Source organism: Lissotriton helveticus, chromosome 5_1 (genome assembly GCF_964261635.1).
Source record: "Lissotriton helveticus chromosome 5_1, aLisHel1.1, whole genome shotgun sequence".
Classification (NCBI taxonomy): Eukaryota; Metazoa; Chordata; class Amphibia; order Caudata; family Salamandridae; genus Lissotriton; species Lissotriton helveticus.
The window spans coordinates 291,625,173-291,697,261 of NC_136065.1; the positions used below are offsets into that span (position 1 = coordinate 291,625,173).

The 72,089-nt window shown below is 46.8% G+C and overlaps 1 long non-coding RNA gene across 1 annotated transcript; it reads right to left on the reverse strand.

The window, feature by feature from the left end:
- Positions 1 to 2,563: 2,563 nt before the first annotated feature.
- LOC144754455 (uncharacterized) lies at positions 2,564 to 55,661 on the reverse strand. The gene is made up of 2 exons (XR_013594726.1): positions 55,425 to 55,661; positions 2,564 to 7,648 (listed from the first exon to the last, which is right to left on the reverse strand). It is a non-coding gene; the product is annotated as an uncharacterized LOC144754455 (long non-coding RNA).
- Between the last annotated feature and the right edge of the window lie 16,428 nt (positions 55,662 to 72,089).

Genomic DNA, 72,089 nt, shown 5'->3' on the forward strand with positions numbered 1-72,089 from the left:
TTCACAGAATTAGACAATTTAATACCTATTGTTTATCTACTACCTGAGACTTTTAATGATCATGCTTCATGAGTGTTGAGGTGAGATTCTTCATGTACATCGAGGACTCCCAGCTCATTGTGAACTTGAAGAACAGTGAACGACATGACACACTGGCATTTGTTCAGTTGTTAATGCTGTAAGAGTGTGTCTATGTGGCAATTTTGATTAATCCTACTAGATTGCTTTAAAGATCTCTCGCTGTACGCCCTTTGTCACACCCAGGTTTTGGCCACTCCCGTGGCCAACGTCCATCTCCAAGAAATGAGGTGCAGAGCTTGATTGAGCACTTAAGTTAATGCCAATATTTGGTTGAGCTAATAGATTGGATCAATTCTCATGCCCAGTGTTTTATTACGGGCTTGTTTCAGCTGAGACTTGAGCAAATTCGCCCTTCTTCTTTTTTTCACATTAAGTTGCTCAATAAAAACAGCTGTCTCCTCTGCCTGGACCTTGTTGTTCCTGCACATAATGTTCTTCAGAAACATGAAAATTCTAATTGTATCTCTTTAGGTCTGTGCTCTGCATCAGCTGCAATTGCAGAAGCACATCTTTTATCCATCTGTTTGGCCCACAGAGCCTTCTAGCATTCTGTTTCACAGATTAAAAGTAATTAGTAAACATGATGACTGGGTGCATGAAGAAGGGGCGCAGGGGTGCTGCAGCACCCACAAAATAGCCATGCTGGAGTTTGCAAACTGAATGAGCAATAAAAATGCCTTTACATTTTGTTTTTATCTTGTCACATTTGCAGTGTGTTCAAAGATAGAGGTCATATGTCAGCTCATGTCTTCTGACAAATTGCTGCTTATTCTGTTAACATAAAGATTGTTGTTTAGTTTTGATTCTTGACTGGAAATTGAGAGGATTTCTTAAACTGAACTATCTGACTCTCTTGCTAAGGGTACATGCAATGTGAAAGGAAAGGCTGCAGGATGTCCGTTATTTTACATCTCCCCACTCAAACACAGCAGTGCAACAAGATCCAGACCCCAGGTCATGTGGTGCACAGAAGAACTCAGACTGATGGAATGCTACAGCAAATAATTGGACCGCAAATAGAGAATGAGCCATGACAATGGCGACAGTATTACGTTCAAATACACCCTATGATGCTACCATGAAATGATCTGGACAACTAAACTCTCCGCTCTGGCGGACCTCATCGATGCCAGCACCAATAGAAACAAAAAAACCTTCTCTACTGTGAAAGTTTTCATCTCATCATCAGCCACCTCCAACCCAATCACCGTCTCGTGGGACCTCTGAAACAATATCTCTCAATTCTTCAGCAACTAAATCACCGCCATTTACAGCAACCTCAGTCTGCAACCTGACAAACCTTGTCAAACACTTCCCAATCTTATCCAAAGAACCAATGCTAACCACATGGCCTGTCATCACCCCAGAATAAATCACTGCTAACATGAAGACCATCCACTCAAGGGCCCCATCAGACCCCTGCCCCCGTTACTCCTACACGAGAGGACTGAAACTCATCACCATTATGCTCACTCCCATTATGAATGCCACCACCTCTTCTGCAACCTTCTCAGATGCTTGGAAACATGCAAAAGTCCTCCCATTGCTGAAGAAACCCTCTTCATGCATTTGAACTCTCGCAAACCTCAGACCGATCTCCCTGCTACTATTCCCAGACAAGGTCCTAGAGAAAATCATTAACAGACGCCTCACAAAATACCTCAATGACCACCAACTCCTCTGCACCACTCAGTCTGGATTCATACCCAACCACAGCTTGGAACCTGCCCTCATTGCTGCTATGGATGACATCCACATGACTCTGGACAGAAGAGACGCAGCAGACTCATCCTTCTGGACCTCTCTGCAGCCTTTAACAGTCTCCCACTGTATCCTCACCCATTGCCTATGCAACATTGTAATCCAAGGACATGCACTCTGATGGATCAGCTCATTCCTGACCAGAAGGACCAGTCGGTCAGTCTGGCACCTGACACCTCGAACGCCTGCGACCTCATCTGTGGAGTTCCTCAAGGATCCTTCCTGAACCCAACCCTCTTCAATGCATACATGATCCCTCTAGCCAGCATAATCCGCTCTCACTACATTAGCGTTCTCTCCAGCGCCAATGTCACGCAGCTCATTCTCTCCCTCACGGACAACACGCCAAGTACACGGATCAAGTTTAACGCCCGAATGACTAAAATTGCTCTCTGGATGAAGACCAACTGTCTAATGCTAAACACCGACAAGTCCAAAATCATAATGTTTGGTGAGAGCAGATTACAGCCAGACGCCACCTGGTGGCCAACAGAGCTAGGACCAACACCAACCCTCACCACCCACGCCAAGAACCTTGGGATCATCACTCACAGCAAACTCAATATGACCGTCCAAGTACATGCCATCAATGCCTCATTCTTCCACACTTTGATGATGCTGAGGAAGATCTTCAAATGTCTCCCGATGAGGATCTGGAAAATGTCACACAAGCGCTGGTCACAAGCAAGCAGGTCTACAAGAACACTCAGTCAGTCAGTCAGGCAGTCAAAATACTTTATTCGATTATTTAAAATCATAAAAGACAAGAATACAAACATTTCTTATATATAAAATCAACAATAACAATCAATATACAATAAATACCCATCATTTCATATTAATAGTTAATAAAATCAGACAGGATTATTAATATTAGGGATGGCTAATCTTTTAGTTTTGCTCCGGACAGCAGCCACCAAAAAACTAGCTACACAAAAAATGTCGCGGGTGCTACCTAACATCTGTAGATAGGTGAGAGCAGGCCTAACTTGTAGAAAACCCGCCTCTCTTAATAATAGTAATAAAAAAAATCAGAATGTTAGAGTAGAACTCACAAAACATAATAACATGCAAAGTGTCCTGGTTTGAAAAGTTATTACAATGACATGGATTAGAGTTTTCAGGTTTACCCCAAATAGGAAAAAAACCTAAAGTTAAATGAATTAAATTGAATCAAAATCTAATCAGGAGCTGGCGATGAAAAGGTCTAATTACAATTTTTAAATACGGCTCAAGTGAGGGGGTAGTTAGTAACACATAATTAGCCTTTACAATAGGTTTCTTTAGCTCCTGCTCCTCACTTTGGAATGCTAACATGTTTAAAAAACTAGTCTTTGTCCAGCTCACATCCTCCTTTTTAATACAATCAGGTGACATGTAAATCTCGGGGAGCCCTACGGGAACACTCTATATGTCACTATTAACAAAAAACTCTCCAGAAAGCTGCAAACTATACAAAATTTGGTGGCCAAAATAACTGTCAACCTCCGACGCCGCACTCATAAAACAATACACTTGAAGGAGCTCCACTGGCTCCCCATTCACAAGCAAGCAGAATTCAAATTCCTCACCCACACTTTGAAGGCACTACATAACACTGGCCTTGCATACCTCAACAATCTGCCTTCACAAACTTTCCAGACTTGATGTGCCAATAAATACGCTTTGCACAAACTAATGCGATTGATTGGAATCATTCCAAAGAAGTAACATTTAAATCTTCAAGCCCCAGCACAATTCTTTTATTACAAACTTTCCAGACACCTCCGTTCATCTGGCTTCCTACGTGAACAAATCGCATGCATACAGAAAACCAGATCTGGCAGACGAGCCTTCTCCTACATCATTCCTAAAGCATAGAAGGACCTGCTACTACACAGAAAAGCCTCTTCCTCACTTATTGAATACGGCAAGAAGTGAAAACCTGGCTTTTTGAGTAGTCCCATTAGGCCTTAGGCGTGGCTACACTCACAACTCCTCAGTGCCAGGATACCCTCCTGTGTGCGCTCTACTAATCTGCATAACATAACAACATAACATTTGTATACTTGTAAATGAACCACACAAATATTTAAAAATATATCAGCAGTTAGGACAGCACAAATTAAGTAAATGTTTTCGGTAATCCAGAAGAGTGATGGAAACGAAGATTTTAAAAGGAGGAAAACAAATCAAGTCACTTTTATTTCCACATATTATTGTTTGTGACATCTATAGTTTTATTAGTATGACTTCATGTCTGTGCAAATTTGGTGGCTGTTTTAATAGAAAATGGGCATGTCTCTAAATGACTGTAAATGACAGTGAACTCCCACACCATGCTTTAGTAATACATTTGCAGCAGTGTGCTCCAAAATGTGGCACCAGCCACATACCTCACCTTTACCACTCTCCTGCTGAATGGACATGACTTATTTGCCACACTTTTTCTTTTTTTTGTTTTTGTAATGCTTGGATTTTTCACAATCTATATGACTAGTTATGTAACATTAATGGCAGCACACCAACTCTGAAAATTGTTCCAGCTCCAGGGCAAGCAAGGCCTCCTCTTTAGGTCTTTGGCAAGTGCTCTGAAGGTTCTTTCACCTTAACACAGAGTGTGGCTTCAAGGCAGAGGTTTCCAAGTACAAGCTACAGTTCTGAGCATGGGCAGGCATAGACAGACGAGTTCTGAAAGACTCTCAAGACATGGCTCTAATCCACCATCACAATCGGTTGACCTCACATATTTCAGTCCCAGCTCATCAGCAAGTGGAAACCCCTTTGAGGTGTTCTGAGCTTTATCAGCACCAATAACATAAGATTGCATTTGTGCCAATGGGCTAGAGACGTGCTCGTGCAAGGAGCGAGAACTGTGTGTCAGTGTCAGGGTGCTACAGTCTTGTTTTCGAGGCAGGGTGTGTCACTTGGGTGTGCATGGTAGGAAGCTGCAGCCTGCTTTTCAAGACTGCCAGCTAGAGCTATGTGTCCACATGCCACGGTTATATATATAGCTTTGTGTTCATGGCAGGGCAATATAGAGTTGTGTGCACGACAGGACGATGAAGTTGTGTGTTCACGGTAGGTTGCGATCGTTTTGTGATCGTGGCAGGGAGCACAAGTTGTGTGTTTTTGGCAGGTGCTAGAGCTTTCCCTTCTGGGAACAGCACTAGAACTCTGTGTTTATGTCTGGGATCAAAGAATGGCAGAGGGCACCATACCAGGGCCCTTCTGCTATGTGACAAGGCCTGGGTATGACTGAGTGCTTCTTAGCAGGGAAAATGTTGTCCTGGCAGTACCAGAAGCATGACAGAGTTCATAATCACAGCAGGGTCCATGGTATGGTGCAACTTTTCCATGACAGAGCGTTGAGTTTTCCAAAGCTCTTCATCGCAGATCAGAGTAAGGCATAGCTCTTCTTTAAGATGAGATCCAGGGTCTGGCAGAGCTCTTCATAGCTAGAAGTAACGCATAGCTCTTTAGGGTAGGATCCAGGGTATGACAGAGCTCTTCGTGGAATGGCCACAAGTAAGATATAGCTCTTCTTTAAGCGGGATCCAGGATATGTCAGAGCTCTTCATGGAATGACCAGAAATATGGCATACCTCTTTAGGGTGTGATCTAGATTACGGCAGAGCACTGCCTGGAATGGCTGAAGTAAGGTATAGCTGTTTAGGGTGGGATCCAGGGTATGGCAGAGGTATATATGGCATGGGCAGACATAAGACATAGCTCTTCTTTAGAGTAGGATCCAGGATATGTCAGAGCTCTTCGTGGAATGGCCAGAAGTAAGGCATACCTCTTTAGTGTGGGCTCCATGTTCAAGTAGAGCACTGCATGCAATGGCCAGAAGTAAGGTATAGCTCTTTAGGGTGGGATCCAGGTTGTGGTAGAGATATTTAAGGCATGAGCAGATGTAAGACATATCTGTTCTTTAGGGTGGGATGCAGGATATGTCAAAGCTCTTCATGGAATGGTCAGAAGTAAGCTTAGGGTGGGATCAAGGGCACGGCAGAGCACTGTATGGCATATCCAGATGTAAACATAGCTGTTCTTTAGGGTGAGATCTAGGGTAGGGTAGAGCTCTTCATGACATGGCCAGAAGTAGGGCAGAGCGGATTTCACTGGCATGGTGACAGTGCGTGTTGCAGGGTAACCTAAGAATAAAGAAAAATACAGACTCCTTTTGGTATTGGAAAAACAGCTCTTTTCTGTCACGACAGGGAGAGTGGCCACACCAGTAAACAGCTGGTCTCAATCTGCTGCTTCACAGGCAGCTACTTTTATACAGAGTTAAACAATACTGTATTATAAAACATCAAACAATGAATCACCACATAGCTAAACATTAGTTATGGAAAAACCACCATGTTGCCCCTATGACCCTAAACTGTAACCTAATTCACTACACATCCTTTACTGCAGGTCTAACAATGCTTAACAAACTAAATATTCTACTTTCGAATGTATGTGTATTTGGGTTGAATGCATATTTGTCTGTGTGTGTGCTTTATCATTATGCCTCTAAGGCCTCTTATGTGTGCCTCTGTGTGTTTTTGGCAAATTCGATCTCCTGCTCCTATTGTTTAATCAGTTTCCAATCAATTTGAAAACATATAATATGTGCCGGCAGGCCTGTGTGCAAAGGTCATAAATTCTTTTATGCTTGCTAAACACAAGTTTTCCTTTAACTATTACCTTAAAGGTCATGCACTCTGTTCTGAAGTAAACTCTTCACCTCTGCCTCATCAGCATGAGCTTTTTGGCCTGCACTGATCTTTCACCACATATGGCTGAGTGACGCTCTCTAATGATGTTTGCTGTTGCGCCGCGTTTTTACATTTCACATTTCCCATAACATTCCCCCAACTAGTTGATATTTCAACTACTGGCTCTAAACCTTGGTCTACATTTGGCACTAAGTGATATATGTTGCCCTGAGAATCTACTACTTGTGTTGGTGTCCTAACTGGGAACATCCCTCCTGTCTTTGTACCTATCATTTTACAACATGCAAGGACTGATCGTATAACACAATAAAATGTTAGCAGAGCCACAATAGTTGCAAACAAGGCTCTCAACAATCCCAACATCCAGGATGACAGTAATGACAACCACCCACTGAACCAAATATCTGGAGCACCTCCTTTATCTACCATTTTCTTCTGTAGATTGTGTAAAGTCTGTATAGCCTCTTACAAAGTTCCATTGTCTGTATCGTTTGCTAGGATAGAAGTACAGCAAGCAGTTCCTATCTTGGCACATACCCCTCCTTGCATGGCTGTAATAAGCCAAGTACATAACGGTGCTGAATTATCACCATTCTCATGCCACGCATCACTTTAAGGCATTAAATCCATCCTTTGTAGTATTGATGCACTTGAGCAACTCCCATCGAGTTATCTGCAGCCATCGAGCAGTTGCCTTAGCCTGAACAAATGGTAGAATGAGTCCACAGAACAACTGCGCATCATTAAATATTAAACATTAAACAACCGATACTCTTGAGGATCATGATTCCAAGTGGTGATGCTATAATACTCTACAGTTCTCTTCTTTTGATGATGATGATGTAAAAAAGTCGTTGGACAGCTCAGGGGGTGCTCATGTAAACTTGATATATTAATTCCATGAATTACCAAGACAGGGGCATGCAAGGTGACCAAGCTGCAGAGGCCACCCCCAGTTCGTTGTTAACTGGGCTTACAGTATTTCCCCATACTGCCAACAGTAGTCCATGAGACGTGATGTGCCGCCCTGCATGTCGGCATTGTCTATTGTGGTTCTACACCCAATACTGTGCTCAACATTAACGGTGCCATTTCCCCTGAAATATAAAGAAACAGAAGTTAATCTCATGACTGTCTGAGGGCTTACTGAACTATCTATCCAAGTGTAAAATGCAGGGTTTTCGTTCCAGATATGCACATTCTGACTAACATCCGTACCATTCCTTAACGACACGACCCTACAGGAAAATTAAATTTCAGAATGCTATTGATCATGGGCAAAAACTGATCCAGTGACTCTAAATCCATCCCACTCTGTGACAATGTTGGGATCTTAGGTCAGCAAAGGAGGGAAGGCAGCAGTCCCAAGCCTCCGGGGACCTCCGTTGCAGAGCTGCAGGTAAGTGTGTGTGCTCTTTTAAAATTAATGTTTGGTGTGTGCATGTATGTATGAACGTTTGGTAATGAGTGTTGTGAATGGATGCATTTGTGTGTGTGTGTGGATGTGAATTCATGGCTGTGAGTGTGTATGTGTATGAGTGCATGTGCATGTGAGTCCCCACCACTGGGCGGCTGGTGAGTTTAGGAGGGATGGGCAAACGGGGCACAGACGCACATGTACACATACACAATCACAGCCATGAATTCACATGCATGCACACACACACACACACACAAACACATCCATTCACAACACTAATTACCAAACAGTCATACATACATGCACGCACGCACTCACCAAACATTAATTTATAAAAAAAACATACACACACTTACCTGCAGCTCTGCCTCAGAGGTCCCAGGAGGCTTGGGACTTCTACCTTCCCTCATTGGCTGACCTAAGGTAAACCAATGAGAGAAGGCAGCAGTTCCAACATCAACACAAAGTGGGATGGGTTCAGTGAGACTGCTGACCCCATCCCACTCTGTGATGAAGTGTCATTTATTCATACTCGAACCTGGGTGCTTCAGGGCTTAAAACTGAAGAACCCAGGGGTGAGGCAATCCCCTCATCACTGAGGGGAGGGCCTCAGGGACCTTTCCTGGGCTGAGGAGGGCACACCCACAGCAGCTGTGACTTCCTCAGCCCAGCAAAGTTCAGCTCAGGCAGCCAGGAGACTGATCATTTAGCTCATGTCTGGCTGCTGGCTGCCTGACCTGAAAATGAACGAACAGTATATGTGAGTCTGACCTTTGCTCAGCCTGACAGACACAGTCTGTGAGGGGCAAAAGATGGGGGTGTGAGCCCCTCAGCCACAGTGGACCGGCCGGGGCTGACAGGGCTTCTCACAATGCTCCTCAGTAATGACCTATCATGCACTTCTCTCCATGTAAGGCAACATGCCCAGCGCACTCCAATACACCACCGCCGGACCCCATTCACTGAAACATTGGGGCAGGCAGGGGCTACTAGGTATTGGCCTGGGGGCCTGGGGTAAATTGCCTCCAATGCCCTGCGGTTCATGCTACTATGGCTCTGCAAATTGGGCCAAGTACAACTCCTTCAGCACTTGTCTCTCAGTGGTAGTAATTGCGAGCAGTCACAGTCTTCTCAAGTAGGTAGTGTTGGGGCGTTTCAAACTCAGATCACAACAATCACCTACCTGCACAAGGATAGATTCCCCAACCCATTGCTTGTCTTTCATAAAAGAAAGGACTTTAATACACTTATAAAATGTAATACTACACACTGAAATATGCAGGTACTGTTAATTCATAGGTGGAGGGCCACTGTTTCCTGGAAGTAGTAATCTTTCCTCCCCGCTTCCCCCTAGTCTCTCCTCAATTTCCAGGTTTGAATATGTAGGTGAAGGTGCAGATATCAGGCCCATGTGCAGTGCTATCCCCTCTCTCCAGAGTTTGTGCACTTAGCAACTTGTCTCATCCCAAAATGTCCCTCACTGTGATGATACAGCAGCTGAGTCTGCCCAAGTTCACGCAGTTTTTGTAGCTGCACTGTCCGCTCAGGAACAACTTCCGGACCTTGCACCGGCTCAGTGCATTTGGCATAATTTTAGGTTCACAGTGGCACGATCTCCGTGGGCAAAGATACAGGACACAGCCATGGTGTAGGGGGCTAAGGAACAGCTGTATGACTGCAGTGGCATGGCCCACTTGGGTACAGGGAGACAAGTAACATGCCTCAGTCTTCCATTGGCATGCTGGTATCTCTCTGCTACTCGAGGAATTAATTTGCATTAAATGTTCCACTCATTCTTTTAGCAGTGTTCTGAACCGTTTCGCTTTAGTACAAATCAATATCTGTATTTTACGCTACATTGGCAAAAAAATAATTGATTTGTGTAGCTGCAAAATAGCACTGCTCACCACAAATATAAATATAGTGAAATAGCACAGCCCTAAGGATGCTGTATCCTCCCTGCACCTCCATCCCCACGCCCTAAGCACCCCCTCTGCCCCAGACATCCCATAATAAGAGAGTCCAATGAAGGTAAAAAGAGATAAAGCTGTTAAAATGTAACAAAGAATTGTAATCATCATAGATAATTGGCACCCTCAGTAAGGTGCTGTCATTTGAAAACAACACCTTTATTTGTCCCTCCCTTGCTGAAGCCAAAACAATAAAGGTTTTTGTGGAGGAGGGGCCAAAATAAAGACTTCTGTGGTAGGAGTCCAACGCCTTCAAGCCCTCCAATTATTACTGCGATACACTAAATAGGTACCTTGGTAACCTCTATTTGCATACAAGTAACATGGTAACCCCTATTTGCATGAGTCTTTTGGCGTGCTGCTGTCTCTTCTGGTGATGTCACTTCCATTGATGTTACAGAGGGTCAAACAAAGCATCTGATGGCTCGGTACCCTTTCGCCTCTCCTGTTGAACAACTGTAAATCAGCTCTTCTCATTATACCTGACCTTTGTGTGTGTGTTGGAGAGAGCATACCCTGATGCTGCCCACTGACTACCTGTTTTACATAATTCGATGGGCTTTCTGAGAGGGAGAGAGATAAATGGGGGAAGGAGATTTTGTCACCTTGTTAACAGTCAGTGGGCATGATTGAGAGCAGAGGAATGGATCACCTGTTTAGGTGCAGATTAAAATGTCCAAGAATGATAAGTTAAGTGGTGAATACTAACGATTTAATGACAGCCACACAGTCCAGACTGTAGAATGTGAGGATACTGGCCTTGAACCATGCAGGTATTGTTGTAAATGGGATTCCACAAACGAGGGTGATGGAGTGATAGATGTCAAGAGAGGGACAGTCTTAGTGATTTGTTGAGGAGAACCACTCCTTCACCTTTGCAGGTATTTCTTGTTGTGTGGAGGAGGTGGCATGGTCAATGTAAAGGGCTGCGAAATGGCAGATTCTTTAGGGTCAAACCTAGTTTCGGTGATAACTTTGAAGTGTAGATGGGGAGCTATGAGCCAAAATGGTGAAAAGGGATGTCTTGTTGCAGGCTGCTCAGCATTGGATGCTAGTATATTTAGTCTATGAAGGTATGTGAGATAATAATGTGTTGAATGTCTCTGCGATGTGCATAGACTGGGGTTAGCTTGCACAGAGAGTTTGTGTGGTGATGTATAGCAGTTGACAATATGTATGCCCCTGAATCCAGAGATTTTAGGGAGTGCATCCAGGAGACTGGGGAAAGATATTGTGAATAGTAATAAGCATGGGATGAGAGTGAGCATTAGCAAGTGATTCTGCTATGCATAATGATACACCTAGGTTTGAGAGTGTGCATGAAATGAGAGTATGTGCTGCATGAGAGTGTACACTTAATAAGAGTGTGGGGGAGCAAGGCACACAAGTATGCGTGGGATCAGAAGGTGCATGTGATCAGGGAGGTGCATAGGGTCAGAGAGTGTCTATGGTCGGAAGGCAAAAGAGATGAGTGTGTATAGCATGGAATTAGAACGCTTTTGAATGTGAGTATGAATGAGAGGAAGCATAGAATGAGAATCAGAGAGTTAGCATAGCATGCAAATGTGTAGTCAGATTTCCAAGAATCTCCATCACATGCAGCCCTCCCTACGAAACACTGCATTATAGCTTTGGCCAAAAACAACTTTCAGTAATTGGAGAATGTATGGTGCTGATAGAACAAGAGTGTCAGGGCAAGAATTTGGCAGTATTGGGGTGAGTTAACGGCGGAGATGTTGACACTGTTGGCGTGGTGTGCAGGCACATGCCTTGCTTGTGCCTTTGAGGAGCTGCAGAGTGTGGAGCATTGGGTGTCCTAGTAGTACGTGGATTGTGCTGCTGGCCGTGTCCGTTCTGCAGCCACCAGATTCTCCTACCCACTGTCTTTCTGCTGGTCTGTCAACATCACTACTCCACTGCTAACGCACAGAGTAGGTACGTGCTCAACCAAGCAGTGGATGGGGCAATTACTGCTGCCTTGCTTGAGGATCCTCGGAGAGTAGCAGGAGCTTGAATAGTCCCTACACCGGATTATGTGGCCACAGGTGGACCTCTTAGGGACCTGCAGTACCAAGGGGATAATGAGGTGGTAAGTGTGCAGTGTATGACAGGCAAGGTGCCATGGCTTAACAGTTAGGACAGGCTGAGTAGAGCAGGTTGGCTTTGGCGAGCAATGGAGCAGCAAGGCCAGTCGCTTGACTGTCCATCCTCCATCGTGTGGTCAGATTAGGCTTGGGCATGAACACCACCATTTACATGCTCATGTTTAAACTTGACACACTTTTGCTGGCATGCTTGTACGGGTAATGTTCCATGAAATAAGCTTTGCTTACATTTGCACATCTTCATTGGCACATTATCACAGCTTTGAACATTCTGTACGAATGCTAAAGTTCACTGCGCAAAAAGATGTTGTAGACATTGTGATTCACGTGAGTAATCAGCGTGTAGGAATACATGTTGCATGGAATTCAATGGCTGATGAAGAGGCAAAAGCAACAATGCAAACTGCTGTTGTTCAAATGACTCATTCTAGTACGAGGATAGATGGAGATATCATGACGGCTGTCAATGTTGTGTTCGATGACACTCTCTTGCTGAAAGGTTTTTCAACTAAATACTACTACCTGTTAAGTGTACAAAATATTAAATTTGTTCATATTCCTGGAGTGAGGGATAGAGTAATACCTGATTCAGTTCACAGGCTGGGATTTATCCTATTTATTATTATTATTATTAATGGGGTTTTGTTAAGCGCATTCTACCCGGAGGCCTCGTAGCGCTATATTGTTTGAGTCAGGGGAGATCACAGAGCCAGATTAGGTGAAGAGGAGCGTTTTCAGTTCCTTACGGAACTTCAATAAATTAGGCTCGCCCCGGAGGGTGTCAGGCAAGGAGTTCCATGCCTTGGCGGCATTCCAAGAGAAGGAGCGTCCTCCCCATCTTGCCCGTTTAGTTCTATTAACGGTAGCCAGGAAGGCTGAGCTGGATCTCAAGCTACGTTTAGGGAGGTAAGGGTTTGCAAAGGAGCAAACCATGGCTGGGCCAGTTTTCCACATGGCTTTGTGCATAATGCACATAGATTTAAACACGACTCTGGCTTTGATGGGCAGCCAATGCAGTTTCCTGAGTGCGGCTGTGCCTGAGTCTCGCCGGCCCAGGTTGAGAAGAAGGCGAGCCGCTGCATTCTGGGTAATCTGCAGTCTTCTGGTGGTGGAACTAGGGGCTCCTAAGTACAATGAGTTTCCGTAGTCCAGACGGGACAGGATAATGGCCTGCACCATAATCCTTCGTGCCTGGAAGGGAAGAAGAGGCAACACCTTCCTGAGCATGCGCATTAGGCCAAAACAGGTGGCAGATAGAGTGGTGGCTTGTTGCTTAAAATCCAACTTTGAGTCCAACCACATGCCTAAGCTCTTTATTTGGGTTTTGGGTTGGGGTGGGGTCCCCATATTAGGGGGCCACTCTAGCGCGAAGCTCGGGGTTGGTGAGTTACCCAGAAGCATAAGCTCCGTCTTCTCACCGTTGAGCTTTAGGTGTGAGAGGGTCATCCAGTGACTTATTGCTGCCAGACAATTCATAAGATTAGGGGAAGAGGTGTTCAGCTGGTTCATGGATACCACAAGTTGTGTGTCGTCGGCATAGGTTACTATATCTAGGCCGAACGAACGCACGATATCCGCCAGAGGTTGAAGGTATACATTGAATAGGGTAGGGCTCAGAGACGAGCCCTGTGGTACACCTTGCTCAAGGGGCCAAATTTTTGAGCGGGCGTCGTTCTCGACTACCTCGAAGGAACGTTCCTCTAAAAAAGATTGAAGCCATATTATGGCCTTCCCTGAAATTCCTATGTGACGCAAGCGGTCAAGGAGGATGCTAGTGTTGACGGTATCGTCTGGCCTAGCAGAACATGAGGGCCTAGCATCTGCTCACGCAGGGGTGGTGGCTACAATTTCATTATTGCAGCAATGCTATCGGTGTCCCGGTCTATGAAAACATACAAAGAGCTTTGTCCTTAAATGGGATATCTGTCAGCAGATTAAAGTTTCCACCATGGCCCGCCCTCCACAGACACCTCAAATAATGATCTCTGACAAGCTTCTGGCTAATGTTTATTTGGACCACTGCAGAAACTTACATTCTGACAGGTCTTAAAAGTACATCATGGTAGCAGTGGATTCCTGCTCTCGAATCCAATGGGTCTGGCTACAGCGATCAGCTGACGCTCGAACTGTAATAAAAGACTTGCAAGTCTTCATCAGGACATATGATGTAGCCACATATCATTCAGACCAGGATTAGGCGTTTGCATCTAAGGTTTACAGAGACGCCATAGGAAAATTGGGTGTAACTGTACAGTACTGCTCCCACTATCATCCTGAGGGAAACGAGGTAGTGGAGAGGAAGAACCAAGACTTAAAGCCATCTTTAACAGCTAGGGTACTAGGTTCGGGTCTAGAGAACCCTCAATAATCTGCCTAGAAAATCCCCGGGTGGTCGAACTCGTTATGAGATCCAGTTCAGGGTTAAGATGTGGGTTCCAGACCTTGCCAGCCCCAGTACAGTGGCGGCAGAAATGCCGTTTGATACCAGTGAATGGTTGGATGTCTTACAGGAACTGAATGACTTCTGAGATGCTCAGAGAAACATCCAGCAAGAATGTTCTGCCACTGTTAAAGTGAAGGAAGCACAAGCAACTCCTGGTTGGAACCAAAGATTGATGATCCGGTCCAGGAGAATTTATTTGCCAAGAAGGAATTTGGGCCGTCCTATAGAGCACCTGTACCTGTTCTGGCTGTTCAAGGTATGAGAACTGTACTTTTACCACTCCTTGCTGGCAGCAACATGAGACTTTTGTCTATTGATCTCATCAAACCATATCTTGTGGCCGATTCTATACAGTAGGACAAAAGGTCTCCTGGGTAATCCTGTCTCCTCTTACTACCCAGACGTACTGTTAGAAGTTTTGATTGATGAAGAAGCTTTCTCTCCCCTGCTGAGGACAGCTAACACTAAAGTATTACTTCTTCCTGGTACATCAACAAATACCATACAATCATCATGTACGAAAACACATATTTCAATTCTGCAAACACACAATGGTGGTGTCTACTAGAACGTACCCTCATTAGTCATTTACGAGTTCTACATAGCTCCACGAGTCTCCCAACTATGTGCCAACAGCCATGGCTATTTCATCAACTTTGATGACTTCTCTTCGGATTCGTCAGACCCAGATCCACCTCCACCAATGGGACCATGTGAATTATACTTTTGGCTCTAAAAGACATACTTTATTCCTCCATGGAAGTACATTTGGTTTACAATTTCATTACTTTTCTTCTTCATCTGGATTGGTTTTCTGACTGTCTTTTTCATGCTTCTGGACAGTCACTATCTCCCAGAATGCTCTGCTGTTGAACTGGTAAACAAGGTTTTGAAGCCCCATTCTTGATCACACAAAGTGTGAAGAGATGTTTCCTGGTGAACATTTCAGCTGTTCCAGTTCCTAATGGAATTGTGTGTGTTAAGGTGTCCTATGATATATTTGAGCTAACTAAAAACTCTACAAATACCTTATGTATTTCACATTTCTTTAAACAATATTATTACTCCCGGTACTATCTCTGATGGTTGGTACATTAACACAGTGCATGAAATGCTTGTTTATCTAGAGTATTACACAGTTTTTAATACTGAAAACATGTATTATGGTACATCTAAATATGATGAAATATTCTGTTTCACCATTATGGTCACCATTATTTACATAAAGCAAGTAATCCATGTGCAGTATTAAATTACACAATAAGAACACTGCTCTACACTACAACAGGGTAGCTCAAAACCATTTGCACAGACGTTTTTCTTATGTTTCAGGTCACAATCCAGCTGACCCATAGTCATATTATTATAAATTCACACCTTCACAAGGTAAGAAAACTATGCTTACTGATACTACATTGATTTTTCTGCATCTTTTCTTTCCCGGTTGTCCATACAAGGGTTTGAAATTTGGAAAGACAATGTTGATTTAAAATCTATATGTGGAACTAGAGATTTGTTCTGTCTTAGCTTGGCTAAGAAAAAGGATCTCAATAAACCAAACATCCCCACATTTGCACCATTTTCAGAATTGGCAATGATTCACAAACTACACAGAGGACACATTAGACAACATGCCTCGAAATGGAAAATATAATTCTTCAGGTTCCAATCAAGGGGGATGGTTAGTGTGGCTGTTAGATACTGACAAATGTCAGGCACGTTTTCTTGACAACACAAAGGGGTTTAGGGTAAACAGGCCAAAACCACATTACATATAGACAGAACACACAGGATTGGTCACAACACACAGCGTTAGAAAGTTGTGCCTAGACTTGCTAAAACATTCAACGCTGTCTGAGGTGAAACAGCACCCGGCTACAATAATTTGTAACCAGCTTAAACTTTTCAAACGGCATAACAGACCCTTTTCTCGTCCATTTTCCACAACTTTTACTGAGGTTTGTCAGGGTTATCACAGCTGGAATATGTTTCTTTGTTTTAATACTTGTATTATGCACTTTTAATGTTCAATAAACCAAAATAAAGTTACTTGCTTGCTTGCACCTGTCTCTTCTGTCTGATGCCAGGGCTATACAGGATTTTTTGTTAGGTCCTCGAAAGCCACGTTAAAAGCTCTTCCTGTATGCAATTAACAATGAAGTGTGATAAGTTTCACAGCAGGAAGCTGCTGAGAGATTATATGAGAGTGACAGAGAAAATTTGGAAAGGGCTCTAGCAGTAGTAGACAATGGTATGACCACCTTATCCTTTAGGATATATTCTCTGGGTAACATTGTGTCATCTGCTATCGACATCATACAGAGTGACATGTCCTCTTTGCAAAATGGGAAATCACAGCTTAAGGCCATTATGCTACTAAGTTGGACTCTACAAACACTAAAAACTGGTTGCGTCCCATGGAATCCCCTGAATGCCAGTCGCTTTTTTTTATACAAGCTGACCAAAGAACAGACTATTATGGCTAAGAAAGATGCAACATACACTATCTTACATATGAAAAAGTTAGAAAAATGACTATTTACTGTTGCAGGAGTGCCAAGTGCAGAATGGATAATCAACATATTTATTTCACTGTCAATTTCAACATTTCACTACGAATACTGTTTGCAAAACCATCAAGTAGGCAGATACGAAGCGCTAGGAGAAAGTTGTGTACGTGAGTCATGGGTCGTAGCTTTCACTTATCATTGTAGGAATGGTGTGACTGAGGTTTGTCTTAGCAGCACTGAAAGCAAGAATACTGTAGACCATTCTTTAGTTTGCAGGAAAGTTACTCTCCATGGAGAATGTAGTGCGTCCAAGGCAAACTTGTCAAAAGTTCCCCAGCTTTATGATTCCTCTGGCATTCCCATTGCTCTCAAAACTGATTTTTTGACGTTGAATAGTCAAGTTTGCTGTTGGATGAGACTGTGAATACCATAACGGGTGACAGTTTCTGGTATCTTGACCTGTTGTGCACTAACACTGTGTCCACCGCCCGTACAGTTAGGGGTGAGACAATTTGGCCTTCAATACAGAATTCAAATGTGAACTTTGATGCTTTAAGCAGACTGAAAACCTTATTGTTTCAGAAGGAAGTGGCCGAAACACCTGCATAGGACTCGTTTGACCTTCAAGTTGCAAGGTCTTCCTCTAAGATACAGTCGCTACTTCTCACCAATCTCCCACACTGTTGGAAAGTGGGTTATTAGTAGTGGCAAATGTATATCTGCCACTGGCAATAAGGCCACTAACACAGTCTAGGGCTTAAAATAGGTCTTAGAAAATTATTCCCATGCTCGCCCCTTGGTAGCTTTCCTGTCAGCAGGCAGGCTTAACTTCAAAGACAAGTATGTTAAGGATTTAAAAACACCAATGCAGTAAATAATTAAGACGCAACACACAATAAAAATTCAATACCAATTTATAAACATAGAAAATATTTTTATTTTTAAAATGACACCAAAATGAAAAAAAAACAATGTAGGGAACCAGAGAAATGAATTTTCAAATATTTAGAACTATATAGCAAATAGAACCCTATGGCACCTATTGGGACATCTGGTCGTGCTTAGACCAGGACAAAGTCAAAGTTTCAGGCTGACCGGTATGGAGCCCTGCGTGGCTACCCCTCACTGTAGGTCTAGGTCAAAGTTTTTACCTTGTGACTTAGAAACTTTTCTGGAGCTTTGCTTCCCGTGGTCTCTTGAAGTTCTCAGCCAAGTCCGGATTCGGTGAGGGGTCAGACCTCCGGAGCTTTCCACTGGAATGAACCAGAGATTCAGGCTGGGGCACAGTTGAAAGTGGGCGACTTGACTCTTGCGGTTGGTCTCGGTCACCTCTCCTACGTTCAGACTTGGAAAGTTTTACGGAGCTTTTCCTTCAAGGGTCCATCAATGCTCTTTACCAGGCCAGCTTTGGTGAGGGTTAGCCAACTTGGGTCCCAGCCAATCTCTGGAAGTTGGACCTCTGGAGCTTTTCAGCTGAACGAACTTGAAGGGCAGGACGGCTCACGGTTGAGGGTCACCTGCTTGGCTGGTCAGGTCGAGTCAGTCTACTTATGTCGTTTTTTCCCAAAGTTCTCCAAACTTCTAGAACTTCTTCCTGAAGTCCCCCAACATGTCCAAAACTTCCTCCAATAGTCTGGAAGCTCTTAGATGGTACTTGAAAGTTTAGGACTTCAGTTCCCATAATCCACTTAGACAAAACCCTTCCAAATCCACTGGTAGTACTCCAGGCCGAGGATCCTTGATGTTGATGTTCCATGTGAGCTCTGTTAAACTGTAGCTTGTAGGGAGTCCGCTTCTTAGACCTTTTGAAGCAACTTATGGTGCAATTCAGATTGTGCAGCAAGCGCAGTCTCAAGAGTGCAGGGCCTGGTTGGTGCAAATCAAACTTCTCAGCAGGGACCCTTCTTCTTCCTTGAGATTCAAGCAGCAGATCTGAGAGGCTCTACCCCTCTTCAATACTTATTCCAAGGTCTCTGGGTCAACCATGGGGGCACTCCTGTCCAATGAGGTGCAGGGCAACACCCCAGGGTATGACCATATCCTCCAAAGTGTGGCACTATATTCTCCCAGAGAGCACCATTTCTCTAAAATTCATCATGGCTGATTTTGCAGCAGAGAGAGACTAGCTAACTAAACCAGCCCACAGGATGGCTCATTTACATATGCTCCCTTCTCTTTTGCATCTGGAAATGCCTGTCTTAAGCCTGCAATATGGCTGGGTTCAGAGGGTAGGGCTGTAACCTGACCTGACTTACTCTGTCTTCCCCCGCCTCTCTTTGAAAAAGATGTTTTACGACACCTCCTCCTGCCATAGCATTCCAATGTAGCTGAACCCAGTATGGCTCCCTGATCCCCCCAGGCTACTTATCACCTTATCAAAGCGGCCTGGCTAATCCATTTAACTCTGGCCAAACAGATCAGAGCATTAGAGGGCTGAATTTTGGCTTGCAGACACAAAAAAGTCTTTTAGCTCTTGTCTGTATATTGTAGGAGGAATTCAACAATACCATATCGTTGCATGTATCAATACTGTTCTAGAAAGTCCTTGAATTGTATTTTTATGATTCTCCTAGCGGGAATTATTCTTGCCATGTTAACCTATGTGGCTGGGGATCTGCAATGGGGAGAATTAACAGGGCAATTCCTCCAACACCAGGACTTATAAAGCAGATTTTATAAGGGCCCTATAGCTACAGGATTCCCCACCTCTGTAACACCTAGGGGAGACTTTAGGGCTTCTGAATATGCAAAAATATTGCAGATCCTCACTTCACAATGCTCCTAGCACAAAAGTCGATTTTGGGAAGCACTTGACTACAATGTGGGGAGTGAAATGTGCAATTTCACTAACCTCAAGGCATATAAAAATCATTTATAAGGATCCTCCTCTTAAGCACCTGAATCCCCCCCCCACCCCTGGGACACCTAAAGGAGACCCTACGGGTACATGGTATGTCCAAACATTGTAGTTTAATAATTTGTAGGTGCCTCAAACACCAAAGTCGAGTTTGGTCACAATTTGCTTTGTAAAAGCAGTCCTGTAACACAGGACTGCTTTTAAACTGACCTCAGACTTTAGCAGTGCACTCATGCAAGTGCAGAAAGGATGCTAGCCTTTAAACTGTCATGCCCTATTATATACTAGGCACTTAAAGGTAGATTCAATCCCCCTGCCCTATTATGTACTGGGGCCTTATTGAGCAGGTCATGCCAATCATAGGGGTACCCTAACTCATAGTGTACCCTAGCGTATGTAGGTGTTTTTTTACTGTATTCTAAGTGTGTTTTCAGCATTGCACTTGCCCTGGGTCTGGTCAGGCAGTGCCCAGGGTCAGTCAGTCATTTACCTCCAGTACCAGTCAGCAAAAAAAGTTGGGGGTGCCCAGGGCACAGGAAGACTTTGCACCACACAGCATTTTGGGAGTTAGTGCACCACATTTTGTAACATTTCCAACACTGCGGGTATAGCACACTTTTTTAAGGCAATTGGCTCCGGGTTGAATAATACGTTCCAGACAGTCTTCGGAGTGATACCATCTTTCATACGCTCTGTGCTGGGGAAGCATTTTTGGAAGCATAGCACTTGTCCTGTTTCTAATTGTTGGGACACTGATTTTATTCTATTTGTTCCACCTTGGCTGTTCCGATGCCAAATGGAGATGGCACTACCACATGTGCTACTGTGTTGTGAGAGAACGATACAGTCCTGAGATGCACCTTTGCTTCAAGAACTTTCAGTCTGCCTGGCTAAAGTGCGTGCAGCCCATATTCTGCTGTCAGCGGTGCATTTTCGAGTGTGCCCTGGATATATATTTGGGGATGGAGCTGGTCCAATCTACGGACATTACGCTAATGGTGGGTCCCCTAAATACACACCTGTACAGAGGACGTTTAATAGGAGCCTTCCTCTAATGCTCAGCTCATGGTCAAGGGGACCCTGGCTCATCCTCTGCGGATGCACTACTGGCGGTCACTATTTCATTGGCTGCTGAGGGGGTTGGACTTTAACATGTTTGTTCTACGGAACTGGCAAGAGGGGTGCCAACAGAGCAATATTTCATCTACTCCTCAGAACACTTAAACAATATGGCAGTTTTGAGGGGTGAAGAGATTTTCAATTTGGCTACTTTTATATTTGCAAAATAGCTTTTAGAAATAAATTGTGTTTTTACTTACCGTTTCTCTATTACCTTTTTTAAGATGCAATTTGGCTTTCTATATGCTTTTACTGTTAAAGAAGCACAATGTTTTTAGGATTTAAGGTTTTATATTGAATCTATATTTTTTCAGCATACATTTTAGGAAGCTTTTTAGTCGCCTCCCGTCCAAGGAGTGGGTGGGTATCATGTGGTCACATTAGGCCTGTGCCGGAACCTCATCATCTTACATACTCATGTTTAACCCGTTCTGTGCTTGCGTTGGCCAATGGCCGTCGCGAGCACTACCTCGCTAGCGCTGCGCACATCTGTTGGCTGACGCAGCACCGCCCACTCATTCGATACTCCCGCACCGCGGCGGAATTCCGGCAGCGGTTAAGGAGTTAAACATGACATCTTTTCTTGAGCGTAGACGCTTGACACAATTTTGCTAGCGTGCTTGTATGGATAATGCTCCATGAAATAGGCTTTGCTTACATTTACACATCTTCGTAGGCACATTATCACAGCCTTGAACATTCTGTATGAAAGCTAAGGTTCACTGTGCAAAATGATGTTTAATAATGTTTGCTTGGTGACAGTTTTATCATGGTAGAATTAATAATAGCAGCCTGACTGGGACTTCAGCATGGCAACATGGTTAATGTTTATTATATCACTCCTTTGTTTAGTTAGAGGAGTATTTTGCTGCCATTGACAATGTTGCTCCATGCCGGAATTCCATCCTAACTGATTCCTGTTCATCTCTTGTGAGGGATGCTGCCCAGCTCGCCACCAAGATGGGCTCCCTGAAGACCCTTACCCACAGGTAACAGGGAAGTTAGATTTCCCTGCAGAGATTCTGGCAGATATACTCACCCTAAGGACACTAGGATAGACAGCACTAGGTAGGAACACATAATATAACAGTACTTGCAAGCTTATATTCTCTGTAGCAGCACAATGGTTGAATTGTTTTTCTTCTTCACCATTCATGCAATGCTGATAATGCTATTCTGTTTCCTTCTGGTGATCATTGCAATACATGTATTTTACACAAGAATCACAGAATTATTGAAACACCATGTTGTGTATTTCTTGTCACCTTGGGTATTCACGAGTAACCAAACAAAAAGGTTATAGATTTGTTTCCATGATTTCCTTGGGAATGTCAGGGTTGTCATGTTCTAAGGTTGCACATTCCACCTTTTACCTGACCTCGTTAGGAGTACAGTTGGTGCACTGTGAGCTAGCAGGACTAATGCAACATATCCTGATGATGTGCTTAGGATCAATCTTGCACAGTCTGATGTTTATGTTATTCAACAAACGTAGTTTTACTGAGAAAGTATAAGCTGTACGACAGTACAAGCCGTATAACACCTGGGACAAACAGTTGGTAACTCGCTGGCTTTTTGGTATAGAAGAAGTCAGTGTTCGTCGGCTGGCTTGGCCCTTCAGCTCACATGCCCTCCTCCATCCCACATACAGGTAGCAGCCCTAAGCCCCAAACCTTAGTATTTGCTATCTTTCATTGACACATCCTGCTGCCACACCTATTATATAAAAAAAACATCATTGGCTTTCAGAACTTGTCACTTCATTTTCTATTTCGTCAGCTTAATAATAAATAAAAAACCAGGGTTCAAAGAAACGGCTACAAAGTATTTCGATCAAAGAGCACGGACCTTTCCTTGCTAAGTGTCTCAGGTGTGTCGGGAGCCACCATTATACCAGACTCTGAGCACTCATCAGGCGCAACCATTCAAACTCTCACTTCAGCCATAACAGGATATCAATCTGCAGCTGTCCATGCTGCAGAATCTCAACTCACTGAGACTCCAAACATGGATTTAAGACTGCCAGTACTCAAATTGACAAAACAAACTACCACAGACTGCTTTCAACTAGGACTTGGACAAAAAGATAGCACGTTCATCAGCTCCTCCGCCTGCTCCTCTCATGCTCATCCATTGATTAATTCACAACCAGAAGATCATGAAATCCCTGTTTCAGTGTCTCCTCCAGTGGCTCACCCTACGACTCCCCATGCTTCGACTGCATCAATAACCACGATGGCTCTAATCAGGACTATTCCGGAGGATTTGGTATCAATAAATAGCAATTCCAACACTGACTCAATTTATAGTTTTTACTCACTGGTGGAGGCAGAAGGGTTAGTACCACAACACAACACAGCACAACCCACATTCAGGCGTATGTGATTCTCTTGCCAGATCAATGGACAACTCAGAGTTGCTAAATGAACTAGCAGATCTAAGGAGCTCTCAACTTGCTAACACACAATTGAGCCTGCAGTCTCATAAATTAGATACATTTACTTTTGGCTTAAAAATTCAAACTAAGTAAAAACTCATCAAGACTTTCCTGTCCTTTAAGCCATGGTAGCAGTGACTGCAACTCTTTAAAAAATAACAAAATAACAAACACATTCGGTAATCAGTCTGTGCTACTTGCAGATCAAACAGCTCTATTAAAAGGTATTAAAAAAAGATCTTCTAACCTTCTGTGATAATCCAAAACATCTGCTTAAAATGCAGCAAGCCCTTCAAAACATAGAAACCCATGTTGCCAACCTGACATGACTAGGTGACATAATAGATTTGTTACAACATCTTTCAGGAAGATTATATCCACTGTTGAAAAGTCAACTTCTGCTGAACTATCAGACCGCATCGCTATCACCTCCAATTACTCATGTAACCATTCTAAAACTCCTATCGAAGACCCTACGTACTCTTCCCAGAAGCTAAAAAACACTACATTCATTCCAATTTAACCTAATACTGAAGCTGGGGCAAATGACCTGGACATAACTGCTATCCCATCTCGTTCTTCTCAAAGCTTACCTGCAGACAACTTTCAGCCTTACATGAATATGTGCAGTCTAAAAAAACAGAGGAAGCTAAACAAAAAGTCAACCTGCATTTCTCAAACAAAGACAAAACAAAGAAACTTGAGCTCAGACAATAATTTAACTTTGTTTCAAATTTTCAATAAAAGAGAACCTATAGGCGTAACAGATCTCACATCTAATGCAACCACTGCAAGTCTTCAACAACAATTAGATAGTAAGGATAAAAATTCACAATCTCAAATGAATCCCTCACAAACAAGAGATGATGGGACACAAACAATATCATCAAGTGAAGATAGTCAATGTGCAGAAAGCTTTGTTTCTACACACAACACCCCCTTTAATAGCACTGATCCTCCCATCTCTGAAGATCAGACTTAATCCAAAACAATATCCGACGAATATGATTGCCTTGCAAGGACCCTTGCAGGGAATGAAATGACAAATTTACAACTAACTAACTCTCAACTTATTTCAAATCTTGACAATAATCCTTTAGGTAATGAACTTTATGTGGCAACATCTAAAGCAAACCTCATTACAACTTTTAACGCTCAACATACTTCTGATTCCACATTTAAATCTCAAAAACGTTACCTTCTATGTGTCATTATGCTCTGACTGAAGTACCATGTATGAGGACACAAGGGACACACTACACACACGGAACCAGGGTACTTTACAGTTTCACAACAAACAACGGCTCCTGTGGGCAATCAACAATTAATAATTAATACGTAATAGCACAATCACAATAGTTGAAGTCAAAGAGATGTCTGAAAGAGAAAAGGCATATAATACGAATTTGTATGAAAACAGATTGTTTATATCAATCAATCATAACACTTGTATAGCGCGCTACTCACCCGGGAGGGTCTCAAGGCGCTTGGGGGAAGGGGTCCGCTACTGCTCGAACAGCCAGGTCTTGAGTTGTCTCCTGAAGGCGAGATGGTCCTGGGTCAGTCGAAGGTGGATGGGGAGGGAGTTCCATGTTTTGGCCGCCAGGTAGGAGAAGGATCTTCCTCCGGCGGTGGCTCTTCATATGTGTGGAACGGCGGCGAGGGCGTGGCTGGTCGAGCGTAGCTGGCGGGTGGGAGTGTAGAAGGTCAGGCGGTCGTTGAGGTACTTGGGGCCCAGTTCGTGGAGAGACTTGTGTGCGTGGGTGAGGAGCCTGAACGTGATCCTCTTGTTGACGGGGAGCCAGTGCAGGTCCCTCAGGTGGCCGGAGATGTGGCAGCGTCGGGGGATGTCCAGGATGAGTCGGGCGGAGGCGTTCTGGATGCGTTGGAGTCTTCTTTGTAGCTTGGCTGTGGTTCCGGCGTAGAGGGTGTTTCTGTAGTCCATTCAGCAGGTGACGAGTGCCTGGGTGACCGTCTTCCTGGTTTCGGTCGGGATCCATCGGAAGATCTTGCGGAGCATGTGTAGGGTGTGAAAGCAAGATGAGGAGACGGCGTTGACTTGTCTGGTCATCGAGAGGGAGGAGTCCAGGATGAAGCCCAGGTTGCGCGCGTGGTCTGTTGGCTTGGGAGCGGTGCCAAGGGCGGGGGGCCACCAGGAGTTGTCCCAGGCGGAGGGCGATGGTCCCAGGATGAGGACTTCCGTCTTGCCTGAGTTCAGTTTCAGGCGGCAGGTCTTCATCCACTCGGTGACGTCTTTCATCCCTTCGTGTAGGCTGGTTCTGGCGGTGTCGGGGTCCCTGGTGAGGGAGAGGATCAGCTGGGTGTCGTCGGCGTAGGAGATGATGTTGAGGTTGTGTTGGCGTGCGATGGCTGCAAGAGGTCTCATGTAGATGTTGAAGAGGGTGGGGCTGAGTGATGATCTTTGTGGTACGCCGCAGATGACTTCGTTGGCCTCGGATCGAAACGGGGGGAGGCGAACTCTCTGTGTTCTTCCGGCGAGGAACGAGATGATCCACTCCAGTGCCTCCTCTTGGATGCCGATGTTGCTGAGGCGTTGAACTAGGGTGCGGTGGCAGACAGTGTCGAACGCTGTAGAGAGGTCCAGGAGGATGAGTGCCGCTGTTTCCCCGTTGTCGAGCAGGGCTCGGATGTCGTCGGTGGCTGCGATCAGGGCGGTTACGGTGCTGTGGTTGGCTCTGAAACCAGACTGCGAGGGGTCCAGAGATCCGTTCGTCTCGAGGAAGGCGGCCAGCTGTCTGTTGACGATCTTCTCGATGACTTTAGCAGGAAAAGGGAGGAGCGAGATGGGGCGGACGTTCTTGAGGTCGGTGGGGTGTGCTGTTGGTTTCTTCAGTAGGGCACTGAGCTCGGCATGCTTCCAGCTCTCCGGGAAGGTGGCGGTGTTGAAGGAGGAATTGATGACGTCCCGGAGTTGGGGTGCGATGATGGAGTCGGCCTTGTTGAAGACGTGGTGGGGGCAGGGGTCGGTCGGAGATCCGGAGTGGATGGTGTTCATCGTGCGGGCTGTGTCTTCGGTGGTCACCGTGGTCCAGGTGCGGAGGGTGGCGGTGGGGGGCGTTGGTTCGGCGGTTGGGTGCGTGGGTGGTGCGCTGAAGCTGTTGTGGATGTCGGCGATCTTGCGGTGGAAGAACGAGGCGAGAGAGTCGCAGAGATCTTGTGAAGGAGTGATGTCGTTGTTGCCGGTGCTGGGGTTGGAGAACTCCTTGACGATGCTGAGGAGTTCCTTGCTGTCGTGGGCGTTGTTGTCCAGTCGATACTTTAGTGATTTCTTCTGGGTGGTGCGGATTAGCTGGTGGTGCTTTCGGGTGGCTTGTTTGAGGGCGGTCATGTTGTCTGTGGTCTGGTCGAGGAGCCAGGCTTTCTCGAGGGTGCGGCAGTTCTTTTTGGAGTCCTTGAGTTCGTCGGTGAACCAGGAGGCCTTCTTGCTTCTGGGTCTGCTGGGAGGGTTCTTCAGTGGTGCGAGGTCGTTGGCGCAGGCGGTCAGCCACTGTGTGAAGTTGCGGGCTGCTTCGTTGGGGTCCGTTGTGCTGGCGGGTGGGCTCTGGCTGAGGGAGGTGGTGAGCTGGTCGGCCGTGATCCTGCTCCAACGCCTGTGAGGTACCTGTTGCGGGTGGTGGTGGGACGTGGTTCTTTTGAAGCTGAAGTGGACGCAGCTGTGGTCGGTCCAGTGGAGTCCGGTGGCATGGCTGAAGGTGATGTACTTGCTGGAAGAGAAGACGGGATCAAGCGTGTGGCTGGCGTAGTGGGTGGGGGTGTTGACCAGTTGCTTGAGTCCGAGGTTGGTGAGGTTTTCCAGCAGGGCGGCGGTGTTGCGATCCTTGTTGTTCTCCAGGTGGAAGTTGAGGTCCCCTAGGAGGATGTAGTCGGCGGACGGGAGGGCGTGCGGGCTGATGAAGTCGGCGATGTCTTCGCTGAATTGTGTGCGTGGTCCCGGTGGTCTGTAGACGAGAGTGCCTCTGAGGGTCGTCTTAGGGTCGGTGTGTATCTGGAAGTGGAGGTGTTCCGCAGTGTCGTTGGAGTCGGTTGTGATGCGGATGGTGTTCTTGTGGACGATGGCGATACCTCCTCCGGTCTGGTTGACGCAGTCCCTCCTGATGATCTTGTACCCGTCCGGGATGGCGATGGCGATGTCGGGGGCTGAGGAGACAATCATCCAGGTTTCCGTGAGGAAGGCGATGTCGGGTGACGTTGTGTCGAGGAGGTTCCAGAGTTCCACGGCGTGTCTGTGGACGGAGCGGGTGTTGAGCAGGATGCACTTCAGGTGGTTGCTGCTGGTGTTAGGCTTCGCGGGTGCGGTGCCGGTTCGGAGGCAGGTGAACTTTCAGCTTGTGCAGGTGAAGGGTCCGTGGGTGCGTTTCGGGGTGGCTCGGCAGCAGGCGGGGTTCCGGCCGGCATTGAGTGCGTTGAGGGCGGTGGTATCGTAGGTCAGTCGGGTCGTCTTGCATCAGCGGGGGCCAGGGGTCCTGGCGCTGGGCGCGGTCCAGGCGCGGACGGGCGCAGACGGGCTTGCCTGCGGCGCACAATCAGCACGCCCGCTGCGCGTCAACGCTGCGCGTACGTGGGGGCGACATAAGAAGGAGCTGGGAGGGAGGAGCAGCTGGGTGGCGGGAGCGGGGCGGCGAATGGGCAGGAGGGGGGCGGGGCCGCTGGGAGGCAGCGGCGGGAAAGGAGGACAGGGGGCGACTCAGCGGCGGCTGGGTCGCCCTGTCAAAGAAAGGTTAGGAGAGGGTGAAAAACGAAATAAGAAAAAAAACGAAGGTAGCAAAGGGCACAGCTAAAGGGCACAGCTGATGAGGGCAAAAACGAAGAAAAAACGATGGCAGCAGCGAGGCAGCAAAGGGCACAGCAAAGGGCACAGCTGATGGAGGCAGTAGGAGGGGTGTGTGGGGGCGACCTCGCCTGGTTACAGGCTCAGCAGTCGCTCCCTGCACCTCTGTGCTGTCTCCTTAAGAAGGAGCCGGGAGGGAGGAGCAGCTGGGTGGCGGGAGCGGGGCGGCGAATGGGCAGGAGGGGGGCGGGGCCGCAGGGAGGCAGCGGCGGGAAAGGAGGGCAGGGGGCGGCTCAGCGGCGGCTGGGTCGCCCTGTCAAAGAAAGGTTAGGAGAGGGTGAAAAACAAAATAAGAAAAAAACGAAGGCAGCAGCAAGGCAGCAAAGGGCACAGCTAAAGGGCACAGCTGATGGGGGCAGTAGCAGGGGTGTGTGGGGGCGACCTCGCCTGGTTACAGGCTCAGCTTATATAATGTAATCACATTATTTTACATCCAGTGCAAGATGTCCGAAGTGAAGGTGAAACCTATATTTTAAGTTTGTGACTGTTTGTGACATAAAATCGAGGTTTCAGCAAATTGTACAAAGACGACCATCAATGCAATACATAATAGGCACTCAAAGCTTCCTAAAACAATAATAGGTGCTGGAAAATGGTTCGCTTGAAGTTGACGACGACGTTTTGACCCAAATCATTTAATATGGGGTCTCATCGGGACCTAGCAATGAAGGGGCACAGGGGACTGACTGTCAGATTGTGTGGTGTGCACCATGTGGGAGTGAAAAGGAAGGAAGGGTATTCACATAGGGTATAGCGGGGCACCTATAGCGGGGAAGGCTACTGGCAGTCAAGAAGGCTTATTAGAATGCTGGCCTTACTAGAATTAAAGGGACGACAATCCGTGTCCAAAGTAGTTTTCCGTTGCGGAATTGGCACTCAAAAAGGCTGAGCTGTAAGTGGGCCTTAAAGGAAATGTAGGGACGACAATCCGTCTTCGGATATAATAACCGATTTAAGGAGGATAATTGAGTGAAAGGTGTTGCCTAAGTCATCTGCGGAAAGAAATCACGCCCGTATTACATAGAGAACTGCTCCTGTCTGTCTCTCCTTGAAAAAGCTTGCGTATTCGTGTCATTTGCCTTTTCTCTTTCAGACAACTCTTTACCTTCGACTATTGTGATTGTGCTATTACATATTAATTATTAATTATTGATTGCCCAGAGGAAACATTGTTTGATGTAAAACAGCCTCAAAAAGCACAGATTGGCCAGTCTCTCACTGAAATGTACCCTGGATTACAACTTGGAAGGACAACATTATTTTCTGAATTGACAAAACATTCTGAAAATACTTTCTAATTTTCCAGAAACAAAATAAGTAATCTCTGTGACCTCAAAACTGTAAGATTTGCCCAAAATCCTGCTTGCAAATTTGACACAACATGAATAACACGGTCATGGATTCTATTTTCCAAACGTTTGGTCTAGAAAATCTGACCTGGCCAATTGAGATATTATTCTCACAATGCTCATCATTACAAAATATCCTTATATATTAAGAGGAAGCACACACCTATTCAAAACTCATGACCATTCATCGAATAAATCTAATCAGTTTAAAGGCTTTGAATATTCAACTAAGTTTAGAAATGTATATATCAATATCAGCAAAAACATGATCACAGATCAACAGGTCACAATTACAGGTTATCACATTGGACTTTAGCAACAATCTTTTAGTTCCATACAGGAAAGATTTTTGACCCGAAGAACTCCCCAATTATTCCTTGAATTTAGGGGCATGTTTACAAGGAAGTGGTGGAGCACAGCGTAAGCCTTCTTGGCTTAATGACATGCTCCGCCACTTCCGAAACGCAGGGTTGCACCGTATTTACAATAATACAGGGCAACCTTGCATTTCCCCCTGCGCTGGTGCTAATTTAGTTGCCTAGTGCAAATGCAGGGACCTTTGCACCATAGTGCAAAGGTGCCTAAGTTGAGGGGAATGATTGTTTATGTGCAGGAAGGTGTCAAAACATAAACAATCTGAAATGGCGCTTTGAAACTTCTATGTGTGCTGCTTAATGCAGCACACATAAGTTGCAAAACGTCATTTTGTTTAATGATTATTTGTGTCCAGGAATGAACACCTTCCTTCACATAAACAATTAATGGCATTTTGCTGTTTCTATGTGTGCTGCACAACGCAGCAATCATGAAAACAGCAAAAACAAGGAGAAATTAAAAATTTCTTCTCATTGCACCAGGGTAAGACCAGTTTTTCCCTGGTCTTAATTTTGCTCTCCCACATTTAAGCCACCCTTGTAAATATGGGGCAGCATCAACGCCCACCACAACACCATTTGCCCACCCTTTTCACACTAAGTACACGTGAAAGGGTGCCTTAATTACAAGGCGGCGTTAAGCCACATAAAGTGGCATAACGCTGCCTTGTGAATAAGGCGAAGCCCCTATCACCACCACCACAACGTTGAGAAAAGGGATGTTGTGGTCGCAATAGGGGCTTGTAAATATACGCCTTAGTTTCTTCCCTTTTATTATTTATTTTATTTATAAAGCGCAGCATTCATCCCGGAGGATATCAAGGCGCTAGTAGGAACTGTCATGGTGAGGTAGCTGAACGTAGGACTTATTATTTAGGAACAGGTAGCTGAAAGTAGGACTGTAGGAGTTATTGTTTAGGGAATAGGTATGTTTTTAGTTTTTTTCGGAAGAGCATGTAGTTAGAGGTGAGTCGCAGGTCGAGCGGGAGTTCATTCCATTTCCTGTCTGCCAAGTGGGAGAATGAACGCCCGCCGGCTCTCGCCTTCCTGATGCGCTTAGTTCTAGCCAGAGCTGAGTGAAGTGAGGGAAGACTCCTGGAAGGGACGTAAAACTCAATTTTCTCTTGAAGTATTAAAGGGACTGTTCGGTATAGGGCTTTGTGGGCATGGCTCAGCAGCTTGAATGCTGCTCTTTGCCTCATGGGTAGCCAATGCAAGGCCCTCAGGCATGAGGTAGCTGAGATTAGCCTGCCTTTGTTGCAGACACATTTGGCGGCAGCATTCTGAAGAACCTGTAGTCGTGAGAACAAGAGTTCGTTCATGCCCATGAATAGTGCGTTCCTGTAGTCCATTTGACTGACCAGCAACGCTTGTGTGACAGACCTTCTACAGTAGAGTGGTATCCAGGGGAACAGCCTGGCCAGGAGTTTAAGGGTTGCAAATCCCTTTCCACAGAGGGCCCGTACATGGTCCTTCATGGGCAGGGTGTCGTCGAAAATGATACCCAAATTTTTGGCACAGTGCTTTGGAGTTGGAGCAATGCCCAGTGTGAGTGGCCACCATGTGGGGTTCCATACTAGTTTGGCGCCTCCGAAGAGTAGAATCTCGGATTTCCCTGCATTTAACTTTAGGTAATGCTCATGCATCCATTGTGCCATCTCCGTAAGACAGTTGTGTAACTTTGATTTGGTGACTTCAGGTTTTTCATCCAGGTTCACCATCAACTGTGTGTCGTCCGCATAGGAGCAAATACCAATGCCCCACTTCCTGTTAATTTTGGCCAGTGAGGAGACGTAGGCATTAAACAGGGTGGGACTAAGAGATGCTCCCTGCGGGACACCACAGGTGATGGAGTTCGATTTGGACTGATGTTGGCCGAGGTGAACCGATTGTGTTCGATTGCTTAGAAATGAGCTGATCCAGTTCAGTGCATTTGAGTGAGTACCTTTTTCATAGAGGGTTTCTAGCAGACTATTGTGCGAGACCATGTCGAACGCTGCCGACAGGTCCAACAGTATCAATGCAACTGCCCCTCCTTGGTCCGTGCAGGATCTGATGTTGTCTGATACTGCCAGCAGAGTGGCTTCTGTGCTGTTTTTTTCCTGAATCCAGTCTGTGTTGGATCCAGCAGGCTATTAGTTTCTAGGTAATCGGATAGTTGTTTGTTCACCAGTTTCTCAAGGACTTTGGAAAGATAGGGGAGTTGTGATATCGGGCGGTAGTTTTTGGGATTGAGGACATCGGAGCCCGCTTTCTTTAATAGAGGGATTACTGAGGCATGTTTCCATTTATCAGGGAAGGTGGCAGTATTGAGAGAGTTATTAAAGAGTTGGGTGATGTATGGGGATAGTACAGGGGCGATCTGGGCAAAGATAAAATGAGGACATGGGTCAAGTGGGGATCCCGAATTTGTTTCACTCATGACTTTTAGGACCTCATTTTCGTGAAGGGGTGAAATTGCATATGTTAGAAGTGGCGTCAGGGTGGGGGCTCGAGGGTGTCAATTTGGGTGGGAGTGTTGAAGGAGGAGTACATTTTCTTTATTTTGTCTGAGAAGAAGTCACTTATCCTTTCGCATGCTTTAACTGAGGGAGGTAGGACTTGAGACATGCTGGCTGGTTTGCTAAGTTCTCTGACTATTTTATATAATTCTTTAGCAGAGTTGCAGTTCTCGTTGATTTGGTGGGTATAATAGGATTTCTGTCACACTCTTTCACAACGAGAAACCTTGCCCAGCTACAGTACTTCCCTTCTGCCTTCTACCCCACAACACCCCACCCCACCTTCTCTGCCCTGCTAAACAAGACCCAGGTGCAGCACAAACATGGGCTGTCAAAACAGTATCTATGAAATCCCCTACAAGTAATTAAATGGACAAGAAATTCACTGCCACTCTGACATAAGTGAGGGGCTCAAAGTGTGTCACAAAGCAGAAAATCTGCTTTATTCACGATAAGAGGGGCCATGGAGCTTCCTGCTGGGGAAATTGGGTGGTAATCCATTTGTACACACCAGTCTAGGTTTATCACTGGTGGCCTAGACTGGGAAGCAAACATGCTAGTCTCTCTGGGAAATAAAAATTAATGATCTAACAATAGTGCTGCGAGGCCAAGGACAGGGCCCCCCTGTCCTGGGTCTCCGAGCACAAAATAATGGCTACAAAGTCCTGCGATGGGGGGGCCACATCTGGACCTTGCAGCCTGGTGGAGAGCTGCGAGGCCCCCCTGCCCTGGACTTCGCAGCACTAGATAATGGCCCAAGTCCCAGTGAAAGGGGTCCCACGTCTAACCTTGCAGCCTGATTCAGTGCTTCGAGGCTCAGGGGATAAGGACCACCTCCTCTGTGGATCAAAGCAGTAGTGAGACACTTTGGTGAGCACTGTCTTACTGTGGCAGTCTGAGCTAGATGCTCCCCCCTCCTCTCATCAACATCTACCTGCTAATGTCCAGCTCATTGTGGAAACAAAAGGGAATTCTGTCGCCTGGAGACGAAATACGCAAAGGGCAGACAAGTACTTCACCACAGGTTTTTAACAGAGGTGCTGCCCCGCCCTTGTTCCAGAATGATGAGGTAACTACTGGCTTTGCTGCTTTCACTTCCTCTACCCCTTGTTTACCCTCCCCCCACCTTTCATACCCAGGAATGCCACCATGTCCTGAACAGCGAGGTCCAGACACCTCACTTATAAATACATTAGCAAGGTGATCGGGTTGGGGAGGGGGGCCTCGGGGAGTAGGAGGGCTGCCTGTGAAAAGTGTGGTATTTTACACGAAACGGGGCCCCATGTTATTGTGCCGAGCGCGAGGCCCTGGGCGGCTGCCCACACTGCCCATGCCTAGCGCCAGCCCTGATTATGTGCATGGGTTAGTAGTGCCTCTCGTGTGTAATTGATGATAGTTTGTTGGGCAGTTGCGGCAGGGGCAGCGGTCATGGCCCCTGGTCCCGGCCGGGCGCGGACGGGCGCAGACGGGATTTCCTTTGGCGCGCCCGCTGCGCGGTCGCTGGCACATTGGTCGAATATAGTGCGAAGCGCGGGTGCCTGGCTCCGCCCTCCCGCCCACAGCAAGTGTCTAGCGATTGTTCAGCCTGCTTCCTGGATGCCCTCCACTCAATCGGCACACTGCCGTGGTGGACCAGGGCTAGGAAGTCTGCAGACACAGGGATAATAAAGTGACAGGTACGTTTTTTTTTAAAAAGAAAGCCTAATCCTTTCTTTTCTAAAAACAAGAGGTATAAAAACAGAGCCTAGTCGCTCTAAGTTTCCATATGCAGGGTAAAAATGCGCAATGTGCAAAATACAAAGTAGCTGGTTCAATGATTGGGTAGCGAGAGGTTTCAAAGATCGTTTCAGGCAGCAGCCTTACCAAAATAGAACCAAAATTAGAATGGGCCACTAAAGGCTACCAATTTGTCATCATGATCTATCTAGATTACTCTTTAAATTAGGATTCTGTAGTCTGAATGGAATATTTCCAACTGACCAACTGGCACATTCTACATTTAGCTATCACACCTCCAAGAGTGTTATTGATTACACTTTATTCCACTACACAAAATTCTCGATATGCAAGTATTATGACATCATTCCTAGGACGTAGAGTGACCATAATCCCCATCAATTTGTGTTCTGGCCAACATGGAATTTAAGACTTCTGTAATACAGATGCCATTACTGTACAATTGAACCCTTGAAACCCTCAGAAGCAATCTTCACTCAATTGGTGCAACGACTGGGGGCAATTTTTAGGATCAACTTTTAATTTAATTTCAAATAAAGTCAAAGACAAGTTTAATTCCCGTCCTAACACCAAAGACCCTTTGCTGACCTCAGAGAAAATAAATCATCGTAGACAACTAAGTGTTCTAATAAAAAAAATACATGAGCTCCCTTCTGTGCTTCAAGATCAAGGAGGAAAAACAATCTTAAAAGAAATATAAGAGAAATACGAATAAATGCTCCAGAATTTGGTCATACTTTTATCGGGTATCCAAGTGAAATAATTTAAAATTGGTCATTAGTAGGACATGGCACAGAAACACACAGGAATCCATTGATTATTATATACTATATGACAAGTGGAAACGTACATTAACGATCTTTATGCAGTCTACACCCCAGCCTTATTTACTTTTTCCTAAGTATATAAACTACACATTAGATATTAAAAAAAAAAAAATTTCACTGATTAAAAACTCCAGGGCTTCAAGAGCGGCAGGACCTAATGGGATTCCAGGCGATGTTCCAAAATTAGATCCTGATCTTTGGAGCACATCACTTCTAAATTTATTTTCAAACATTTACAAAACCGGTCACACTCCTCACTAATACACCTCTTCTGAAAAAAAGGTCGAACAGCGGATCCCAAAACTATCAGGGGCATATTATCAAGAACTGCGATAAAATTATCGCCGCTTTAGCGGCAGGAAACTGCAGCTAAAACTGCGATAATGGGCTTGATAATATGCCCTTGTGAATTCCCATAGCAGCCCAGGTCAACACCTAAAGCTGGGCTGCTATGGAAATTCACAAGGACATATTATCAATCCCATTATCGCCATTTTAGCAACAGTTTCCTGCCGCTAAAGCGGCGATAATTTTATCGCAGTTCTTGATAATATGCCCCTGAGTTTATTGCCCTCTTCGAAGAAAAGGGAAGCTTTCTGTAGAATTCTTAATGAATAATCTTTACATCTGGGAGATAATTCATAATTTATTCCCTTTTAACCGATCCAGATTCATACCTGGATGCACCACATTGTTGCGCTCAAACAGTTAGTGAACACAACTTTTAAAAAAACGTCTCACGTTGTATGCTTGTTATACAAACTGTACATCAGCATTTAATAAGATTATTCACAGGAAACTATGGGATAAATTAGTAAAATGGGTAATTGACCACTCATTGTCACATTTTCTGTTATCCTTACACGATGGAACGTGGCTTCATGTGCTCAGACGTGAGTCCTCTGCTCTCCATGCCACTGGAGTCAAGCTATCCTGGCTGCTGAGGGCTGAAAGCCCGAACCGGTCTTAAGATGCTTGTTTCCAGTCCAGGGAGGACCTGGCCTGGCAGATCGGGCTGGACTGTTCCCATTGTAATTACAAAAAAGTGGTCGGCTACATAACATTTCATAGCACAATTTCATCAATGAATGCTAAAAGCGGTACACAAAACTGAGGAAATTTATGGAACTGAATTTAATTCAGCTGTATGCAATGATGTCAATTACTTTCACATGTGTTATATTTCACATTTCATTAAATACATAGTAATTTCCACCATAGTTCATAGAGTCATCATTCAATACAGTGCTCTGTGGGTGTCAAAGAAGAGGGGGTTTGATTAAGTAAGGTAGGGTGTGGTTGGAATAGGTAAAGGGACAAAGAAAAGGAATTGTGTCCTGTGAACAATTCTACATCAATTTAAGAACATTTCCAGTCTCAAATAGATCACAAGGTTCCCTACATAAACATTACACGGGGGCCATATATGGCTAATTATGTTTTGGCGTGTATGTTGAAGAAGATACTGTCGACGTTTCGACCCCTGTAGTAAGGGCAGGTTATTCCTCAGTCTAGGGTCTTCATCAGGACTAAAGGGGTTATGAGCACCTAAGGAAATAAATACGGATATCACTCAGTTGCTTGATTAAAAGGGGCATCTATAAATGGCCCACAAACAAGTGTACCTACATATATTATGGCGTTTGTGATGTCCCACTTCAGTTGGAGACTCGCGCCGCTAAGTGGATTCTGTAGGAAAACAATTTATCATTAGGAAGGATGAAGGGGGGCAACCAAGGATGGAAGAAAGTTAAATGGGACCAACAACACTTACTTGTGTTCTTCTGTAAAAGAGAACTGTAGGTGTGTGTGGAGTCCCAGACGAGTTGAGGACTAGCGTTGTTGTGGTGATTCTGTGGGTAAAAATACCCCATTAGGAAGGATAATAACGATGTAAAACACTCTGTGGGACTGAGTGTCTAATCTGGCAAAAGGCACTTACTTGATGTTCCCCTCCGAAGGGGAATTACTGCTCATGTCTGGTAACGATGTCGGTTAGTGGAGGAAGAAGGGTGTAGATCAGTCACACCATCTGAACAAATTAATTAAAGAAAAGGTAGGGACCTTGCTAGTGTGAATCATGTAAGCTTCCCTAGTACCAGGTAGTTCTACTAGTACCCGGAAATTAATTGGGTTGAATTAAATTCTGGATCCCCACCCATTTGTTGAAAGAACGGGATCTGAAAACAGGTAGGGACCTTACTAGTGTAAACCGGGTCGTGCTCATGATACACGAGGATTAGTTGTGCTCTGAGTGCCCGCCCCTTTCTTTGCAAAAATGGGAACCTAACGATATCACGAATGGTATAAGATTTGAAGGGAACGTACTGATCGGGGCGCATAATGGCTGTCAGGTACTGTGAGAGACCCCTTAACAGCTCGCCAGGTCTCCTGTATGTCCCAATACTACCGTATGCAGCAAGCGGTTCTGGGACTAACATACCTGTGTCCCTGCTGGAGTAAATCCTCAGCGGAATACATCGGAACAGTGGTGTTCCGTGTAGAAATGCGCCATGAGGGGGCGTGTCTGTGGGGGCGTGCCGGCAAAACCACGCGGTGCTGCAGCTGGCTGCTGACAGAGTGAGAATGTCTCAAATGCGCTCGCGTGCTAACGGAGACCGTCTCATTGAAAAGTTCGGAACCGATAGGGAGTGTAGTTTGTAGTATTACAAGAGATAACAATTGGCATTGTGAATACCAACGGCATGATATACTTTGTAGACCTACATTTTCGATAGATGGATCAAGATATTCTCGCAAGGATTATTTCAGCATAGAACATTATTCAATGTATGAGAGTACTCGGTAACCATTTTGTCTGCAGTGAATATTTTGCTCTATAAACATGCTCACTTATTAGTACACATAAAAATGGAACATGGTTCAATATATTCAACATACTTCAAAAACACTTATCGTTAGTGAATTTTACTGTAAACATACACATTCCTCGAGACCCATGGGGCTGTAATATAGTACCTATAAAGAGCATTATATGATCACCAATCAATCAAGGGTCAGATGTTAAACCTGCCAACTGTGAGTAAGTAGTATCAAGTTCATTAAGACCATTGTCCACAGTGTCCAGTATATGCATCCATTTACATTCTCTCAGATTGAGTAGCGTATTAAGATCCCCCCCTCTTGGTCCAATCACAATTTTCTCAACCACTAACCATTTGAATGATTCTGGGGTGTGGGCTTTGGACACAAAATGCTCAACCAAAGGGGAACCGGGTGTTTGACATCTTATACGGCTACAGTGTTGTAGGATCCGTTTCTTTACATGTTGTTTAGTTTGTCCGATGTATACCAAGTCGCAAGGACATACTATGGCATAAATTACATCACTTGTGTTGCAGTTCGTCATGGATTTAAGAATCACCTTATGATTCCGATAGGTCCACACCTTGGTCTCTAAGGTTAGTGGACAAGCTTTGCATTTGGTGCATTTGTAGTGACCCACTACTTGGGGAAGGTTCCAGATGCTTTGTAAGGTGGGTGGGGCCGAAGTTTCTAAGAGCGAACACACCACTCTATCCCTGATATTCTTCGCTTTTTTAAAAGCATGCATCGGAGCTTCTTTGCAGTCAATGACATCTGACACCAGGTTCCAGTACTTATTCACTGCCTTCTTGATCAGATTACTCTTTGTACAGAACGTCGTAACACATACAATCCTATCCGGGTTGACAGGGCGTTCTCTAGGTTTCAGAAGATCTTCTCGTGAATTAAACCATGCCCTCTTTCTGGCCCTTGTCACCAGTCTCCTAGGGTACCCCCTTTCCATGAGTCTACTGATCAAGAGATCGGACTCCTTGAAATAGTCCTCTTTGAAAGAACAATTTCTCCTCACCCGGAGGAATTGGCCAAATGGTAGGTTGTCACGCAGACTCCTTGTATGATGACTCGAATACCGTAACAAGCTATTTCTTTCCGTAGATTTCCGGAAGAGGGTAGTGTACAAATGGCCCCCTTGAGCCTTAATGCTGATGTCTAAGAAGTCAATAGAGGTTTTACTCATACTCATGGTAAATTTAATATCCTGTGATTGATTATTCAGCCATGTAAGGAATGAGTTCAATTCAAATTCGTCTCCAGTCCATAGCATCAGCACATCATCGATATATCGTCTCCACATCCAGATGTTGTTTTCATATGGATTTCTGGATGTTAAGATGCATTCCTGTTCATATTCCGCCATGTATAGTATAGCCAAGTCGGGAGCGAAGGCTGCCCCCATCGCTACTCCCTTGCTCTGGACAAAGAATTCATCTTGAAATATGAAGACATTTTTCTTCATTGCCACCTCCAGGAGCTCAATGATGAAGTCCGTTGGTACCTGGGTGGGTTGGGTTCTTCTGTCTAGTACCTTCCTCATTATTGCCAGGGCAGGATCTTGTGGGATGCTTGTATATAGTGAAACTATATCAAGAGTTACTAGTAGTTGTTTATCCTGATCAAATGCGATGTCATCTACTTGATTTATGATTTGCATGGTATCCCGGACGTAGGTGGGAGTACTAACTGCTAGCGGTTTTAGGAAAGTGTCAATATATTTACATAGTGGCTCCAGCAGAGAGCCACATCCAGATACAATTGGACGTCCAGGTGGTTTTGTTATGTTCTTATGAATCTTCGGTAATGTGTATATAGTTGGAATTCTCGGCTGTGCGACATTTAGATACTCATATTCCTTGGCACTCAGAAAACCCGCATCTTTACCTCTTCCTGTGATCTCTTGAATTTGCCCTCTGATCTCCCTTGTGGGATTGGTGTTGATTAAAGTGTAACTCACCCCATCTTGGAGTTGGGAATAGATCTCCTTTTTATACTGTTGAACATCTTGTAAAACTATCGCCCCACCCTTGTCCGCGGGCTTAATCACAAGTTTTTTATTATTCCTCAAATCATCCAAGGCTAGTCTTTCGCCTTGGGTGATGTTATGCTGTACATATGAGCGTGTGGTACAAATGTTCATCACATCTCTCATCACCACACTTTCGTATGTGAGGATCCTGTGCGATGTCTGGTGAGCCTTAGGTGTAAACGTTGAAGGAGGTCTTAATCCGGTCACTGACGTCGTACTCGGGGATGGCGAGTGCATAAAGAAATGTCTTAGTCGGATCTTACGGAAGAAGCGAGTTAATTCTGACCTCACGTTGAATTGGTTCGGGTGGGTACAAATGATAGGCCCTTGTTCAACACGCTGGTTTCTTCCGGTGTCAAAACATGTTGTGAAAGATTGACTATCGGGCTGGATTGTCTCACCATCTGTACGTCTTGCGTCTCGTGTTGATTTCTCCGTGTCCTTCCGGCTGAAAACGGACATGTTTCTGTGGGTGGTCTTGGGGGCGTCCACCTTCCCATTGTCGTTGAGTGTTTCCACCTCTCACTTGAGTTGGCCAGGTCTGTCCTCTGCCCCGGTTCGGGTAATTTCCTCTCCCTCGGGGCGGTCGCCATGGGTTGCCCCCTAAAAAAGGCTGCCAATCTGGCTGGGGTTGATACCACTGGTCTTGGTAGCTGTTGAAAGAGGTAGGTCCCGGTGTGCCTGGGTCACTGCCTGAGCTGTAGGATGAATCGGAAAAGTTGGTATATTTCCTTCTACCCCGATAACCACCCCTTCCCCTGTTGGTGAACCTTCCTTGGGTGTCTTGGTTGTAATAATCTTCTGCCAGATATGGATAAGTTTTCTTCTTATCGTAGTTTGTGATATCCTTACTTAATTTGTCAAGTTTTTTGGATTGGGCATCTACATCAAAGTCGTTGAGGGTCTTCTCCAATTTATATATTTTTTTTAGACACAATTGAAGTGTTGGGTCTCACTCTCGTGAATCAGGAACCCACCCACCATGCAGGACATTTGCTAGATTGTATTTGTTCTAATTATCCCAGTCTGATAGCTAAACCCCCCTGTCCTCAGGTATGGACAGATCACTTTTTAATTCCTTTTAATATAATTGGGACTCCGAAACCCTCCTCAAGGCCTCTAAAGGGCAATGACACATTGCATACTAAAACTCTTCCGGATTGGAAGTTATTAGCCAGCAGACCTGACATTGTTGAGAAACTTAAGACTAGCCTACCAGTTCTAGTTGACTGTACCTCCACTGATAATCAGACTTTCTGTGACTGGATTGCTGAAGCAGGTACGTTACTTAAATCATCTAGAAATGAAAACCCCAAATCCAGGAAGCCAAAAAAGAATGCCCCCTGGTTTACAACAATTCTCAAGCTTGAATTAGGTGAAGTAAAAACAAAGGAACAGAGGTGGCGTCGAAATTATGACACAACTGCACGTACTACTTATATAGAAGCGAGACGGAAGTACCATGCAGGAATAAAGTCAGCAAAAAAAACATATTATCTGCAGGCCATATCAATGGTTGGCCAGAAACAAAAAGCAATCTTTAAGATTGTTAAGGATTTTATGAATCCTTCAGCTCTATCGCAAGCAATCCCTCCATCGCAAGACTTCTGCAATGCGATATCTGATTATTTCGACAATAAAATCCTGGCCATTACAAATACCTTTCCATCAGGAACTGTTGCAATAATGGATGCTGAAGAGAAAGGGGAGACGATATCGTACCCTTGCTTGGATGACTTTGCCCCAGTATCTTTGGAGGAATCCGCCAAAGCGATCTTAGCCAGAGATGGTTAACCCAATGATAAACAAAATCATCAATTCCTCTCTAGCAACGGCTAATATCCCCAATGATTGGAAGCTGGCAGCTGTTAAGCCGCTCCAAAAAAAGGCCCTGGCCGATCCTACTACCCTGTCCAACCTACGCCCGATTTCCTTGTTACCCATTCTTTCCAAGCTGACTGAAAGGTTTGTCAACAGCCAGTTGATTAACTTTTTGGAGAAGAATAACGTTCTCCATCCCAATCAGTCAGGATTTCGGTCAGAACACTCTACCGAATCAGCCCTATTATATACTACAGAAACACTTAGGGCAGCAATGGACCAAGGAAAGAAGGCTGTCCTTATCTTACTTGACCTGTCGGCAGCCTTCAATATGGTCTCTCATAACATCTTAGTGGACCGGTTGGCTGCCGCAGGGGTAGGGGGACAGGTGTTGGCCTGGTGTAGGAATTTCCTTACCAACAGACACCAAATAACAGTTTTAGGGCCATACCAATCTGAGGCCAAAAACGTCAGCTCAGGGGTGCCGCAGGGCTCTAGTTTGAGCCCTGTTCTTTTCAATCTATATATGGCACCCCTGATGAAACTGATCGCGTCATTCAAGATCAGTTCTATTTCATACGCTGACGACACCCAACTGATTTTGGTGTTGGATAAGGAGCGCCCAGGTGCCGAGGAAGATCTTAAGGATTGCCTTGCAGCAATCTTTAAATGGATGACTAATAACCATTTAAAGTGTAACGCCGGAAAAACTGAGATCCTTCCTTTTGGGAATGACAATCTTTTTTCCCCAATAGCATGTTGGCCTTCGGATGCTGAAGTGCCCCCCAATACAATTGCATCTGTTCGCAATTTGGGCATGAAATTTGATAACCAGCTATCCTTTAAACCCCAGGCTGTAGCAGTAGCAGGCACGTGCTTTCAAATCATCAAAGCACTAAGGAAGTTTTTTGATCTTCTCCCTTTATCGGCGAGGAAAACTGTCGCAGTGGCCTTAATAAGTTCTAGGCTGGACTACTGTAACGGATTATACGTTGGAGCTAATAAATCTGTTCTCCACAAATTACAGATGGTCCAAAATGCGGCAGCCCGCCTTGTTCTACGCCTGCCTCGTAGATCGTCAGCCTCAGCAGCCCTAAACACCCTTCACTGGTTGCCAATAGGTAAAAGAATTTTGTTTAAACTTCTTCTAATTACCTTCCGGGCTTTTCACCAACGAGGCCCTACCTATTTATATAATGGGTTTAAAAGATATTATCCATCACGAAGTCTGAGATCTGCAAGTCAGAAATTACTTTCCCTCCCCTATTTTAAACTAGCCACAAAAGGTGGCAAATCCCTTTTTGTACTCGGGTCTAAAGCCTGGAATAAACTTCCGCTCTTTCTGCGGTCCTTTTCTCAAGAAGCCCCCTTCAGGAAGGCATTGAAAACTTGGATCTTCTCATTGCCCGACGCCACTTGTAGGACTTTAGTGTAATGTGTGATCAGAAATCAGAGCACCTCTTTTTCCCATTCCGACTCCTCCATCTGAGTTGTGTAATGCGCCAAGATACTCCTTGGAGTGGAAGCTGCGCGGTAGAAATGCTCATTACATTACATTACATTACATCTAAGGTGTCTCGTGCGTTGACAAATGCACTGTGGCTCTTTATCTCCTCCTTGAGTAAGTCAATCTCATTCGTAAGAATTTCCACCTGTGTTTTGGCTGTATCTATCCCCAACACCATCCAATGGCGTGAGCAGGTGTTCGCCACAAAACTGAATCCTTCCTTAAATTTGGGGTTGTCCACAAATATCGCTGGTTCATTCTTGACTTGGAGTCCTGTGGGTATTACATTGGCTTGCAGATATTGGGTCAGGGCATAACCGTGAAGTCTAGTACGGACCAGCTTTTTCTCAAGTCTTTCCAACTTGATAATCTTCTCATTGAGTGTTTGGTCTAAGAGTGTGGTCTTTGTGGATAAAAAGGACGGCCCTGTGTTTCCTTCCAGAAGATTTTTAATGTATTCTTCGGTGTATGATAGGGTTTCACGCTCACTCATGATACACCCTAATAAATAATTGGAAAGCAAAAAACCCTCGCAGGTGTGCACCTGCTAATGAGAGTGGTAGGTAATAACGGGGTAAACCCTTAGTTCCCATTGGGTGCAGGGTCAATACTGATTTGCATATGAGCAGCATGGCCGACTAGACGTACCACTCCGGAGCTCCGGCCGAGCTGCCCCGTAATCCGCCTGAAATCCGTCCACAACGAGCTTGAAACGCTGCCAGAGTGAAGATAGCGTACTCTGGGATCGAGAGCGAGCAGCCTGGGCAGTGTCAGCCTTCCGCAGCGAGTGGTTCGCGTCCGAGGCAGAAGTTGGCGAAGAGACGGCGGCCATGATGGCGGCCGCGAGTGGAAGGGGTCCGCTGGCGGCCTAACTGACGCGACCGGCAGTGCTCTCCGCCCTGCAATCCGGAGTTCTCCAATCAACCGGGGGAAGCTGCGAGCCTGCAGGGAGCTGGAGAAAATCGGCGCGAGGAGATCGAGGGGCAGCGGTAGCCTACACAAAGATGGCCGCCGGCGGGAGGTGAAGTGACGGAAGACGCACCCGGTGCCTACTGCGGCGCACCGCTGTGCGAGGCAGACCGGACACCTACGGTGAGCAGAGGGGGAGAAGCACCCCAGTCCACGGGCGCCGCGGCCGGCTTTCCTACCCCCCCCCCCCCCGGACGCCGGCTGGAGCCGCCTTGGGGGTGAGGAGACACGGGGGCGCTGGGAGCAAGAGCGAAGTGGCGGAGACGGCTCCCGGGAGGCAGCGGGCATACGACCCACAGGAGAGGGGGCTGACCAGCTAACCGGCAACATACGGGCGTCACAAGGGGAGAGACCCAGTGCCTGGGGGACTGTCCAGCGAAGGGGAGGCACAGAGGCAGTGACCCACGCTCCCGCCATCCGGCGGTGCACACACTGGCTGGCGCCCCACGGCGGAAGCAGGTATCCCGGCGTATTCTCTTGGGCGGCTACACGGTGCGGAGATGGGAAAGAAAGACCCGGTGCCCAAACCCCCACGCCAGGGACCCATGGACAATTTTGCGGCGCCACGGCCCACGGCGGGCCATCCAGGCTCCCACACCGACACGGCCATGCTGCTGGAGGCCATCCAGGCGTCCAGAACGGATATCCAGGCATCGCAATCCGCCCTAGAGACCAAGATTGGCGAGGTGGGGGTCGAGGTGACGTTGCTGCGCCAGGACTTTCGGAACCTGACCGACAGAGTGACGGCAGCGGAGGACAAATTGAAAGAGGACGGGGAGGCGATCACTACGCTCAAGAAAGACATGGCGGAGCTACAGGTTGCGCACCGCCACCTCCAATGGAAGGTGGACGATGCAGAGAACAGGTCCAGGCGCAACAACCTCCGCTTTGTAGGTTTTAGGGAGGGGATTGAGAAAAAGGACATGGCCGCCTTCCTCCTAACATGGCTGAAATCCACATTCCCAACGGCGCCATTTTCCACATGCTTTATTATTGAAAGAGCACATAGGGCGCTTCTGGCCAAGCCACCTGAGGGCGCGAGACCAAGGCCGGTTATAGCGCGCTTCTTAAACTTTGCCGATCGGGACCTGATCCTGAGGGAGGCTAGGGCCCTGGGAGAGATCCGCCTGGAGAACACTACAATAATGATCTTCCCGGACTACAGCCAGGAGGTCTCGAAACAGCGCCGCTCCTTCGACGCTGTGAAGGCGAAACTGAGATCCCTGAACATTAAATACATGCTCCTCTTCCCGGCCAAGCTGAAGGTGATATATAAAGACAAGTCTGTCTTTTTTGCTCACCCGGAAGACGCGTGGCAGTGGTTGGAGGAGCGCCCTATCTTGAACAGTAGGGAGACGGCCAGTCGAGACGCAATGGACAGAACAGTGAGGGAAGGATCGAGCTGGGAGCGGCCGAAGCCGCAGCGAAGGAGAATACGGAGGACCCAACACACAGTCTCGGCGACGCCATATAGGACTCGAGGTTCGGCGAACAACAGGGGGGGCAGATCGGACTCCCCAGGCAAAGACTCAGTGGCGGGCTCGAGGTTCAGCAGTCTGAGGAAAGGGATACGCTCCGAGGGAGACGACGTGGAGGGATCGGAAGGCCCCTCATCCGGTGAGGAAGATATGGACCTTGTGGGCGAATCACTACACCCCTTGGTTAAGGAGATCCGTCAGATGGAACGGGACTCCTCGGGTCCAGACCCGATCGTAGACTCTCAGGACTCACATTCTTGAAGGCAGGACCGTGCAGCTCGGATGAGATGGCAGCTCGGCATAACGGAGCACGCAAGTTGGCACACCCCCTGCAGTTTGTTTCTTTTGTGTGTTTGACCTAAACACAGTTTAGACTGGGGAGGGATGTGTGGGAGGGCGACTGACCTGCTCCCATGGATGGTTTGGTCCCATGTTGGGGCGCAGCTGGAAGGGGAGGGAGGTGGGGAGGGGGATGGTAGGGAATGTTGGTACTGTTTTTGTCCCACGTTGGGGTGTTGGGGAGTTGGGGGGGGAAGGGGGGTGGTATCAGTGAGGCAGCAGAGTTCACCCTTGCTACTACCCTGGGCCCAGAGTCCGGTATTCGGTGGTCAGTGTGAAGTGCAATGGCAGGTACACTAACTGAAACAACCCGAGATGGCGCTGGGGTGAAGGCGCTAACCTGGAATGTAAATGGCTTGGGGTCCAAAATTAAGAGGGGCTTGGTTAATGCCTATATTAAACGCATGGCACCAGACATCATATTCCTCCAGGAAACACATTTGAGGGGGAACCATTGTGCTTTCTTAGCACGTGGGCCTTACATAGTCTTAGCGCACGCTGGATACACTAAGGACTCACGGGGCACAGCCATACTCATTAGGAAAACGACACCCTTCACAGTGACACGCACATGGTTGGACCCGCAGGGCACGTTTGCTGGGGTACAGGGGACATGGAAGAGGCGCAGGTACACGTTGCTGTCAGTTTATGCTCCACCCAAACTACAAACCCGGACGATGCAGGAGATCACGAACATACTGCTTGACACGGCAGACACGGTGCAGATTATGGGTGGGGATTTCAACGATGTGATGTGCACGACTAGAGATAGATCTGGGAACTCCCGGGCAGTGGCTGCAGTGACTGCTTTGGCGCGCAGAATGGACACGATTGGCCTCACTGATGTGTGGCGGTGGCTTCATCCTGTGCAGGAAGCCTACTCCTTTTACTCTGGGGCCCACAAGGTTTTTTCTAGATTGGACTATATATTCACTACACGACAGGAACTCTCGACGGGGGACTCGGCCGACTATAAGGCGAGAGGTATCTCGGATCATTCCCCGCTGTTTGTACACATAGGACATGGCAGGGGGAGTGGACAGGCACAGTGGCGCATGTCGCCGTGGGACCTACAGACTCCTGGGATTCTAGGGGGCATTAGAGCGGACATCAAAGTCTTTGTGGCGGAAAACGAGGGGTCGGTGCAATCGGGAGTTACGCTATGGGAAGCCATGAAAACGGTGTTGAGGGACCGTTTCAACTCAAGGGTGGGGGAGGCCAGAAGGAAACGCACTGAGGAGGTAGCGCGAGTGGAGGCGAACATCTTGACTCAAGAAGCTGATTACCTCAAATCGAAGAGGGAGGGGCATCTGAGACTTCTGCTGGACACTCAGCGGCTATACAGGGAACTAACCACGGACGAGGCGCGCACACAGGCGCTGGCCACCCTCCATCGCCTATATGATGTAGGCGACAAATCCGGGAAACTCATGGCATGGCTGAGCAGGCGGGAGCAGGCAGCCAGATGGGTTGACGGGATTGGGATACCGGGACCGGCACGAGCGACGTCAGATGTCGCGATAGCAGAGGCCTTTGCGACCTATTTCGAAGAATTCTATAGGGCCAGGGACCTCGGAGACTGCGGGGTGGTGCAGTCGTTCCTGGGTAGCATGGAAGTGCCGCAGTTAACCCCCGAGGATAGCGAGGCGCTGGAAGCCGACCTATCCATGGATGAAATCGCGGAGGCAGTGGCTGTCCTGAAACCTGGGAAATCCCCGGGACCTAATGGTTTCCCGGTGGAGTTCTTCAAACGGACGGGGGACCTCCTGGCACGTCACTTGAAATCACTATATGCGGGTGCGTTTGACTCCGGTAGTCTACCGCCAGACCTGGCCCTAGCCACCATAGTCCCGATCCACAAGGAGGGCAAGCCCAGGGAGGACTGTTCTTCCTACCGCCCGATCTCCCTTCTGAACGTTGAGAACAAAATTCTCGCCACCATCCTGGCAAGGCGACTCCGACAGGTCATAACGGACCTAATACATCCAGACCAGTCCGGGTTCCTGCCGGACAGGGCCACCAAACTTAACCTACGGCGCACACACAACTGGCTCCAGGAAGTCGGTGACAAAAGTGAGCCCCACTGGTTCCTCTCGTTGGATGCTGAGAAGGCATTCGATGCGGTCCACTGACCCTTCCTAATGGGCACTCTCGAACGTTTTGGGTTCGGGCCCAAGTTCCGACATTGGGTGAGTCTTCTATACTCGAGCCCTAGGGCGAGAGTGCGAGTGAATGGGCGAATGTCGAGAGAGTTTGCGGTAGAACGGGGGACCCGCCAGGGGTGCCCGCTGTCCCCACTCCTCTTTACCCTCACGATCGAGATCCTGGCGATCCACATCCGGCTCAATCAAGAAGTGACTGGCTTTCACTGGGGGGACTCGGCAGCTGACCAGGAAAAGATCTCCCTGTACGCTGATGACGTGCTGCTATATGTGACGAACCCGGCTAGGACAATACCGGCCCTCTTCAGGGAACTAGGCGACTTTGGGGCAGTGGCCGGACACACTATAAATTGGCATAAGTCGATCCTCTACGACCCGCAAGGTGAGCCGCGGGGGGAGTGCCTGCCTGAGTTGCTCATTCATACTACGGAAGGCTTTCGGTATTTGGTGGTCTTTATCACCCGGGACAGGGGACGCTCCTACGCAGACAATGTGCTTCGGGTGTTGGGGGCAGCGAAGACGGAGATGGATAGATGGAGACCGCTGCCGCTCACCATGTTAGGCAGAGCCGCCCTGTATAAAATGATCCTGCTACCGAAGTTTTTATACGCCCTGCAAAATGAGTACTATCCCTTACCAGATGCGACACTGCGGACGATCCACGCTGATCTCCGCTCTTTCCTGTGGCTGGGGAAGCAATCCCGGGTGGCACTCACGACCCTGCAACGCCACCAATATAGTGGGGGAATCTCGCTGCCTAACCTGGAGGCCTATTACTGGGCAGAACACCTTGCCCCGATCAACGAGTGGCTACACGCCCCGGCTGACCATCCCACCTATGCTCTAGAGAGGTCCAAATGGGGCAATAAGACGGTACTACACTTCTTGTATGGCGGGAAAGGAGGCCGCCAGCTCCTACCTGCGACGAAGATTACCTTGATGGCGTGGCGCAGAGCGACAATTAGGATGGGCTGGCATGAACGGCTCACCAGACAGACACCCCTATGGTCGTGTAGGTGGCTGACAGAGCTGCATAAACTGAAGGGATTCCACAGGTGGGACGACATTGGCATCTCCACGGTGGGAGATGTCATAGCAAAGGGGGAACTTAAAACCTTCCAGAAGCTGCAGCAGGACTTTGGCCTCCACAACACCCAATACTATAAATACTTGCAGTTCAGACACGCGTGGGGAGCACAGCACATATCGCTTACCGACATACCCCAGTTTGCACCACTTGAGGGCCGATTACTCCAGGAGCAGATACAGAGGGGGGCAATATCCATGACATACAAAACATTGACGAATAATATGTTGGGAGACTTGCGGGCACTCAGGGCGAGGTGGGAGGCAGATGTGGGCACGATGGAGGACCTGGATTGGGAACTCGCACTCATGCACCCGAGGGAAGTGGCCATTAAATCGAGGCTCCGCCTAATACAGTTTAAGGTCCTTCACCGGGCTTACTTTGACAGAGTGAGGCTCTCCAAGATGGGGAGGGTGACCGACACCTCATGCATACGATGCCAGCACCACACAGGCGACTTCTACCACATCATCTGGGGCTGCACTGTGATACAGGAATATTGGGGCGAGGTACTTAGGGAATTGAGTATGGTATTGGAGATGGAGATTCCTAGGGATCCAAAACTGGCGCTTCTGGGACTGTCAACGGAGGTGGACATTACAAGATACCTACTCATTTTCCTGCAGCTGGCTTTGGTAGTAGCAAAAAGAGATATAGCACGAATGTGGGGGGCGCCTGGGAAACCCGACCTGGAGGAATGGAGGAGAGGTCTAGATATGTATATGGCGGCTGAAAGAGTGACCTACAAAGCTAGAGGGTGCCCACGAAAATTTCGAAAAATATGGACTAAGTGGAGGCACTACCACGGACTGGAGTAGGACTGTCCGGAGAGGAAGGTGGGTGGAAGGGAGGATAGCTGGGACACACGTTCGACGCTGATTCCAGCATAGTTGTCTACGGAGGATCCGGGTAGCTGGATGGTATATATTCTATGTCATGACTTAGAGGGGGAGGGAGGCTCGGGGGTCGGGGGGGGGTGGCGGGGAAGGATGGTATGCTGCAGAGGGGGGGGGGAGAAGGGGAGGGCGGGATGGGGGGCTTTCGACGGAGGCCTCTCAGTTGATGACGTTTTCAGGAGTTCAGGGGGGCGGGTGGGAGTTTGGGGTGAAAATGAAAAACAAGTTCGTCATGCTCAAAGATATGTAACTGACTATTAAAAAGTTGCAGAATATCGGGAAGAGCGGAATGTTGACGCTCCCCCGAGTTGTTTTGTCTCCTGTACCCATGATCCGCCTGATGCAACAATAAAAACAAATAAAAAAAAAAAAAAATACTGATTTGCATATGGCTGGGTCCAAACAGGAATGGCATGGTGATCAAAAAAACAATGGACTTAGGCCCAGATCTCTGTACTGGGGCGAATGTATGACAATGTTCTGCATTCTGTCCATCAATTGTTGTTTTTTCAAGTGACACTCACCAGAAAGTCGCTCTCTCAAAAATTCTAACTTTCAATGTTTTAAACAGGGAGCCATTTTTGCTCCTCTACATTTACCTTTATATAAATCCAACATACATAAATATCTTATTAACACATTTATCGAATATACAAAAAAAGTTAATATCATCTCAAAAGCAATATAAAGATTTTGCAAGCATCTATGAAGGACGAACAATCATTAACAGTTTTTAATGCAAAGCTTGTTCCAACTTTTTATATGTGCTCATTGTGTTCAGCACTAAAACCAGTAATGTTCTGAATAAACATTATATGAAAGAGATCAGATGCTCATTAAACCTACGTTAGATTACTTTGCAGATCCAAATTACGAGTAGAGTTAGTGAAAAATGAAATGAAAAAATATTTGTAGAGTGCGACTGTCACTCAAAAGAAGGGATCCTGGCGCTATACTGAGGACTATTACAATTCCTCTAAGAACAGTTTGATAAATGTTGTATTAATGAACTACAGAATGCATCAGGAGCTAGGAAGAGCCAGGTTTTTTTTTTATTTCTTCAGATTCAGTGGAAAGCAGAGTGCTAGGCAGCAACTTCCGAGCCTTGGCGCCTAGTACTGGAAAGGACTATCCCCATCGAGATTTCAGTCGAAAAGAGGGTACTCTCAGGAGGTTGGCAATAGAGGATATTAAAATTTCCTGGAGCTAATAATGGCAGATCCGGTCTGCACGATATTTAGGGCCAGTAGACTTAAAGGCTCTATAAACGAGCAAAAGTATTTTTAAAACTATTCTTTTATGAATGGGTAGCCAATGCAGTTTTTTTTTGCGTAGTCGATGGAGAGCTCTGCTTGGGAAGTTGTAAAACCAATCTGGCTGCTGCGTGTTGTACCATCTAAAGTTTATATATGAGGAGTTTGGAGCAGCCAGCATAGAGACTCTTACAGCAGTCTAATCTTGATGTAATTAGGGCAAATGCTATTGTTTTCCTGGCAGCCAGGCCAGGCCAGAAAGTGGCAATTTTCTTTCAGAGATTTTATAAGATTGAAACAACTACCTGCAACTGTCGAGGATTGTGAAAGGAAAGAGAGGTCGGTGTCAAATTTGACCCCAAAGTTATTTGCAACCTTTATTATGGCTGGAGTGGGAGTTACAGAGGGACATATTACCAAGGGTGGCGCTAGGCAATTATAGCCGGTTTAGCGGCCGTTTTCGGCCGCTAAACAGCGATAATTCTATCGCTCTATTAGCAATTATTATTTTTTTTTTGTCGCTAACTGATGTTAGTGACAGCTTTTAGGCGACAGCGAGCGGTTTTGGGCCTGCTTTGCATGTCAGCGATATTTATCGCTAATGACATGCAAAGTGGGCGTACCCAACCTGTTAGCGACTGAAAGCAGTCGCTAACGTCGCTATCGCCTATTAGCAAGGCAGGCGTAGCGATGGAAATATTCCCGCTATCGCCAAAAACTAACGCCTGTTCAGACCAGTTCTTAACCATGTTATCCAATGAGAGGTGGATAACATGGCTAAGTGCATTTCGTCGCTAATGAGTGAATATCGCTGTATTCTCAGCGATATTCACGCATTTCGCCGCTATTGCTGGATATTTTAGCACAATGGAGAAAAACGTTGCTAATAGCATTTTTTCTCCGCTAACATATCCAGCGATAGGCAGCGATAAAAAAAATCGTCGCTAAGCCTATTTAGTGATAATTATCGCTACTTGTTGGTAATATGCCCCAGAGTTTGGCCACCATTTTGTGGGAGATAAGATGTTGGATTTACCGAAAAGAAGTATTCCCGTCTTGTTTAAGATGGTTATTCTGCATCCACAAAATGATGTCGGCGAAGCAATTCTGGAAATTGACTTCTGAAATAAATAAACTATTATCAAAGGACAAAATTAACTGGGTGTATTCATCATCATATGAGGTGGTATCAACACCATATGAAGCAATCAATGAAATGAGAGGGACCGTATAGATGTTAATAAAAAGGGCCGGCCTAATGGAAGAGCCCTGTGTCACACCCATCGTGACTGCTCTTTCTGGTGGCAGAAAATTTCCATTGCATACTGTTTCCCTTCTGTTGATCAAGAATGATTTTATCCAGGCTAGGGCTTTATGTGAAATCCCCATATTCTGGATCCGCTGCAATAGAATGGCATGTGAGATGGTGTTGAATGCTGCGGAGAGATCCAACAATATCAACACAGCATTGCTACCTGAGTCTAAAGTCATTTTGATCATTTCGAAACTTCGAGAAGTGCTGACTTAGTTGAATGTTTGGGCCTAAATCCAGATTGTCTGGTGTGGAGTGTGTCAGAATTCTCAAAGAGGGTCATAAGTTGTTGAATACAATTTTTTCCAACATGTTGCATAACACTGGAAGAAGGGAAATAGGCCTAAGGTTGGACAGAGTGGTAGGGTCTGCTAGAGGTTTCTTTTGTATGGGCTTGATAATTGCCAATTTCCACTCTGAGCGAACATCCCTTTCAACAAGTGATGCGTTTGAAATCTAATTAAGGAGGAGATTTTTTCCAAAATGTTGCGTAGCACGGGAAGAAACCTTTTTGACATTTTGAAGTTGGCTTTTGAGTAATTTTTTTATGTGAAATATGTTTTTCGAGCAGCCTTAAATTGGGCATGATCATGTTTACAGGCCACGCACCATCTGCGTTCAAGTAGTTTACAGTAACGCTTTAGCTCGGCTAATCCTGGGGAAAACCAAGGTGCAGAGAATTTTTATTAGCTATTCTTAAGGTGAGTGCCTGAAGCTAATTCTGTGGCAGTACTAAAAATCAAGGGCCTAATTTATGAAATTGATGCATCACTGCATAAAAACAGCGATGTGTCACTTTTGATTCCGCCCTCCTTGCGACATGATGGATGCGTCATACTGTTTGACGCATCATGTCGCAAGGTGTTACAGATACGTCAGTATTTCTGACGTATCTGTAGGTGCAAAAGTGAATCTTTGCTACGGCGTGTCTGAAAACAGACACAACTCCACCAAGGTGTCCTTTCACATGAGGCAGCCCCATGTGACAGGGCCTGCGTCAGTCCTACGCCTGTTGTGAGGCAGGTGTAAAGATATTGACGCATTGGCGTCCTAGAAGTGGTGCACAGAAATTTCATAGATTTCAATGCGCCACTTCTACGAGGCTTTCCACCCTGCATACATTATACCTTACGCAGGTATAATGTAGCGCAGGGGTTTACAAAGTGACGCATCTGCCTAGATGTGTCACTTTGTAAATAGGGCGCAACATGGCGCATTTTTTACGCCACCGATGCGTCACAAAAAGTGACGCACCTGCCACGTGAAAGTGACGCAAGACCTCATAAATAAGGCCCACAATTATTAAATAGATCAAGGTCCTCAGTTAGTCCTCCAGTCAGAGTGGGGGCAGTGCTGCAAAGACAAGTATTTAAAAGAGGGTTGGTTTTCATCGCTCCCTATTTGCAGTGCTTAGTGTTCATGTCTTTATGACGGTTGAAAGAATTATGTGTAGTACCAGTCAGTTTGAATGGAATTAGGCTGTGATCCGACCAGAATTGGGGGATGGATTCTTCAGTAGTTAACCCAGGATTATTTGAACAGATCCAGTCAAGAATCTGCCCTAACGTGTGGGTCGGGACAGTTACCCTGTGAGCCGTTTTACCTTAAAGGTGTCTAACAGATTAATTACTTTTGGACTGAGTGAATCTTCAAAAAGTTGAAGTCTCCCAGGGCAATACAATTGGTATATTGGAGCAGAGAGGGGGCAAGTGCCTCCCCTAATGTGGACTGGAATGGTACTCCAGGACAAGGGGGACAATAGAGCTAGCCGCCCACAACGGACTGAGAAGGGTTGAATTTAACGCAAAAACCTAGGCTTGCTGCTCCTTTGAGGGAGTTGAAATCAAAGGTGCTACATTGCAGTGAATCCCGAAAGATAATGGCTATTCCACCCCCTCGGCCTGCCCCTCCGTCGTGTCTTATGATTGTATATCCAGAGGGAAGGACACGGACAATGTCAGGGTTAGACCAAGGCTTTTACCAAGCTTTGGTGATAAATAAAACATCCAGCTCATTATCAATAATTAAATCATTAAATTCTTGTGCGTGCTTGCTTAGAGATCGAGCATTTATCAGACCTCCATAGAGGGAGCAGGAAGTTGGAGCAGATTTATGTGGCATGGCACAGGGTAAATCACAGGCAATATCAAGCTCATCTCTGCACCCAATAAAAGCAACTGGGCCCATGTGATCCCCCCCCCCACCCCCCCGTAACAGGATGCAGAGACACCAGTGGGAGTGATGATTCTTTTATTTATTCTGTTAATTGTAGGCTTGGGGTAGTTCAAATAGTGAAAAGGGGGAAGTCCAGGGGTGGAAGAACCAAACAGGGGAATAAAAAAGTTCCTTAAACTCAGGTTCAGTCTTTAAATCTCAGGGAGGGATACTCTGAAGGTCTCCCTGGCAGGGCGAAGTTACGGTGTTGTCAGCTGGATCCTCGTCAGGCAATTTGTGGGTGGCCAGTACCCTCAAGACAACAAGAATGGACAACTGGGTCAGAGACCAGAAACACAGGCTGGTGAATATACCGCCACCGGGGAGTATGGGAAAAAGTGAGGGTGGGTGCAATGAGTGAGGCCCGTGACAACAAAAAAAAAAGTGAAATAGTAGTGGACTAGGGGGCTGTTCACAATCCTGCCCTCCACCAGCCCACCATAAGGTAATTAAATAGAGGTACTTGCCTCGGCCATGGCCCTCCTGGGTCGTGGCTGTCGTATTCTTGCCGCCCTTCTCCTCTTGGGGTCGGCTGGACTCGTGCCTGTTGTCACTGGGTTGTTCGGTTGTAGAATTCTCCGTCTTCGTAATGTCTTCCTGCTGGACCGCGGTTCTGTCGGCTGCTCCGGATCTGTCGTCCTCCGGAACGGTGTAGAACGCCGAACTGCTCTCTGGCCCCCCTACTTGTACTTCCTCTTCCTGGTTTGGCGCGTCGTTCTCAGGAAAGACTAGACCGCATACGGTTTCTTCCTGAGGTCCAATCGCGGACGCCATCTTGAAAGTCCCACTTGTGAAGAGCGTGGGACTACAGCCCATTAAACAGACCCTCCAGCATTTCGCGATTCACGGAAAAAAACGCAAAATCTGCTGGCAAGCGCTACGGGCGCGATATTTGCCAAACTGCCCGCGAAAAAAACTCTCCTGGTAGGCATGAAAAAATTATGCCATTTTATTGGCTGTGCGCCCATATGTCACCCCGTGAAACTGCGCTTTACAGCCGTATAAGCTGCTTGCTGCCTAGATTATTTTCAATAGTTATAAAAGAGGAGCGAGAAAAGCAAAGTATTGCTTCTTTTCTCTCCAGCTTGCAGGCTCGACTGGAAATAATTAGGATTCCAGCGCCGGGACGGGAGGGGCGCGCAGATAAGGAAAATTAGTCTTTTCCTTCTTGCACACAGAATACACTGACGGTGTCTGCTCTGCCGCTTCAATTGCCCTCCCCCCTTTCTTTCCTCCTCCATTTTCCTCCCTCTCTTTGTCTAGCAGCTTCTCTTACTGAAATCCCTGACTTCAGAAACTGTTCTCCCACTGTCTTTTCTTCGTTCGTTGATTTGTTCCTTTGTGAAATGGATCCAAAAAAGAAAAACATTGTAATTGCCGTCTTTTTGTGATATTTTACAATTCCAAAGCAGTGCTTGAAATGGATAAATAGAAGTGCAGGTACTCTGTAACAGAGTACCTGCTTGTTTCCGAGAAGTGCCGGTACTCTCTCTCTCTCTCAATATCAAAAAGTGCCGGGTACATTGTACTGGACAGTACCGGCCCAATGAAAGCAATGTTCCAAAGTGTAGCTGCGGGAATAAAAGGTTAAAAACGTGAAAAATAACTGAATAAAGCCAAACAGAGTGATAGCAAAGTGGGCAGATCGTAGAGTGGTGCAAATGTGTTTGGGTATGAATAAAATCAGAGTTTGCCAGTGAAGCTCTACTTTTGTTTACTTGTCTTTCTTTGAATAGCGTTGTTTTCCCCCGGGCGGGGAACTAATGCACCAGTGCTGGAGGCACTGCAACACGTGGATTGGAAAACAAAATGTGTACTGCGTCTTGGTGTTTAGGGAATTGTTTTTTTTCACTATACTGCTTACATTCTGTAAGGATATAAGTAATGGACATTGAAATGGGTCCATTCCGTGCCCTGTAGTCATGTCCTTAACTTTTCAGGCAAAAGCACTCACTGATTTCTGAATAGTGAGTGTAAAAGCGTTAAAGTAACCATGTTTTTCCTGCTTACATTTCACATGCTTTACTTAATTTTGTATTCCCTATGAGTATTTGCTTTTTCCAGGAAGATGTTATTTTTTTTGTTGTAGGCAGCATATTGCTCTTTTGTAGTGCATAATTTAAATTGAGCCACATGCAGGTGTTTATAACGGGCACAATTTGGTTATAGTTGAGGCAGTGCGAGTTTCTCTCAATGGGTGTTATGGTGTTTAGTGGGGGAGAGGATGACACACCATGGTCAGAGCTACTGAATTTGGAACTGGGGAACCTGGTTCTGAAGGATGATTATTGCGAGATGTCTGCCATGTCAGCACTACCTATAAAAGGGAGTCAGTGCACGCAACACAAGAGGAAGCTGTACCTCTGCACCCAGGAAGCGATGGGGATCTGTATGACTTCACCCAGGGAGCAAATGGGGGCTGTGTGACTGCACCCATGGAGCAAAGGGGAGCTGTGCAACTGCACCCAGGTAGCGGTGAAAGTGGTGCCCCGGCAGGGGTGCACTCATGGGCACTAGAAAATCCCAGGGAGAAATACGCCCCCTCCCACAAGGTTAGTAGGTTAGTTGATTGGAGCTGTGCTTCCGTAGAGCTGCGGAAACTTTAAACATGCCTATTTCAAAGAGGAATACTATGCTAAAACAGGTTCCATTGATTTAGGGCTGAAAAAGAATGATTACGAGTAAAATAAAGTGCCGCAATAATGCCGCTAAATTTACAAATTTGTGCCGCTAAATTTACATTTTTGTGCCGCTAAATTTGCACTTTTATGCCGCTATATCCTGTGGGGTCTGATTCAACGAGTTAGGTCCCAATTGCAGTGGGGTATCAGGGGGAGGGTGGGGGGTGCGGTCCGCTCTGGGCTACACGAGTTTTGGAAGCAGCAGCCATCCCACTCTTACCTGCTGTCTTGGGGTCGGCAATCTCCCCTCACCCGCTCTACATTGCGGGCGTTGCAGGGTGGCAACAGGCGCCGAATCTCACCAGCATCTCCAGGGCCCGACTGGAAAATGAAAGCAGCCCTGGCAAGTTTTGCCAGCCCAGCCCCTGTCAGGCGTGTAGCGAGTGAGCTCGACCACCACTAAAGGAGTTTGTGGGGGGTTTCTCCCCCTAAGAAAATTTTGGACAGAGACAGACCAAAATGGTGCATTTTACAGCACATTTTCCATTACAAGGCACATGGAGGGCCCCCCTATCAGGCCACCTCGCTCTCGCTCACAAGCTGGCCTGGTAGCATAGCTCAAAATGCAGTAGGTTTTGCCTTTTCTAAGAATTTTAAATAACGTGCTGCTATGAACTAATTTAAAGGGAGTCAGTGTATAGATCTCAGAAGGCTGAATGGCTGAATTGGCTTTGCCAAGATTCTTACCTCAGATATAAACCTTGTGGGCTTTTTTAGCCGAGACACATTGTGGCTTCTCGCTTCTCCTTCCGCAATCATTAATTCTCTTACCACCATCTTTCCCTTTTTCTTCTCTTCGGTCGTTATTCCCTCCCTTTCTCACTGGTTGCCTTCACTTGTCAGTCTTCATTCCCTTGCAAACTCCCTTCCTTCCGTTAGTCCTAAGCAGTTTTCTAGCTCTTCTCTCTCGGCGCCTATTCTTCCTTTCTTCTCTCCTATCCCCTACTCCTGTCCTCCCTCCGGACAACCCCTTGCCCTTCACTCTCATGCTTCATTTATCTTTCTCTTTTAGAAATCTTTCCTTGCTTTCTCTCTCCCTGCTTCTTTACTTATACCATCCTCCCACCTTCATCTCTTCATCCCTTCCATCTTTTCCTCCCTCCCTGCCATTATTGCTGGTGTCTCCATTGCCCTGTTGCCTTAACATGTCTGCAGCGGTGAGGAGATGATTGCCAGCACCCCACTGCCCACAATACGCCCCCTGGTCCGACTCTGAATCACTTTCAAAGCCGTAAACCGTTTGATATTAGGGCAGGTGCTCATTTAGCTCTACATGGCAGCACTTTAGCATTTGTGGGGTTGTTAGTCTCTCCACCGGCCAACCACCTGTTAGCAGCCATGGTTCTGCACCCGGATTAGGTGCCTATTTCCATTTGCAGGTCTCTTAAAGTCTGCCTGAGCTGCAGCAAGCTGATTCCACCAGCAAATTCAGCATACACTGGAAATGGGAGTCTTGAGAGAAGTGACTACAATGGTAAAGTTCACAAGTGTAAAAGTTGGTGTAAGCCCAAGGAAATGAAGGTTAAATTATTAACTATCAACAAACTGGGAATAAGATTAAAGAGTCACAAAAATTTCAAAATACAATTGGTGCGACTTACAACTAAAAGAAAATTTGAAGCCAGGTGGAAAGGGGCACCGAAGTCAACAACTGCCTTGTTTCAGGTTAAAATGCTCTCTAATTAGATAAAATAGAGAAACACAAGGAAGAGATGTACAGGCAATTGATAGGCAGCATAAATGTGGTATTAAAGGACAATGCATGTGCTTTTTATCATTTCAAAATGAAAAGTACAGTGACCGGGACTTCTCATGCCCCATTCGAGTGCCTCAAGGGCATGGATGTCAAAGAAGATTGCAGTATGACTGAAAATCTTGCAAAGGCAGTAATGGAATATAAAGCTTGGATCTTGATTACTTTGTTGTAGGTACTGGCACCAGGGGAATGAATCCGAGGAGGCAAGTAAAGAGTGGAGTTATAAACACAGATGTTTGGAGGCTAAAGGGCAAATGCCTTTCTAGTGCACTGTACCCACCGTTCCGCGCGCGCGCGCACCTCCTCTTACATCACCGCGCACCGACTCGCTAGGAGCGCGCACACAGGACGTTGCGCGACAGAGTTGCGCCGCCGGCCGCTTTGAAGAAACGAGCGGCGGGAACATGACGAGCGTAGGTAAGGAGGCGGGGGGGTTGGTGGCTATGTGGGAGCGCGGGGCAGACTGTGGCCTTTTGTTTAAATATTGCTGTTAATCTGAGCCCCTTCACGGGCTGCAATTAACATCAATACTTAAACAAAAAGCCACAGTCTGCCCCGCGCTTTAATAACAAAAGCGTAAAGACAGTTTCCAAACACAGCGTGTTCTAAAGTACACGCTGTGTTTGGAAAGTGTCTACGCTTTTGTTATTAAAGCGCGGGGCAGACTGTGGCACAAAAACGAGTAGGACAGAGGGCAGAAGGTCACAAAAAAGAGTGGCACAGAGGGCAGATGGGCACAAAAAACTAATGGCACAGAGGCAAAATACAGAATACAGAAATATAGGGGCAGCTAAGAACAGAAGGCAGAACGGGCAGAGAGGCATGGGACTGCAAGGGGAACAGAAGGGAAAACTGGGCAGAGACACGGGCAGCGAGGGGTACAGAAGGAAAGACCTGGTAGAGAGAGCACAGGGACAGCGAGGGGAACAGAGGGAAGAAAAAGGGGCACTGACCACGTACAGGCAGCGGGGAAGACAGACAACAGCAGTCAGGGACACAACAATGAAAATACAGGCAATACAATAAATTTGCAAACTGCCTTTAAGACCCTTATTTTGGCTCTGTATGTGTGAAAATGCACCATCTTTTCACTTTTAAAGTAAACGTTTTGAGTGCCATTTGGGGCCGCAGACATGCACGGTTTGGTTCCTGGCGCATATAGCCATGGTTGCAGCACTCAGAGAACCTCCACTGCCGCACACAGAGGAAAAAAATAAGAGGGAACATTGGATTGACTGTACCCCTTGAGTTTAAAAACAATTATTGCCTCTTGATGTCTGCTGCTGGCAGACCGAGCAAACAGAAAATCAGGAGAACAAAAAATATTGTTGTTAAGGAAGAAAGCATATACTCCATTGCCGTCAAGGATTGCTGCTAACACATTTTTTGCATCAACACACAGGGTTACCATTTTGAGACGATAACAAATGACCGAGATCTGTAAAACAACAACAAAGCGTATGTCAGACAAACAGGCTACAGTGCAGTCTAACTCTGACTCCCAGACCAAAAATCGGCCCCAGCAAAACCGGCCCAGTAAAACCGCCCCCCTCTGAAAAAAAAACAGCCGCCACCTCATCTGGCCTACCGGGGGATTGCCCAGTGCCCGGAATCACCAGTCCGGCCCTGAGCACTCCTCCCCCGGTCTTCAATGCAGCCACCGCAGGGCTACCTACGCCACTGCCTAAAGTGTGACTATTATTGTCGGATTAGACCTAAGGTGCTTTAAAAATCAGTGGTTAGGTCTTTGCCTGTTTTAAAACAGGCATAGAGGCTGGCTCTTGCCACGGAACAGAAATGGATGGCGTACCAGTGCTGCGTACGCAGTGTGCGTCCGCAGTGCGTCTTCGCCAAGGCAACATTGGCCCAGCCTACCAAGAGGAGCTAGTGTTGTATCTTTCAGTAAAGTGTTCACAAGCAATTAAAAGAAAATGTAACGGTGCAATTAAAAATTAAACAAGTTTTACTTGACTGTAGAACAATAGCTGTAGCGGTCAGCACCATAGGGACCCATGCACTAATAATGACTACACAGACACAGTAATGGACTATCTAGAAGTGGCACAGGGCTTGTGCGACTGGCCCCTTTTATTGACAGGGTCACATGACCTGTGACACCTGTGATGGATGGGTGTGGAGTGATGGTGAAAACCAGCCCTTAGGGAGTGGCTGGTACATGCATACACTGAGAAACACTAAAACACTGAATAATAGGTCACTACACAGCCTCTATCTTTACAGCAGCCTAAATAGAGATGCCCCTGTAAGTGATCACGTTTTTTAATGCAGAGTGCCGCGCACAGAGCACCTGCGTTCAGTACTGTCAGGAAATGTAGTGCCTAGCAGGTTGCATTAGTATTGTGGGCCTGCACATAAAGACAACTATGGCCCGCCTCCCAAGAACAGCTAGTGCAGCAACTTTCAGTAACCTGTCACAACCAATTGAAAGCAAATGTAACCGCGCAATTAAAATTGCAGTTTACTCTAACCTCATTGTCGTTTCTTCATGTAGGAACTTTTAAAAACTTTGTTTGTGAATTGTTTACTGGAAAGGAAAACTCCCTGAAACAACTGATACAGATAGACTTAAGGCAAACCACAGGTTCTACAACCAATTTAAGCACTTCAGTGGTAGACAAGATTATTGCAGATAATAACGTTCTTTCAGTAATAGATTTCACAAAAAACCCTCAGCCAGAACTCACTGACCTTAACTCCTGAGTAGCTTGCGCCCTCAGCATTTTTAGTTTCGCCTAGGCACTCATGCTTGTGGCGTCATCCACCTTGTGGGAGCGAGCAGAGGTGCGGCCACGTTAATTACAAACATATGGCTGCTGCTCGCTCCTACAAGGTGGATGCCGCCACAAGCACGAGTGCTTGAAAAGTGAAGACAGTGAAGACCGCTTGTTTACATCGTGAAGCACTTCCACCGACACTCCCTCTCTTCCATCGCTGCTTTTTAAGGTTTATTAACCAGCGTGACAGCTGCACTTGCTAAGCCGAATAGTGAACAAAGGCAGCCGTGCGCTTTTCTTTTCTTCAGCATTTGTTTATTTCTAATATGCGGCCTCTTTCTGCTCTCAGAGATCCTCCTCTCCTTCCGCATTCTGCCAGCACCCTCCTACCCAATAGTCATCCATCACCACCACCACGTCGACCACCACACATCCACGAGTCCACCACTGCCACCGCGTCCACCATCACCACGTCCACCACCACCACGTCCACCATCACCACGTCCACCACCACCACGTTCACCACCACCATGTCCACCACCACCACATTCACCACCACCACCTTCACCACCACCATGTCCGCCAACACCACGTTCACCACCACTACGTCCACCACCACCACATCCACCACATCCACCACCAGGTCCACCACCACCACCACACCACCACCGCGTCCACCACCACCACAATGTCCACCACCAACAAATCCACCACGACCACCACCATGTCCACAACCACCACCAGCCTGTCCACCTCCACGTCCACCCCCACCACATCCACCACCACCACATCCACCATTTCCAACATCAACACGTCCACTACACCACCACCATGTCCACCACTACCACCACATCCACCACCACCATGTCCACCACCACGTCCACCACCACCACCATGTCCACCACATCAACTACCACCATGTCCCCCACATCAACTACCACCATGTCCACCACCTCCACGTCCACCACCATGGCCACCACCACCATGTCCACCACCACCACGTCCACCACTACAACATCCACCACCACATCCACCACCATGTCCACCACCACCACCAAGTCCATCACCGCCACGTCCACCACCACATCCACCACCACATCCACTACCACCATGTCCACCACCACGTCCACTACCACCACATCCTCCACCACCACATCCACCACCATCACATCCACCACCACCACATCCACCACCACCACATCCTCCACCACCACCACGTCCACGTCCACCACCACGTCCACCGCCCAACCATGTCCACCACCACCATGTCCACCACCACATCCACCACCAACACCACATTCACCTCCACCACATCGTCCACCACCACCACGTCCACCACGTCCACCACCACCACGTCCACCACCACCACATCCACCACCACCATGTCCACCACCACCACATCCACCACCAACACCACCAACACCACCACCACATCCATCACCACCACCACATCCACCACCACCACGTCCACCACCACCACGTCCATCTCCACATCCACCACCACCACATCCACCACCACCATGTCCACCACCACCACGTCCACCACCACCACCATGTCCACCACATCAACTACCACCATGTCCCCCACATCAACTACCACCAGGTCCACCACCTCTACGTCCACCACCATGGCCACCACCACCATGTCCACCACCACGTCCACCACCACATCCACCACTATGTCCACCACCACCACATCCACCACCACCAAGTCCATCACCACCACATCCACCACCACCACGTCCACCACCACATCCACCACCACCACCACATCCACTACCACCATGTCCACCACCATGTCCACTACCACCATGTCCTCCACCACCACATCCACCACCACCACATCCACCACCACCACGTCCACCACAACCACCACATCCACCACCACCATGTCCACCGCCCAAACACGTCCACCACCACCATGTCACCCACCACCACCACATCCACCACCAACACCACATCCACCACCAACACCACATCCACCACCACCACATCCACCACCACCACCACGTCCACCACTACCACGTCCACCACCACCACCACCACATCCACCACCACATCCATCGCCACCACATCCACCACTACATCCACCACCACGTCGACCATCACCACATCCACCACCACCATGTCCACCACCATCACCACCACATCCACCACCAACACCACATCCACCACCACCACATCCACCACCACCACGTTCACCACCACATCCACCACCATGTCCACCACCACATCCACCACCACCATGTCCACTACCACCACGTCCACCACGACAACCACCACGTCCAACACCATGTCCACCAGTACGTCCACCACCATAATGTCTACCACATCCACCACCACGTTCACCACATTCAGCACCACCACATCCACCACCACCACCACCATGTCCACCACCATGTTCACCACCACCACGGTCACCACCATGTCCAGCACCACCACATCCACCACCACCATGTCCACCACCACCACGTCCACCACCACCACCATGCCCACTACCGCCACGTCCACCACCACCACATTCACCACCAAGTCCACCACCACCACGTCCACCACCACCAAGTCAACCATCACCAAATCCACCACCACATCCACCACCACCATGCCCACCACCACATACACCACCACCAGATCTACAACCACCATGTTCACCACCACGCCCACCACCACCACGTCCACCACATCCACCACCACCACGTCCACCACCACCACATCTAACACCACCACCACATCCACCACCACGTCCACCACTACGTCCACCACAACCATGTCCACCACCACCACCAGGTCCACCACATCCAATACCACTATCACCTCCACCACTACTACGTCCACCACCACCACCACCTCCATGTCCATCACCACCATGCCCACCACCACATCCACCACCATGTCCACCACTACTATGCCCACCACCATGTCCACCACGTCCACCACGCCCACCACCACGTCCACCACATCCACCACTACCACATCCACCACCACGTCCACCACCACCATGTCCACCACCACCACATCCACCACCACCAAGTCCACCACCACATCCAGCATGGCCACCATGACATCCACCACCACCACATCCACCATGTCCACTACCACCACGTCCACCACCACCATGTCCACCACCACCATGTCCACCACCACATCCACCACCACCATGTCCACCACCACCACATCCACCACCACCACATTCACCAACACGTCCACCACATCCACCACCAACATGTCCACCACCACCATCAGTTCCACCACCACCATATCCACCACCAAAACATTCAACACCACATCACCACCATCACCATGTTCACCACCACGTATACCACCACCACGTCCACCACCACATCCACCACCAGGTCCACCACCATGTCCACCACCACCATGTCCACCACCACCACATTCACCACCAAGTCCACCACCGCCACGTCCACCACCACCAAGTCACCCACCACCACAGCCACCGCCACATCCACCACCACCATGCCCACCACCACGTACACCACCACCAGATCTACAACCACCATGTCCACCACCACGTCCACCATCATAGTAACATCGAGATTAGTAACATCGATATATTTGATATCGATATTGCTAACTTCGATAATACTTACATCGATATATAAAAAATTGATATTACTTACCTTAGGGTCGATATTCTGTCCAACAATATTCTTGACCTCAATATTCTGTACCTTCGATATTACGAACTCAATATTTCTTTAGGTCGATATTTAGGATTCGATATTTAGACTGTGCACCACCACCACCATGTCCACCACCACCATGTCCACCACCACCACCCGTGATGGGAAAGTTTCACTGGAGGGCAGGAGTAATAGGAGTGTCAACCCCGGCTGTTTGTTGGGACATTTAAGGATGCATTGGGTGCGGAAATAGGGGCTAGAAGTATTACACCAGACCGAAGATACATTTTGAAGAGGTGCACTGTCACAGGGGTTCCTGTAAAAGCAATCTCAGCATCTCTACCTCACAGTGGCATACCGGCATGAAAGACTCACTCAAAACAAGCATTGGCATAGCCAAGAGGTCTCACCTTTGGGACCTTATAAGTGTTTAGCCATGCAACACTTGATGTTGTTGCACCAAGCATATTGTGCTGGATAACTAAACACTTATAAGGTCCCAAAGACGAGACCCATTGGCTATGCCAATGCTTGTTAAATGTAGGAAATGTCACATGGTCTGCACATGCTTTGCTAGCCAAGCCCTGCTGCTAGGCAAAAGAACGCTTACACTACATTCGAAGGCCTCTACTACCCCGTCTTTAGAGGCATGGCATGGTGCAATGTGGAAATGGGGAACCACAGATGGCACAGCTCTCTGACACGAAGACTGTTTAATGGAATTTTTCAGAATTAATGGCATTTCACTATTCATAGAAACCAATTCATAGAATGTCTTTTTTGGTCGAAATTGTGTTTTGAATGCTTATTTTTTAAGAGTAAATGCACTGTTTGCAGGTTTTAATTTCAGACACAGTGCTTTACTTCAGGGGACTATATTTCATACTTACATCTTTTACATTGCCAATTACTTTGGATGCTTTTAAATTGCTGAGCAATCATCATACATTGATGTTCCCTGACAACCATAAGCATCATCAATCCCTTCCCTCCAAAACCCCTCACCACATCCAGCCTACAATTGTCCCTCAAGTCTAAAAGCCATTTTAACCCAAACATCTACCATCCCTGAACCATAAAATTGCTCCCTACCCCTAACCCTACCCATTCCTGAACCCTAAAAACCCCTTTCTATACCTAAACTCCACCTATCCCATACCTCAAAACACCTCTGCACACCCATACTCCAACCATTCCTGAACATTAAAAAAGCCCTCCCCATTCCATGACCTGTAAGAACTCCTCATTACCCTAAACTACTCAGCCCTGAACCCTAAAAATCCCTTTCTACATCTAAACTCCACCCATTCCTTAATCCTTAAAACCCTTTACCACCCCAAACTCTACCACATCCTGAGCCCTAAAAACCATTCACCATCCCAGCCGCTACCCATAACTGAATCTTAAAAACCCTCACAAGCCCTAAATTCTGAGGCAAATTGGCGGCCGAAAGTTCGGCCGAGTGAGCTGACAGCTCAACCCCTCCGGTGTTGACCTACATTGTTGGCGATGCGAGTGCTGCACTGACCTGCATATGAAGATAGAAGCACCCGCTGAACCGCCTCGTAGACGCGTTTGATCTGGTGGATGCTTCTGAGGCTTTGCGGAGCGCGGAGTACGGAGCTGAGGACTCCGCTTCCCTGCTGGCTGGCGCTGTGGGCTCTCGGCTGCTCGTGTCTGCCTGGATTATGTTTGGCAGCTTGAAGTAGCGGGCTGAAAGGATACCTCCGAAAACTGGAAGCAAGGGCGGAAGAGGACGTGGAGTTGCCCCGACCTCTGAGGCCAGTCACAGCCACAGGAGGCTCAGCAGGAGGCGATCAACAAGCCCCCGACCAGGCACATAGAAGGGAAATGTAGGAGAGCAGCAGAAGAGCCTGAAAATTAGAGCCATAACACGCGGTAAGCAATCATTACCAGCAATGTTTAAAGTGCAGACTCCTAAGAATAAAATGACTGGCAATACTACTAATGGGGCCGGCAGTGTGGGACGGTCACCCTCGGGAAAAGGCAAGGTGGTGGCCCCTGAAGTGCAAGGGGAGAAGGTTCTAAAAACACCACGGAACCAGGTTGCTGGTACTGATGGCACTGAGGGAGGTGGAGAAATGAGAACGCTATACCCCCTGGGGCTGGGGACCCGGCTCCAGTGGGTCCTAATTCTGAAGCCTTGAGCCATAGGACCGACCCCGCTCAGACAGTGTTACTGTCACTGATGGGGAAAAATAGCTAAGTTGAAGAATCCAACATAGTAAAAGTACTGTAACCCCAGTGCATTCTGGAAGTTAAAGTTCAAAGAAGGAGCTGTATGGGAGGTGATACAGAGGGGCTAGATTTAGCTATGCAGGAAGACCCCCTACTCAGAGAAATATCAACATCAATGACATTAACTGTCTAGAGGAGGATCTCACTGACAAGTTTTTTTCGCTTTCGGATCAATCTAACTCCTCAGAAGATGGGAGCCAGAGCAAGGACTGGGTGGGAGAAGGAAGCAATACCAGTAGCTTGCACTGGGGAGAAGACGCAAATGATGCTTCATCTATTTCCGGTATGATTATAAAGGCTTCTATCCTCCCTTTGTCTGCAAACAGGGCTGACGGGGCCACCGGGAGTCTGACTTGGGACTACTCCTTCTCCCCAAATCTAGGAGCAAACCAAGGTACCGGGAAAAACAGTGAGCCCCCGGCAGAGACTGGCTGTATGCTGCAATGCACGGAAGAAATAACATTAGCCATGATCTACCAAGTAATCATGGCTCATCGAGAGGAGACCAGGGTCGAGAGTGCTCAGACGCAAGGGGCCTGCACAAAATTGCAAAATTCAATCAGAAGAATTGCCAAGTCTTGCACGGAATCCGCTGTCGGAATTGGAGAGGCAGAAACTAGGATATCCCAATTGGAAGATGAACTTGATGTGCAGAGGAAGAAAACTCTTTGCAAGCACTAAGGGATGACACTCTAACAAAGCTGACTGATTTAGAAAATCGCGCAAGATGGAAAATTATTTAGATGGCGTAAAATCGCGCAAGATGGAACAACCTCCTGTTGTATTCCTGTATTAGCTTATTATATACTGTCACTTTAAAGTATGTTGAGCAGAGGTTTATCTTTGAACTCTGTATTCAGATCTGTTGCTATGGTTTGCTTAGTTCTAAGTTCCATGTAACAGATGGTGAACATTTCTGTGTTGAGCAGTTGCTGTACTGGGTCTCTCTACAATAAATCTTATTTTTTATAAACTTGGACTATTTGGACTTTACTACACCTCCGCATACTGGGCTTTTCCGAGGGGGAAGAAGGGTCCGATATCTGTCAATTTGGCCTAGAGCTATTTGAAGAGGCCTTTCCGGACCTATCCCAGTGGAACCGGAAGACGCAATCCAAAGGGCACATCGCTTCCCCTTTTACCAAAGGAGAATAGCCGGACAATCTGATAATCGCCCATGCGCTATTATGATTATTCTAAATAATTTTCTGCCTAGGGAATCCTTGAGCAACCTTGCTAGACCTGACCGCAAAAGATCTGGGAAGGGCTGCGAGTTCTTCGTGCGTACAGACTTATGCCAGAAGACGGTAGAGAAGCGTTGGCTTCTCCGACAGCTGATAGCAGAGTTTCAGGCAAAAGGGGCCCAGGCATTTCTTATGAGTCCAGCCAAACTGAAGGTGCTCTTTCAGGGTCGGACACAGTATTTCCAGTCAGAAATTCAGGCCAAGGAATTCTTGTTGTCAATGACTGTGCCTTAAAAAATATCTCTGTTAGTGTAGTGAAGGGAATCTGAGTCGTAGAACTTAGTTGGAGCTTAATGTTTATTTCTCATCTTTGTCCTCGTGGGCCATTGGCATTAGGTCCTTTATGACTTTTTCTTTTTTTGCTCTTATTTTCCTATTCCTTATATGTGATCCTATTCCCGGCTTTTTTTGAGTGCTCTACTCGCCAAAGAATTTTGAATCATGTACTTATACAGTTTAGGTTAAGGTCTCACCGTTAGGAGGGATGAGTTTGGTTAGCTCTACATCACCAGAGACAGTAGGTCCCCATGCCTCGTATGTTGGGGGTGGCTGGTGGGGGGGGGAGGGGTGGGGTGGAGATTGGAAAGGGAGGGCTTTTATTGGGGAGGGTTTCAGGGGGGATGATAGGGGGAGAGGGAGGTGGAGGGGGGCAACTTTCAAATACATGTTTTAATGTGTAGTTATGACGAATACAGCAACTTTTATAAGACTAAACATTTTACGAATATGTGTTTCATTTTTGATGGGAAAGATTGTGGCAACATTTTAGTCCAATTCAGTATGCTGGAAACAATTCCTCGACATTGCAGGGAATATTAGGAATATAAGGATTGGCTCTTTAAACTGTTGTGGCCTAAATGATAGGAAAAAGAGGGGGATTTTGGCGAAACTGATCAGGCATATGAGGTTTGATGTACTGTGTCTGCAAGAGACCTATATTTGTTGGAATAACCGAATGTGGTGAAGGAGCTGGAACTCGACCTTCTCGCATGTACTCGGCAAGCCACTAACACGCGTGGAACAGCTATAATAGCAAAGCATGGGCTCTTAACCTGTAACCGAGTGAAAGAAGACTGTTTAGGAAGGTGCGTAATTATTGAGGCAGGCATTAGTGGGACATTGTACACTATATGTTCCTTCTATAGCTCTAATTTAGATGACCCCACCAGCTTTGATTTCTTAAATACTGAGTTAGCATTATGGTCACCATTGATACTACTTGGGGGGGCTGTAATATTCACTTGAATACCTGTTTTAATCCCCAAAGTAATGATTCTTATTTTGGGCGGAAGGTAAAAACATTCAGGGCTCTACAAGGCTTATGTCAGGAGCATGGGTTAATAGATAATTGGCATAGTCAGTGTCAAGGGGAAGCCGGTTACACATTCTTTTCGGCTCCTCATAAAAAGCTGGTGCGTTTAGATTATTTTTTTGTCACTAATTCAATAGCAGGAAGGGTTACTTGCGAGCTTGTTCCTAGACTGATTTCCGATCATAATCTCTTAGTAATCCAACTTCCGATTGCAAACTCTGTGCAGGCAATGACAACATGGTCTTTTGATAGGAAGTTACTGCTGGATGCAGAATATTGTCAAAATATCTCAAAATGGATTGTCAAATGTTTTGAGAAAAATAGGGGTACTGCCTCTGAACTGATAGTTTGGGATACTTTTAAGGCCGTAGTAACGGGCGAGACCCTGAGTTTTGCTTTGTACCGGCAGAGGAAAATAAGGGACATGGTTAATGGCTGGATAGATCAGCTTAGAGAAGGTGAAGAAGAGCTTACACAGGCAATCGGTGATCTACAGAAGAGTGAGGGCTGTCAAAAAAAGATAGTAATAGCTAAAACAAAAGTTCATCAGCACTTCGGGAAAGATTTAGCTATGAAATTCAAGCAATACAAGGCTGATGTATATGAATTTGGAGAGAACACCGGGTTATTGCTATCTAAACGAATCCAACAAAGAGCAGTCTCGAATAGGATATGCTGTATAAAAAACTCAGGGGGACAGATTCAGGACCTTCCGGATAAAGTCCTGGATGTTTTTCATGGATTTTATCAGGGACTGTATACTACAGAGAAAGAGGGTGAAGACTGTGTAGGAAAGGAATTTCTGTCTGACTATGAGGGAGGTCAGATTACTCATGACCAAAGGGAGATGTTGTCTGCCCCGGAGAGGAAATAGAGTTGGCTATATTATCGGAGTGGTTATACTCATGAATCGTTACACTACTATAGTAGTCTTTTAAAAGAAGGACAAGCCGGAATTAAACCCCTCTTCTTATCGTCCCATTTCTTTAATCTGCGCAGACAGCAAGATATATTTCAAAATAATAGCGTTAAGACTGGGGAGGGTTATTACCCCTCTCGTTTCTATACGGCAACATGGTTTCATCCCGGGAGGGGACACATCGGACCATGTTAGGCAGGCAATATCGCTGTTTAACTGGGCTCCGGCTGAAAAGAAGCCCCATGGGGATGATCCTGTTGGATGCAGAGAAAGCATTCGACAGGGTCTCCTGGGGGTTTCTCTGGTGAATATTGAGGATCAAAGGATTCCCGCTGCAATTTGTTACAGCCATACAAGCTTTATATGTTTCACCTAAGGCCTGGGTTCGGATATCTGGGCAGGAATCCAACTTATTATCTATTAGCAGAGGTACCTGCCAGGGATGCCCTTGCTCACCATTACTGTTCGCCCTGTATATAGACCCGCTGCTGAATAAATTGGATGCTGATTGTGAGAAGTTGGCCTGGTATATGATGTCCACTATTCTAGTGGGCACCTTGCACCAGTCCAAACGACTCTTAT